Source organism: Nicotiana tabacum, chromosome 23, assembly GCF_000715075.1.
Source record: "Nicotiana tabacum cultivar K326 chromosome 23, ASM71507v2, whole genome shotgun sequence".
NCBI classification, from domain to species: domain Eukaryota; kingdom Viridiplantae; phylum Streptophyta; class Magnoliopsida; order Solanales; family Solanaceae; genus Nicotiana; species Nicotiana tabacum.
In genome coordinates this window covers 86,070,311-86,142,399 of record NC_134102.1, presented here as the reverse complement: position 1 = coordinate 86,142,399, position 72,089 = coordinate 86,070,311, and the positions used below count along the sequence as shown (strand labels likewise).

Genomic DNA, 72,089 nt, shown 5'->3' with positions numbered 1-72,089 from the left:
AGGCTACTTTAACTATTACGCCTACGGGCTACATTGCATCGAGTTCGAATCATTTACTCGATTGCCAAACCTACGGGCTACCTTTATTTCGAGTTCGAGCAATCACTCACTCGACCATTGAGCCTACGGGCTACTTTAACTATTACACCTACGGGCTACATTGCATCAAGTTCGAATCATTCACTCGATTGCCAAGCCTACGGGCTACCTTTATTTCGAGTTCGAGCAATCACTCACTCGACCATTGAGCCTACGGGCTACTTTAACTATTACGCCTACGGGCTACATTGCATCAAGTTCGAATCATTCACTCGATTGCCAAGCCTACGGGCTACCTTTATTTCGAGTTCGAGCAATCACTCACTCGACCATTAAGACTACGGGCTACTTTAACTATTACACCTACGGGCTACATTGCATCGAGTTCGAATCATTCACTCGATTGCCAAGCCTACGAGCTACCTTTATTTCGAGTTCGAGCAATCACTCACTCGACCATTAAGCCTACGGGCTACTTTAACTATTACACCTACGGGCTACATTGCATCGAGTTCGAATTATTCACTCGATTGCCAAGCCTACGGGCTACCTTTATTTTGAGTTCGAGCAATCACTCACTTGACCATTAATCCTACGGGCTACTTTAACTATTACGCCTACGGGCTACATTGCATCGAGTTCGAATCATTCGCTTGATTGCCAAGCCTATGGGCCACCTTTATTTCGAGTTCGAGCAATCACTCACTCGACCATTAAGCCTACGGCCTACTTTGACTATTACGCCTACGGGTTACATTGCATCAAGTTCAAATCATTCACTTGACTGCTAAGCCTACGGGCTACCTTTATTTTGAGTTCGAGCCATCACTCACTCGACTATTACGCCTACGGGCTACATTATTTCGAGCAAAACTACTCATTTCTTCGAATTAAAACAAACGCTTGACTATTTAAGCTGAAGGACGCTCGAGCCCAATAAAGCAAAGGGGACTACCCATGAGGCCCGAAGGCAACAAAGATTTAAATTCAAACTGTCTATTTAGTTTGAAAGGCCATTTCTCTTCAAAAAAGAAGAAGAAAGATTTGTATTTACAAAATGTTTTGTACAGAAGCGGCAAAAACGCCATCAGAAGTTATCCGATTCAAAGCATGTTGGGCCTCGTTGAAATGATAGGAAGCCCCTCCGCATTCATCACTGATTGATCTTCTCCGGTCACCAAAGACTGAAAGTAACTGGCAATTCCCACCGGGGAAGAAAAAATTCGAGTATCCTCGATAAAGTCGGGGACTATAAAGACGCATGAGATGATCGAGCATTACATACGTCATGGTCGGGATCGATAAAAATATCAGTGTATATCTGATCGAGCTGCTGAAAAATCATCAGATAAAAACATCAGTGTATATCTGATCGAGCTGCTGAGAAATTATATCGTTTCTCGCCACATCCTTTTTCGAGAAACGAGGGGACTATCTGTATACGGTCGAAATAGATTTCGGCCTTCCTACGTTCGATCGAGTTCGAGTGTTAAAAAGTCGGAATGAGATTTTGGGAGTGAGCTCTGAGGTCGATACTAACGAACCTCGAGCCCGAAGATCACTCGAGGAGGCGGCTCGATAATCCTATCGAGCCCGTGACCGAATCGATCCGCAAGGCACTGCTTCGAGGTCGGAAATGCGCGACGCCCATCTCGAAGGTCGAACTCGATCCAAGACCGAAGGGCCCGACCCAGTAACGAGTTCGAGCTAGTATCAAGCTCACAGACAAGAGCCGTTGCAACCACACCAAGAGAGAGAATCTTGGCGGGAATCAAGGAAGAGACAAGTCATCATGGGTCTTCCACTACATGTTTTACTTTATTGTATTTTGGTAATGACCCTCTTCTATAAAAGGGGAAATCCTTGTAAGCTAGAGGCAGAGAAAAAAAGATCACTTCTTATATTGATAGTTATCCTCTTGTACTTGTTTTACTTATTCATTCTTTTTGCTTATTATTTTCGATCTTACAGTCAATAATACACATATTTCCATTTCTCTACGCGATTTATATCAAATTGTATCGCATATCCTTAGAACCATCCACAAATCTAACGTTATCCGATTTTTTCGGTAAACACAAACCTCTATTTAATATACTAACCTTTTGTTTACTGGTAAATGAAATTCCTTTACTTACAAAAAAAAATATACTAACCTTTTAAACTTTTATTTTACTGGAACGTTGTAGTCATGTTGTTGTAAGAAAGATTCTATATCTATAACATAAAAGTCAGACGGTGGCAAAGTTGTTACGAACAAATGGTGTTGATTATGACGCCAATTGAAAGAGAATAGGGTTTGTTTGCTCTATCGCATTTCAAAAATAGTTCTAACATAAAGTTTCGCATAGATTATAAGATGTTTAGTTGATTTTATATAAGAAAAACAGTCTTTGCATAATTTAATATAACGTATTGTTGATCTCATTAAATATTTCATTGCTAATACTCAAATTATACCATACTTTGTGCGTTATCATTTTATGCATATTAGAATGTAGGTACGAATAAAGGTATTAACAATGCATGAATAAGAGCAACTAAAGACAAAGAAAAAACCTTAAAGTAAGCAATCCTACATGAGGATCACTTTGTTCGAGGTATTGGGAAATCCCAACATAAAAATTTAGCTTAACTTAATGCAACATTTGATTGACCGCATAACAAAATATAATCTTTGCATAGCTTTACGTAGTGTTTGTGTTTAATCCTTAAAATTGATAGCAATTAAATTTGTACGCAGTTTAAAAAATATGTGGTTTAGTTTAACATAAATGATCAAAGAACAATAAATAGTTTAATTGAAATGAGATAAAACGATCAAACCAAAGTGACATATGTTTACCCGTAAAATGATACAGTTGAATTTATACGTGATTTCTAGAAAAGTGAATTAATTTGATCCTGAAATAAATAAATAATTGAAGAGTTATGCAATACTTAGCCTTAGGATATAGACGAAATAGCAGAAGCAACAATTCCGGGGACAGGGTTTCTGGGTACAACAACAAAGAAATCAAGAAATAAGAAGATATGATTGGATTGAGCTTTGATTAAAATATAGTATAAGTTTACCAGAAATTTGATAAATGCTCATAAAGATGTGATAAACAGTTGTCTTCAGTCTTCAGCCATTCCCCTGTCTTGGGTTCCATGTGCCCCTTTCTTGGACTGCCACGTGTCATAATATATTTTACCCTATACAGATAGTCCCCATATTTTTCGGTGACATAACTTTGTATTGCCGGAAAGTTGGTAGAAACACTCTTTTGGCGGGAATTACTATAATTTCCTCTGAAGGCTTCCGACGGTTGATTAGACGCATGTCTCTCCATATTTAATTCCCCGAACACCCGTCGTCCTATGATTCAGCACAACTTTTGCCGATTATCGTGGTAATCCTGGCCATGAATTTAACCGCCAAAACTTTTACTTATACGTATCAACTTCCTCTCTTATATACTTCATAACTTTTCAAACTTCCTTTACCTAACTTGCATACGGTTTCTTCATCCTTTCTCTAATTCTCTTCAAATGAAAGACCCTTTTTTTTCTTTCCTACAATGGCTTCTTCCTCAAATTGTACCGGTTTCTCAAAAAGCAAGAACAAGGCTGAGGACTCTGCTCCTCCAACAGTGGGCTCCATCGTCCCTAGAAGTCTTATTACCACAAAAGACTTCGAAGAGAAATTCCCTACTGTTAACTCTCATACATGGGCCGTTAGCATGTATCTTTCTTCCATACGTCTTTCGAGCATTCCTGCCGTGAAGGAAGACTGTCGTTGCAATGACTTGGAAATTATCACTGCTGATCTATCGGAGTGAGTCACCCTATTCAAGGAGGGTTTTACATATGTTTACACGTATCCCTTTACTTTGGATGCGTTCTCTTTGAACAAAGAGTTTGACTCCGTAATTGTAGAGTTTTGCATCTGTTACTAGGTGTGTTTGGCACAAGTAAGTCCTTCTGTGTGGAGGGCAGTTTCTTGCCTTTGGCGTTTGTGTTAGGAAATTGGAGAGGAACTACCCTTAGCTCATATGATGAATCTCTATTCTCCCACAATCTTCCGTGGGGGAATGATAAACCTCTGCAAGTGTGGCCACCATACTTTGTTATCTAGCATGGATGATGACAACGACCGTGGGTGGATGAAATGGTTCGTTGCAATTGCCACCAACGACATCTTTCCGGCAACGACTTCATCCTTTCCGGCCGCTTGGAACCGCGCTCGTAAGCTCTTTGTTTAGTATTCCCTTTTACTAATTTTTTTTATAGCCGTATTAATCCTACATCCTTCGTTTGTTTCAGCAGCTCGGTGGATCCCACCGGTGATTGAAGGTTAGGACCTGTGGGTTCAAAATATCTTGCATGTTACGACGCCCAAGACTCGCTTGTGAAAAGAACTGGCCCCTAAATACGGGTAAAAAGCCAAGAATCATGGTAATTCAAACTCATCTTGTTTGAATTTTTCATGTGAAGAATTTGATTGATCCTTTCTAATATGTATATGAAATTAGGTCTACCCGCGGGCTCTGTTGCTGTTTCCGAGGAGGATGTCTTGGCTGATCCTGCTGATGCAGCGAGGCTGCTTCAAGAGGCTCTTACTCGAACAAGTGGCTCTAGGCCTGCTTCGAGAGCAAATGCTTCTTTACGGAGTCCCCAGCTGGAAGACAAACAACCAAAGAGAAGGCGCCCCTCTACAACCGGGTAAAAGAATAAGATGGCGAGGACCGATGCCCCCAAGTCATCTCCGGTAGTGATGGTGACTGACCCTTCTTTTGGGCTAGCCATAGACACTGTGAAGATTAATGATGATGAAGAAACTAGTGATGAAGGAGCTTCTCTACATAGAAGACGACGATCCTCATCATCTCAACAGAATGCTCAACTTGTTAAGAGAGTTACACCAACCGAGGAAAATGCCTCAACATTTTGGGGAGAATTTAATTTTGTAGATAATGTTAACTCCCATTTTCGGGCCCCAATTGTTGTGTCCGGTACTGCGGGGCTGAGTACTGGACCCTTGCCGTCTTTGGTTGGCGAGCATCCAATAACCAGCGCTGTATTTGATGCAATCTCTTCTCACCCTTCAACTCCATCAGCTTCATCTCCATCTTCACTAACACCAGCAATTGCTACATCACTTCCATCTTCATCCATCCTTCTACCAACAATACTACACCATCTCCGCCGGACGCACCTGACCACAAAGAAGGTGTTCCTCTTCCACAGTCCCCTGTTCATGGGAATTTGGGGCAAAATTATGCTGCCCCTTCTGAAGATCCACAAAGGAGGAGGAACGTTACTCTTTCGGTCTCTACCGTATGGAACTTGCTATACCAGCCGATGGAGTTTGCTAATTATCTGAAGCCTTTGTCTTGAGAGAAAGACTGGGAAAAGATTCAAGCACTCTCGGGAGAGTGTTTATTGAACAATGCCATGCACAACGCCACAACGGTACGTTCCTTTCTTCCTTTATTACTATAACGACCCAACTTGCCGTTTTGAGCATTTACATCCCATTCAACAATTTGAAGTCTTGAGAAGTTTCGTAATGTGTATTATGACTTGTGTGAATTGTTGGCTCTGGTTTTTGAATGATTCAGGATTAAATTGAAAGAACAATCCTTGTTTAGAAGCTTATATGAAAAGAGTTGACCGAAGTTTGACTTTGTACAAACAATTCTGGAATAGAGTTTTGATGGTTCCAATAGACCCGTAAGGTGATTTTGGACTTAGGAGTGTGTCAGAATATTTATTTGGAAGTCCGTAGTTGATTTTGGCTTGAAATGACGAAAGTTGGAAATGGAAGGTTTGAAAGTTTGACCGAGAGTTGACTTTGTTGATATCGGGGTCCGAATCCAATTATGAAAATTTTGATAGGTCCGTTATGTCATGTATGACTTGTGTGCAAATTTTGAGGTCAATCAGACTTGATTTGCTAGGTTTTGGCATCGAATGTAGAATTTGGAATTCGTTAATTTTCATTAAACTTGAATTGGGGTGCGATTCATGTTTTAGTGTTGTTTAATGTAATTTAAGGCATCGACTAAGTTCGGGTCATGTTATGGGACTTGTTAGTATACTTGGTTGGGGTCCCATGGGGCTCGAATGAGTTTTGAAAAAGTTTTTGGATTAGTTTGGTGTTTTGATCATAAATATGTAATGATCCAAAGGTCTATTTTTAGTTCTAGAGATCGAAATTCGATTTCGAGACTTTCGGGAGTTTGATAATGAATTATAGGAATGATCTCGAATGTTTGGTCTAATTTCATGAAGTCGTGATTGGGTTTTTAGCACGAAACATGAGTTAATTGATTAACGAGAAAAATTGGTATCACATTAAGCAAATGAGCTCCAAATTTAGTTTTTATTGAAGCATTAGATTTGTATTGAAAATACAGATTCATAGCAAAGAGAATCGTCGAATTCAGACATCGTATGAGAGAATTATGCCCATTTTTGGGCAAAAGAGAAAAGATTTCCCATCACCAGCGCCCGGGTTAGAGTGGGGCGCTAGCCCTGGCATTGGGGTTTTTGCGGTTCTGGAAATCGGGCCACATGTACTGCCCACGCTACCTGTGGTGCTCAAACATTAATCCCTATAAACGGGGAATTTTGCCATTTTTGACATAAACAAAGTTGAGGAGCCCGGTTTGGGCGATTTTCAGAGACAAATTTCACCACACAACTTGGGGTAAGTGTTCTTGATTCCCTTGTAATTATATTCCATGAATTAATCTTCATTTTCGGCGTTAGATTATTGACTTTTCAATAGACATCGGAGGAATTTTCTACAATTCAATAAAATGAATTTTCGAGTTTTAAACATCGACTCGGAGTCGGATTTGAGTAAAATTAGTATGGTTGAACTCGTAATTGAATGTGTTATTAGATTATGTGAGTTTCGTCGGATTCCGAGAAGTGGGCCCTATAGTCGACTTTTCGAGCGAAGTTGAAAATTTTTATAAATTGTTAAATTGTAAGCATTAGAGTACATTGTGATTAATATGCATGTTGTTTGAATAGATAGAGATCGATTGGCTTGAATTGAGGAGATATGAAGGCGTTTGGAGGTTGATAAGCGTGAAATGAAATTTTCGGAGTATTATTTATCTTGCTCTATATTGGATTCGGCTTGTTCGAGGTAAGTAACATTTCTAAACTTGGAGTTGAGGGTATGAACCCTGAATATACGTGTTATGTGATTTGTTTGGAGGTGACGCACATGCTAGGTGACGGGCGTGCACCATAGAAAATATGACGTAATTGATCCCATGAAATTGTGTAGTCAAATAATCTTGGCATTTTCCATGTACTTTCATGTGTTAGAGAAATTGAGCTGAGAATCATATTATTGTGACCCACAGAGGTCATGTTGATGTTGAATTATGTGTTTAAATTGTAATTTCATACTGAGTCATATACATTCATTGCATATTATATGTCAGTCTCTGTTGTTATTTATTGATATTGAAATATCATCATTTTGGGCTAGTTTTATGGTATTGTGAGCCCGAGAGACTGGAGAGATTGATAACTGAGTGAGGCCGAGGGCTTGATTGTGAGAATAATTATGGGATCGGGCTGTACGCCGCAGCATGCCATATTGGCTTTATATACTTTATCATTATATGGATCAGGTTGCACACCGCAACAGGCCTTATAGGCTTTATTATTATGGGATCGGGTCAAATTGACTTATTATAGCGCTTGGGGTGAAAGAGCCCCTCCGAAGTCTGTACCCCCCCCCCCCCCCAACAGTGAGCGCAAATGACATTATATTTGGGATGGATTTCCCAGGGCATGGAGTTGTCTTATTTATTTATGTTTGGGATGGACTTCCTAGGGCATGGAGTTACCTTATTTATTTATTTATTTATTTATATTTGGGATGGAGTTCCCTGGGCTGGATTGGCCCTGTACAGTACTGAGTGAATGAATGTCAGTTATTATGTATATATATTTGGGATGGATCTTCCCTGGGTTGGATTGGCCATATACAATACTGAATGACTGTGTGCAAGTTGTCATTTATATTTGGGATAGATCTTCCTTGTACAATGTCGAGTGACTGAGTGTGATGAATATTGAGCGTGATGAATGGAAATGTGAGACAATGAGATTGAGTACTCTGAGAGTGTGAGTACACGAGTTCATCACTGTGCTGCATTGCATTAGACATGCATACTTGATATGTAGGCATAAAGAAGTATCTTTCCTCATGCCATCTGATAATGAAATTTCTTATCAGTCATTAAAGTTTTTGAGAAAAATCATAGATTTAAGACTTAAACATAATTTTGGTGATTTTCGGCAAAGGATTTGAGTTTTACTATTACACTTGAAAAAAATATTTATTTTCCGAAATTGTATACGAGCTAAGCATTCTATTATTGAGTTATTACTTGTGCTGCTTTAAATTGTATTTTTATGAGATGTTATTGGTTATTAGTGTTGGACTCTGACCTTTGTCCCAGCTCGTCACTACTTTCAACCTAAGGTTAGGTTTGTTACTTATTGAGTAAATGGGGTCGGTTGTACTCATACTACACTTCTGCACCTTGCGTGCAGATTTTGGATGCTGATGTTGCTATGTATGATGGCATTGAAGATGTACATGCGTTCCGGTCATAGCTGCCTCTTGATCTTGGTAGCTTTAGATTTAAAAATGTGTTCATGTATTTTCAAACAGATGATGTATTTTATTTCACACCAGCTTTGTAAATTCTGAATCTTAGAAGCTCATGATTTGTACTACCAATCCTTGGGGAGTGTATTAGAGTTAGTTAAATATTAATTGAATCGTATATTTTTAAATTGGCTTACTTAACGGGTTGGGTTAGGTGCCATCACGGCTAGTTGAATTTTGGGTCGTGACAAGTTGGTATCAAAGCCCTAGGTTCATAGGTTCTACAAGTCATGAACAAGTGTCTAGTAGAGTCTTGCAGATCGGTATGATGACTTCCATACTTATCTTCGAGAGGGTTTAGGGCGTTTAGGATAATTTCTCATCTTTCTTTCCTTATCGTGCGAAATTGATTCAGTTTGAAACATAACTCTTTGAATTTCTTCCACGCATTCGTGTACGCATGTGAATGCTTGGTATCAGCTGTGCATCACCGGCTTATGATTCCATGAACGGGGTTCAAGATGTGTATTATGTGTTTTGGTGATGGTCCAGTCTGGATGACTTGAGACATGCTTTAGACCGCAGCTTAGGCTCGGTAGCTTCAGCTGTGTGAACTTGTACATTTGGATTCATATGTCCGCTAGTGTTCCTATGAGTGGAATTTGTGGCTCGATGAGCGGTTTAATAGCTATATTATAAGCATGATGTGACTGCGGAATATGTTCAAATGGTTTGATGGTGACGAGGATATTTTTTTGAGATGTAAAAAAAGGACTATTGGGTGCCAAATTATTGTCTTGATGTGACGTATAATCTCAAGTTATGAGTGTGTTGAAAGATTTTGTATGTTGATTAATTGTGGAACGAATTAGATTTTCATGTCTCATTGTGAGTTTAGACTCAGGAAGATTAACTGATGGCGTAGTAATCGTGGCTGCAAAAAGGGTATAAGAAGATGCCAATTTGAGACTAAGCAGGTGGGTTATCTCCTACAGAGTAATTTATGGATGTGTGATCCTTATAATGTTGAGTGGAGAGTTTCTTTCCTACCAGCGAGGTGTATGTGTTGAGATTTGAATTTGAATCTGGTTGAGAAAGTTAACTTGACTGTCAAGAGAATGAATGTGAGCTTAGCGAATGATTGACGTATTTTATGGTTTGGGTTATCTGGGCTTGTGAAGAATTTTCGTTGAATTGACTGCGGGATTTTGATAATAATAGAGTATGGGTATTGTGAGTTATCGAGTGTTTTAACCTATGGCTTTGAGCCAAGAGGGGGAGCCTGCTTTTGACAATTCAATTTCATAGTTATATGTTAAATTTTAGTTTTGGTACGAGGCATACTTGTGGGTTAGTTACGACTTGCAGAGGTTGAGATCGAGGATGACTCGAGTAAGAAAATTCATGAATACGGGTTATATTGCACTTTATAAGTATATGAAAATCATAGGGATGAGTGAGCTGTTATTTGTGAAGGATGTAGTGAGCACGGGGTATGGATTTGATCGGTGGTGTTAAAGCAGGGTTACTTCTTTGAGTCTTGTTGTGCTAATGGGGCAATTGTCTTTTGGCCTGTTTGGGCGGTACAATTTAGATTTGGGCAGAGTGAATGACTCTCAAAAAGGTTCTAATGGATTCAAGATTAATATGTAGCAATTGAGAATTTTTGGCGGATTTGTATATGGCTAGAATTTGAGATTTAAGTTGGATAGTGTCAAGACTTGTCAAATTTTCTATATCATTATGGAGTTTACATTTCGGTATCAGGAAGGTGAAGGAAACAACTTTAGACTCACATAAGGTATTTTCAGAGTGGGTATTCCGGTTGTGGTATTTATGGGGGTAATTATGATGGGGTGAGACTTTACAAATGTTTTGGTAGCAATAGTTTTGGGTTTGGTGACCTGCGTGGCTTGGTTAAGTTAGAGGAATTCAGCTCTGATAGCTTGGTTTTGTGCAAATGGATTTCAAAGTGTTCTTGATGGTTTCTACCATGGTTTGAACCAGATATTTTCTACCGGTGTGGGGACCGTGTTGTGTATGGTGATTTCCTCCTGGAAGGAAGTAAGAAAAAAATTTCTAACTTACTGGGTATGTAATTTACTGGTTATCCAGAGTTGATCATGAGATTATTATGCTTATCACATGATGGCATGATAGATGTGGTGTGTTGTATAGGATTAAGATTTACATGTACAAGGTGGCAGTTCATTCTTAAAGGAAAGGTCATGAATTCTGGATAGAATGGCCAGTTTCAGATATTTAGATGAATGTTATAACTGCTCGGTAATCCCTGAGAAGGGTGCACATTTCAGAAGGCGCATTGTGTTTTGACTTATGTATGTTCATTAGTATTGCGGTACTCACCTGGTTGATAGACTACTGATATTTCAATTATTGCTATGTGGCACTGAAGAATTATGGAAGTATTTCTCGTGGGATGATCATGCATGAAAGATGTGTTAGTCATTCGAGTGCTGGAGTTGGGACCGGTTGCGGTGATTTACGTGTTCTATGAATTTAGAGACTAGGAGTTCTCATAAGCATATTGTTTCAGGGTTGCGGCCTGTTTGAGGTGAGCATTTTATTTAAACTCAGTGGAGGCACTAGTTGCGTTAATTTCTTGTGATAGCTACGCGCTACGAGTGCGTATATATGTGAGGTTTGAGCCCATGTGCGGGCATCGAGGCAAGTATTAATACTCGGAAGAATGCTTAGGCTATGATATGCATGGAGTTGATTGTTAAGCGTAAAGTTATAACATTTCTCATATTCGTACCTTTGTTGAGAACTATCTGAGCTATACTTGAGGTTACAAAGAGGCTAATTCCCTGAACAAACTTGGTAGTTACTATTTTTGCGATAACTTGCCGAATTGAGTTGTGATAGTACACTTTGCACATGTCTACTCTATGGCGCGTTATTTATACCAGTCCTTGAGAATAAAAGTCTTATTTCATTTATCATATACATGTGTACTTATTTGATTGCTCATATATGATATGCTTGGACTAGATACCTGTGACCATGCCAGGAGGATTATGTTATTGGCACGTGAGTTTTATGTGTGGATCCATGGACTGATATTATTGGCATTTGACTGCTCCTGTATGATATGCTTGGACCGGAGGCTTGTGACCATGTCATGCAGTTGATGTTAATGTGAGCTCTAGGAGAGCTGGTTACCGTTATTAGATTCGTGTGTCTTGGTTCTACTATATATGATGAGCTCATAGCATTGTAGTTGTGGTGGTGCTTGTTGAACTTGCGAAACGGTTCTCTTCTTCGAGACATTTCCTATTTTGTTTTTTTGGGGTACACAGATTGCGTAGTTGTGGCTTGAGTTATATTGGTGTGGCATGTCTGTGGGATAGTTGTGTTTAATAATATATTGTTACTGGACCTAGAGTGGGTACTATTAAGATTGATTACAATATATTCGGGAGGATAATATTCTAAGTTGGCTTAGAAAGTGATTATGGTTCTGGTTGGGGCGAGAGAGCTCCATGACTTGTTGATCTGATAAGGGGTCATGGGGTTTTGCGTGTTTCTTTCATTATCAGCAGTGTACGAAGGTTCTAGAATGAGGTTTTGTTTGATATGGGGTTTAATACTAGTACCTGGTTGGTTTTGAGTAGTTACTGTGATCGGGAATGGTGTTGCAAGTATACGAGTTGTGTAGTATGTTATATGATTATATCTGGGGTTATAGTTATGGCTTGACACAACTTGTTCAAACTTATACAGTGTGTAGATGTGATACTCGGGTCTTGTAAGAAATTCTGGATGTTGGAAATTGGGTTCTGAGTTTTACGGACTAAGGTTGAAGTAATGATCTTCAATTGTGTTATGTTGTCAGGCCTATATGAAATAGGGTGGCGTGGGATCACCCTTGGGTACGTGCGTGGTAATATGGCATAGTGATTTCAAGGTTTAGGAACAACTCTTGGCATGTTCGAGGGAGAACTTATGTTTAAGTGAGGGAGAATGTAACGACCCGACTTGTCGTTTTGCGCATTTACATCCCGTTTAACAATTTGAAGTCTTGAGCAACTTTGTAATGTGTATTATAACTAGTGTGAATTGTCGACTTTGGTTTTCTGATGATTCAGTATTAAATTGAAAGAATAATCCTTGTTTAGAAACTTATATGAAAAGAGTTGACCAAAGTTTGACTTTTGTACAAATGACTTAGGAATAAAGTTTTGATGGTTACAATAGCTCCGTATGGTTAGTTTGGACTTAGGAGTGTGTCCGAATATTTATTTGGAAGTTCGTAGTTAATTTTGGCTTGAAATGGCGAAAGTTGGAAATGGAGGGTTTGGAAATTTGACCGAGAGTTGACTTTATTGATATCGGGGTCAGAATCGAGTTCTGGGAATTTTGATAGGTCCATTATGTCATGTATGACTTGTGTGCAAAATTTGAGGTCAATCGGACTTGATTTGATAGATTTCAGCATCGAATATAGAATTTGGAATTCGTTAATTTTCATTAAGCTTGAATTGGGGTGCGATTCGTGTTTTAGTGTTGTTTAATGTAATTTGAGGCATCGACTAAGTTCATGTCATATCGTGGGACTTGTTAGTATACTTGAATTGGAAGAAATTTTGGAAAAGTTAGGCGTTTTGAGCATAAGTATGTAATGATCCAAAGGTCGATTTTTAGTTCTAGAGATCGAAATTTGATTTCAAGATTTCTGGGAGTTTGATAATGAATTATAGGAATTATCTGGAATGTTTGGTCTAATTTCATCAAGTCGCGATTGGGTTTTTAGTGCGAAACATGAGTTAATTGATTACTGAGCGAAATTGGTATCATAATAAGTAAATTAGCTCCAAATCAGTGTTGATTGAAGTATTAGTTCCGTAATGAAATTAGGTAGCCATAGGAAAAAGAATCGTCGAATTCGGACATCGTATGAGAGAGTTATGCCCATTTTCGGGGGAAATAGAAAAGATTTTCCATCGCCAGCACCCAGGGTAGTGTGGGGCGCTAGCCCTGGCGCTGGGATTTTTGAGGTTCTAGAAACTAGGCCACAGGTAGAGCCCCACGCTACTTGTGGCGATCAAACATTAATCCCTATAGACGGAGGATTTCGTCATTTTTACTAACATAGAGTTTTGAATATCGATTCGGAGTCGGATTTGAGTAAAATTAGTATGGTTGGACTCATAATTGAATGGGTTATCAGATTATGTGAGTTTCGTCAGATTCCGAGAAGTGGGCCCCAATGTCAACTTTTCGAGCGATGTTGAAATTTTTTATAAATTGTTAAATTATAAGCATTAGAGTACATTGTGATTAATATGCACGTTGTTTGAATAGATAGGAGATCGATTGGCTTGAATTGAGGAGATATGAAGGCGTTTGGAGGTTGATAAGCGTGAAATGAAATTTTCGGAGTATTATTTATCTTGCTCGACATTGGATTCGGCTTGGTCGAGGTAAGTAACATTTCTAAACTTGGAGCTGAGGGTATAAACTCCGAAATATACATGTTATGTGATTTGTTTGGAGGTGATGCACATGCTAGATGATGGGCGTATGGGCGTGGACCGTAGAAAATGTGACGTAATTGATTCCGTGAAATTGTGTAGTCAAATAATCTTGGCATTTTCCATGTACTTTCATGTGTTAGAGAAATTATGCTGAGGCTATGTGCCGGTATTATTGAGACTCATAGAGGTCATGCTGTTGTTGAATTATTTGTTTAAATTGTAATTTCGTACTCAGTCATATACATTCATTGCATATCATATCTCAACCTCTGTTGTTATTTATTGATATATCATATCATCATTTGGGGCTAGTTTCTTGTCATTATGGGCCCGAGAGACTGGAGAGATTAATGAGTGAGTGAGGCCGAGAGCCTGATTGTGAGGATAATTATGGGTGCACGCCGCAGCATGCCATTTTGACTTTATATACTTTATTATTATATGGATCGGGCTGCACGCCGCAGTATGCCTTATACGCTTTATTATTATGGGATCAGGCTGCATGTCGCAGCAAGCTAGATTGGCTTATTATAGCGCTTGGGTTGAAGGGGCCCCTCTGGAGTATGCACCCCCCCCCCCCACATCGAGCGCAGATGACATTATATTTGGGATGGATTTCCTAGGGCATGTAGTTGCCTTATTTATTTATGTTTGTGATGGACTTCCCTGGTCATGTAGTTGCCTTATTTATTTATTTATTTATTTATTTATTTATTTATTTATATTTGAGATGGAGTTCCCTGGGCTGGATTGGCCCTGTACAGTACTGAGTGACTGAATGCCAGTTATTATGTATATATATTTGGGGTGGAGCTTCCCTGGGTTGGATTGGCCATATACAGTACTGAATGACTGTGTGCAAGTTGTCATTTATATTTGGGCTAGATGTGCCTTGTACAATGCCGAGTGACTGAGTGTGCTGAATATTGAGCGTGATGAGTGAAAATACGAGACAGTGAGATTGAGTACTTTGAGAGTGTGAGTACATGAGTTCATCACTATGCTGTATTGCATTAGACATGCATACTTGATATGTAGGCATAGAAAAGTATCTTTCCTCATGCCATCTGATAATGAAATTTCTTATCTGTCATTAAAGTTTTTGAGAAAAATCACAGATTTAAGACTTACACATAAGTTTGGTGATTTTCAGCAAAGGATTTGAGTTTTACTGTTATTCTTGAAAAGAAATGTTTATTTTACGAAATTGGATGTGAGCTGAGCATTTTATTATTGAGTTATTACTTGTGCTGCTTTAACTTATATTGTTATGAGATGTTATTGGTTATTAGAGTGGATTCTAACCTTGATACAAGCTCGCCACTACTTTCAACCTAAGGTTAGGTTTGTTACTTATTGAGTACATGAGGTCGGTTGTATTCATACTACACTTCTGCACCTTGCGTGTAGATTTTGGATGCTGATATTGCTGTGTATGGCGGGAGCTGGAATTGGAGATGTACTTGCATTCCGGTCATAGCTGCCTCTTGATTTTGGTAGCTTTAGCTTTAGGTGCCATCACAGCTAGTTGGATTTTGGGTCGTGACAATTACTCCTTCTATTTTTGGGTGTGAACATATCCTGAATTTTACTCTTATTACTTTGTAGGCCAACTTTCTTGCTTTCGAGGGACTTCAGAGGTTGATTCGCGAAAAGGAAGAGATTACCTCCGCACTGGATCAACTTTTGGCAGTAGGAGTAACATGTCGTTCGCCTTTTGGAACTGGAAGCGAAAGCCGCTGAGGCTGTTGTAGTGGAAACTCGTTTGTGGCAAAGTGAGCAAGAAATAGTAAACCTTAGCCTAGAAATTGGCCCTATGAGGGTTATATCTGACGAAGCCAGGGCCAAGTGGGTTGAAGTCCATAATGTCGTTCTTAGCTCAGTCACTCAAGAATTCTCTGAGGTGACCATTCTTCAGTAATGTTGCCACTTCTTCCCGGAGATGTCGCCAGTCCCCTGTCTGGTGGCCATTCGTCCCGTGGTATTCACACAAGTTGGGATACCTCTGGTTAGAATCTGATCTCATCGGTCTTGGGAACCGTGCTTCTTTGATATTTCTCATGGCCGATACTAATTCCACTATACTGACGTTAAAGTTGTATTCTGATAATTTAGGGTAGGAAGGATCCTGCGATCCTGCCACTTCTTTATCCTACAATGATCGATTGTTCCGACCGCGATCAGTCCTCCATTCAATCGTAAACATGTCCGCTGTCCGAAAACAACTCAAAGTCTGCCTGTCCGCGTCATAATCATCCTTTGAGTTTTCCTTGTTCTTTTCTCGCCCTTTGGTCGACGATGGAAAACTTGATCATCTCCGATCCGTATTTTTGATTCATACCGGATGTGGACGTCCGCCCAGGTCGTTGCTTGAAACTCAAGTAGGCTATCCTTGAATTTCCGGGAAGCATCTAAACTCCTAGGATTTAATCTTTTGGTGAACGCCTCGACCGCCCATTCATTCGGGACAACCAGGATCAACATTCTTTCATTTTGGAATCGGGTAATGAATTCTCGTAGCAGCTCATATTATCCTTGCGCCATCCTGAATATGTCGGCCTTTTGGGCCTGTACTTTTCTTGCCCCGGCATAAGCCTTGATGAAAGAATCCGCAAGCATTTCAAAGGAATCTATGGAATGGTCGGGTAACAGCGAATGCCATGTCAAGCCCCCCCCCCTAATGAGGGTTTCTCCAAATTTCTTCAGCAACATAGATTCAATTTTGTGAGGAGCTAAATCATTTCCCTTTATCGCCGTTGTGTAGGTGGTAATATGCTCCTGGGGGTCTGAAGTTCCATCATACTTTGGCATTTCAGGCATTTTGAGCCGCTTCGAGATTAACTCTGGTATCACACTTGGCTTGTACGACAATTAAGTATACTTACTCGAGTCCGAGCCTTTTGGCATTGGTGGCGTACCCGGGATCTGGTCCATACACGTGTTTACTTCCCTCATGAACCGTAAAAGTTCATTCTTGAAAGAATCATTCTCGATGTTGAGACCGGATCCGTTCCCCCGCCCCATCAGAGCAAAGTTCACCCCTGGGAGTGTTGTTGTCGATCCTCTGCGTCGTTTGATTCGTGGGAACCCCGGGAGGAATCAGATCTCGTCTGTTTGCATTATTTGAAGCACCTGGCAACGTTTGCTTCAACTCTGTCATCACTTTATCCTGTCACATGAGGTGGCCTAACATGATCGTCTATTGCTCTTTCAAGACCCTTACCGCATCGACGACATGCTCCTCATCAACGTCATCAGGAGTGGCCCCCCGAACATGTCGAGGATACTGCATGTCTCGGGGTTGTGCATATCGTTAACAGTGTTATTTTCCATTTCTTATGATTTTTTATAATACAAAAACAATCAAAACACGTTAGTAAAAAAGGCAAGGATCAATTTAATTACATGATTATCTAGGCCCCACGGTGGGCGCTAAACGTTTTACCCATAAAATGGTATAATTGAATTTATAAGTGGTTTCTAGATAAGTGAATTAATTTGATCCTAAAATAAATAAATAATTGAATAGTTACACAATACCTAGACTTAGGATATAAACGAAACAACAGAAGCAACAATTCCGGTAATAGGGTTTCCGGCTACAACAATAAAGAAATCAAGAAATAAAAAGATAAGATTGGATTGAGCTTTGTATAAAATATTGTGCAAGTTTGCTAGAAAATTTGTGTCCTTTACAATGAAAACTGAGCTCACCATTTATAGTTATGAAGAAGGTCCTAAGGTCGTGCCCTTCTTTAATATCAATTATGAGGGGCATTGATGAAGATATAACGGTGAACATAAATGCCAAATTCCTTGTAATGGGTAACTGCTCTTAATGCTATGAATATTCTCTATTAAATGCTACTGGAAAAAGAGCATTTATCACATCTTTAAGAGCATTATTCTTCTCGATGATAAACGAAACAATTGTCTTCAGTCTTCAGCCATTTCCATGTCTTGGGTTCCATGTGTCCCTTTCCCGGACGGCCACGTGTCATAACATATTTTACCATATACAACATAGTAATTAAGCCTTGTGTATAGCTTAAATGCCAACGACTGGTCTCGATTGAGCCCTCGAGATAGAACTCGGATCCGAATAAACGAGTGAACAACTGAAGACCACTTAAAACAATTACTGAGAGCCAAAGTAAATTGTATTGCCTTGTTATGCGTGAAAAGTAGTTCACAAAAAATAAAAGGGTCCTATCTTTATATAGTAGAGGAGATTCAACCCTAGTACAAGTATAAATAAGGTAAAAATATTTTTCTTCCTTCTCTCCCATGAAAATGAGATCCGCAGCCAATACGGAGCATGATCCACGTCGTAATACCCAACTGATGGTGGATATTTTGGCTCCCCGTTTGTCTCCTTTAACCGCCTTTACTTTACCCTCGATTCTTCATCTCACTCGAGCTTGATTCCCTCCAGGTTCGGTTGGGCTTGAGACCTGTCATATTATTAGTCTATTCTTAGTTCCGATCTGTGGGGGTCTTCGATCTCACTCGAGCCAGTAACAAGTAACGTTGTTCCTTGTTTCACAATGGAAAATTGGGGTAATTCTATCCCCGCTTTTACTCATATACAGATAGTCTCCTCACTTCTCAGAGAATAGATTATAGGAGCGATGAGAAGTGACTAATTGACCTCGGTTCATTCTCTCGTAAATCACACACAAGCTGACGAATCAAAACGTCCTATCAGTCACGTTGCTCTGACTTTGAACATACATCAGTCGTCGGCTGAACACCCTCGGTAGTTACCAAATTCGAAACGTCTCGCAATCATTACTCTTTCCCTATAAAAATTATAGTTTCTCACTTTCACTTTTTGTACTTTTTGACTTCAAATTTCCCTAAGTTACCTTCGCTTTTCATATCTTCATCCGTTTGTCGATTCTTCAAATCTTCATAACTTGTTCTTCATACCTTCATATCTTCAAAGTTCATCTTTGAACTTTCATACCTTATTTTCAAATCTTTATATTCTCAGATAGGGATGGCGAAGACTTCAAAATCGGTACCTCAAAACACCGCACCGATGCCCTCTTCCTCACCACCGGCACTGAGGCAGTGCCTCCAGTAGTAGCCTCGGGAACTCCTCTTATAGAATTTATCGCCGGTGGATGCTATATAGATAACAACTTCAAAGTCAAGAAATCCTCTGCACAAGGAGATTGGGGTGAAAAACCGTAGAGGTGTGTCTGCTCTATTTCCAAGGAGACATTCAAGGCTGAACGAGAGGACTGCAAATGGGAAGACAAGGACGTAGTCGTTCCCAGTCCTGACGAGGACATCACAACACACGTGAAAGGATACTTAAGTGTTTACATGTATCCTTTCACGTTCGGTCCCGTTGATACGGTAGTACTAGAGTTTTGCAAAAGATATGACATTTGCCTCGGGCAAGTTCACCCATCCTTTTGGAGGATCGTGACTCTTCTCTGCCACTTTGCGAACAATATGAAGGAGCCATGGTTCAAGGTTAATCACTTGCTTCGAGTGTACAACCCCCAAATCTTTAGAGGGGGTTAATCAAACATGCCCATCAGGCAAAGAAGGCTCCCTTATCCTTCATAGATGAGGATAGGGACCGAGGTTGGCAGGGAAAGTTCATCCGGATAAAGATCGAGGACCTAATTCCTCCCGAATTCATGCCGTTCCCTGAGAAGTGGAACTCGAATTGTAAGTTTACTTCCTCTTAAGCCGTCAAAGTTTTTTGTTGTATTTAATTTTCCCACTCATGACATATCTCATCAATGTGCAGATGTCCCTCGAGTCCCCAATGCGGTACCGCATTAGAAGAAGTGGATCGAGGGTATATGCAAGCAACTTACCTCCGAGCGTGAGTGGCGTAAGCTCTTCAAAGGCAAGTGGGAGGCGCGTTCCCATGGTGAGTGCTCTTTTCTAGTAGATCTCTTCCTTGTCGCTCCTTCTTTCTCGTCATTGACACAACTCATTCCTTCTTTCACAGGCTTGCCAAAGACCACCAAGATTCGAGAAGTCGCTGATACTGTGGTATCGACATCGTCTTCCAAACCCTTTGGTTTTCTACATTCCGTTGCTATAGAAAAGGAGGAGAAAATGAAGAAGAAAAAGAGATCCCCCGACACCTCGGACTCTTCTGTTGGGTCAAAAAAAGAAGGAGAATCGTGCTTAGGGTCAAGAAGAGCACCAAAAGAACTTTGGATGCCCGTGTCTCGAGTTCTGAAGCTCTTCACCAGCTCAAGGATTTTCCCAAGGATGACAAAGACATGAAATTCATCACTCGCGAGCCGAATGACTCAGAAAATGCTAATCAATAGTTGGTGGCCCCTGGGGAGAATGCTCGTAAGGCTGAATCCTCATTAACCGAGAGGCCCGAAGAAGAGTATGCGACTGCTACTTCGTAAGAAGCTCTTCCAGTCCCAAGAAGGGTAGTTTCCGAAGGTGAAACCGTTATCCATATCCACGAGTCACCGCCCCGGATGGAGACCACTTTAAATGAAGGTCGGACCACTGAAGAGAAATCGGTTGAGTCATCCCGGGCCATAGATGATGCCATTAACTCATTTTTTGAGGGTGTGTATGTCAGCGTGTTGGAAGACTATTCTGGGTTTGGCCACCTGGAGATCACGTAAAAGGTTGTGCTACCAGAATCAGGTGGGCCAAATCCTAGCTCAAAGCTGGAGAAGTCGTTTCTCGCCCCGAGTATGAACCCCAAGCGAAAGAAGACAATCATGTTCTCAATGTCGATAGACACTAGCATGTTGTCCATGCCAGTCGGAGTAGCCAGCTATATTCATTCCCTGGTAACCGAGGAAGACCAAATGAAGATGAACGAGGTAGGAGGCCTTTTAAATGAGGCTCAGCAGGCATTGAATCGGGTATATCTTCTTTCCTTATAGTAAATCCTATTATTTGGGATGTGATGGTCCCCTAGTACCTGAGGTCGTTTGACAGTAAATCCTATTATTTGATTGTTTGACCCTTACAGTAAATCCTATTATTCAAGCCTTGGCTTCGATAGTCAAATAAAATTGTCTTCAAAATTTCCAAACTCAGATCTTCGAATCTTGATTTGGGGTGTGATGGTCCCCTAATACTTGAGGCTGAAATTTGAGGGCTCGAGTACTATTGATCCGATGTGGGCAGTCCCCAGTCTCCGGTCCTTGACCGGTCTTCAAATCTAAAGTAGCACACTTCATGTTGCCTCGTTGAAAATCTTGCCGTAAAACCCATTTCGGGAAAACTTGGTCGAAGGAAAAAAGAGTGCAACGCATTATTTCAGACCTAATTATGTGATTCTTGGTATTGACTTCGAATAAGTACATGTACGAGTTAGTTTCAAAGGGTAATAAATCTTAAAGAAAACTGAATATTCATATATTAGCAGTAGTACCGCTTTAAGTGTGCCACATTCTAGCTGTTTTGCAATTGTCTACCACTTTTAGACTCAAGCTAGTACGAGCCCTTTTCGGTTATACCGGTGACTCTGTATGGTCCTTCCCAATTTGGGCCTAATTTCCTATCATTCGGGTTCTTGGTATGCAATGCGACCTTTCTCATGACCAAGTCCCCGATTCGGAAGTGTCGAAGGTTTGCCCTTCGGTTTTAATATCTCCCCATCGACTGCTATTGAGTTGCTAACCGGACCAGTGTGGCTTCTTGTCATTCATCCGCTAAGTCTATATTTCCGGAACTTGGGGAGCGCGACTGGCGCTCAACCGAGTGAACCCAGTCGAGCAAGCCTATTAGATTTTCTTCTACCCAAACTCATCTATGAATAAAGAGGAGATGTACTTCATTAATCAAACACTGAAAAGAATTCATTAACAACTCCCATTTCATTTCCAATAGCAGCTTTGTTCATAATTTCCAAAAATAATACAAGTTTATAGATATAATGAAAAATATGTTTTCCAAATACCAACATTTCTAGTTCAACTCCCCACAACAAACACCACTCACAACCTGTCTCCGGAGCCTCTAATTACAACAGAAGAGTAATATGAAAATGCCGGCAACAAGGCCCTGGCTATCCCTCAAAACACAAAGTACAACATCAAATGATATTAGGCCCGAAATAGAGTAGGGCTCACCGAAACCTGCTGAATAGGGGGTAGCTGCTAACGAGGACCAAAGTTGGCCGCTGATGAATCACCTGTATCCATTGAAGATACATCGCCCCCGACAAAAGGGACGTTAGTAGTATGTAAACCTAACCGTCCTCTTTCAAAATAAAATGCCCGGATAAGAAAGAGGAAAACCATAAAACAAGAAGTCACAATCAACAAATATCCAAATGTCTAGTTAAAAGATAAGAATTTTCAAAATACCAAATTAATATATATTATTGGTTGGGAGATTATTAGCATCAATATACCACCGTGTTTGTAGCACGGAGTCCGATCATTCACGATCGGCTAGGACATATCCCCACGGACAATGTGGTTTGACATGTGATATGAAAGAAAAGTATTACCAAGAGTAGTACCACCATGTGCGCAACATGGCGTCCGATCTCCATCCGATCAGCTAGGCCGCCTTCCCACATATGCTGTGTGGGTTGACTTTTCCAATCTACAATTATTACTAGTTTCATCCCAATTAAGGGGAATAATATCAACCCATACATTTCATCCCAAATAAGGGGAATAATCACAATCCATTCCTACACCGGCACATGTAGTTTTAGGTATGGGTTGTTACAACCCACCCTTCCTCGGTTTGCTAATGATACTTCCCAAAAATATTATTTTTATTTTTGCACACAAAGGTAACATAGGTAGAAATGTATTTACCTCAGTATCTTTCACATTGTATGAATCTCCACTAGTACTTTCAACCAATAACAATAACAATATTCTCTTGGCTCTTTTTGCCATTCACAAGATTCTTTATTTAAGGCACGGTGCCGTATTTAATATTTCACACTTTCATTTCTTCCCTCTCATGTATAATCATCATAAATATCAACATATATACTATTCTGGAAATCACAACTTTACGTTCATTAGAAATGAACAATTTAAACACAATAGATTTCTTTCCGAGAAATGAAGTAAAATAATTGGCTATTGATGCGAAAGTTAAAATCATCAACAAGTAACACACCATTTATTCTTGAAATACTTTTCCCCAAAAAGGTCAATACACAATTTCAACTCACGAATATGTAAGAAGGCATAACACATTGGAAATACTCACAAAGCATAGCATTTGTTAAAACAACCTCATATGGGCATGACTTGAGTACATAAGCTTTTAGGCAATTTTATTTTTGAAATACTTTTGGAACAGTTGAGTCAAAGATCATTTTAGTATCTTTCCCACATCATCCTATTTCATTGTCGCCATTAGCCACAAGTATAACTTTCCCTCTTGGCACGTTGGCCACACTTTATATCCCCAATTCACTTATTTCACTTCAAACCATCTTTATTGATTATCAACTATAAGATATTTCCAATCAAGACTTTAGTTACACATATGAGCATTAAGAGTCTTAAGTATATTCAGATTTTCTCACACAATTTGGCATCATAGCCTTCATTTGAAACATGACTCAAGGACATAGCATTTTAATACACATCATTCTTAAACACATTTCCAAAGGATAACATAATGTGATAGGAACATTCAGAACACGTTTTGAATACATAATTCTCAACACTTTGCTTATTCGGGATAATCGAATTTATTGGGAACAACTCGGAACATAAAATAAGGAACTTGAGGCAACAATACTTGAAACTTACGGGAAGATCATGAAATTCATTTCTAAAAGAGTAGTTTAGCCAACATACCTGAAATTTGCCTCTTAATGATACTACAATGATCCACTATACTAAGAAACTTCAATCTACAATAACAACATCCAATGGGAACAACATTAGTAACAAATCTTATAGTTTAGACCATTTAGACATTATATCAAATGCCTAGTAGGCATGAATCTTTACATCTCTTAACCATAGAATTAGTTCATCCAACTACTACCATTTACCAAACATTTATTCCACCATCATTTTTAAACAATTCATAACTTCCAACATCACATACATGACCATCCATCCACACCCAACCAACAAAATTCCATCAAATAATCACATTTAAATCTCTACAATAGTTATGTATTTAAATTGGGAATTTATGGCTTACAATCACTATACTATAAGTTCAAATACTTAATTCATACTCATATTTCCATAATATATCCATACATATAAGTCTAAGGGTGTAGAATTAAGTTAGTTTTAGGGTGAAATTGATGGAATGAAACACAAAATTAGCAGGGATTACTCACCTTGAAGATGAGGGGAGTTGGAGGTCTTGAGAAAGTGGAGGAAAACCCCAAAAGTCGGCCAAGAGAAATGGGGTGGAATGAACCCCAAATGAATATATAGTGTTTCCAGAACCTCAAGATTCCCCGCGCCAGGGATAGCATCCCACGCTACCCTGGGCGCTGGCGATAGGAAATTATTTCTATTTCGCCCAAAAATGGACATAACTCTCTCATACTATGTCCGAATTTGATGATTCTTTTTGATATGGCTCCGTAATTTCCATACGAATTTAATACTTTAATTAAAACTGAATTTGTAGCTCATTTGCTTAATGAAATACCACCTACACTCGAAGAAACATCCTTGAAATATCCAAATTAAATTTCGGGCATACGCCCGAGTCCAAAATCACCATCCGGACCTAACAGATTCATCAAAACTCCGTTCCGAGGTCGAATACAAAAAAAATCAAACTACTCCGTTCCGAGGTCGAATACAAAAAAAATCAAACTTGGTCATAATATATCATATGAGGCTACTCAATACTTCAAATAGTTGAAATGAGCGTAAATGTTCAAAACGACAAGTCGGTCGTTACATTCTCCCCCACTTAAGATCATTCGTCATCGAATGAGGGTTAGAATCCTCCATAGAAATCCAATGTGACTTAAATCCTCATCCACGCACCAAAAGTTCCCAATTTTACTAACTCCAAAATTTTTGCCAAAGTCTCCCCTGTAACTGGGCCTATCCACCTGTCAGAGAATCCCATAAACCAATCCTAACAACATATACATAATCCACAATTCACAATATATATATATATATATATATATATATATATATATATATATATATATATATATATATATATATATATAACACTAATCTCAGCATTACAGGCACTACATTATCAAAATGATATCTGGACATGAACTGCACATTTTTAAATCATAACACCTAGAAAGTAACTTTCAAATCAAAACTAATTTCTATACAATCAAGAGAAAATATTTTCTTTCCACAACACCTTCGGCCTTCAAGGTGACCTTCTCGACTCACAGACTTTGCCATAACACTTTAACGCAGGCTATCTCAACTCCCAGACTTATCTAACAAGGATGACAAATAGATACCCATGATAATCCAATTATCCATTAACTTCACCTTCACTAGCTTTCACCAGAATGATAGACAAAGGATTTCCAACTACCTTCTTAGACATAGACACATGAAACACCGGGTACACGGAGGATAATAATAGGGAAACATCGTACTTATAGTTTGGCCTATTCCCTTCAAGATTTTATAAGGCCTAATGTGACTACACATAATTTACCTTCCTTAACAATTCACCCTATATATTCATAGAGAAATCTTGAGAATAACCCGTTCACTTTCTTCAACTCTAAATCCCTACACCAAACACCCAAACTAAACCTTTGGCGACCTCTAACAATTACTCTAAGGTGTGCTAGCTTGAATATAACCATAAAACTTCCTATACAATATATTTGATCATGGGATGATGCTTCATCATTGACATGTTTGAAACTTCAACCCCTATAGGTTACTATAAATAGGAACAACGAGGTCCGAGATTGGGCTGGATTTGTTTTTTCAAGAATTCATCAATGTGTTGAGCAGGGCATTTTAGGAGGTTATACCCTAAGAGACATGAAGGTTACATCCAATAGTGCTGACATCATTAATGTTGGGATGAAATCATGTATTGGTTAGAGAGAATGAACACTTTGTTGTGAGCTAGACATGTTTTTGCCATAACAACTCTCAAGCTGAAATACTAGGCCACTTCATGGGCAACTACAATGCTAGGAATAATGTGAGTTACTCACTAAGGCATGATCTAGGTGGAAATGAAATTCATACTGAGATGGGTGAATCATAAGATCTTCCTGTGATGAATTTGTGAAAATCTCAAATTTCCCAGAAACTTTATGCGGACAAATGGCCCCTTTTAATTGACAGGTACACATATGACGGGTGCTGAGATATGCTCTAATGTTACTAGATAGTGAAAAGGATTCATGATACTATTCATAAAGGAGTAAAGTGATTGTTCCAATCATAGGAGCCACATATACCAGAGAGAAAAAGAGTGGCTCGAGAAGGATCTTAATACTAGGCTTCTTTACATTAGATATTATACCACATAGGTAAATATTATGATGGTGCCTGCATAGGCACAAGTGAGCAGATGTTATCCATTCGAATCAGAAGGTTTTGTAAGAAATTCAAAAGGTATAGTCCTTTGTTGGGAATTTAGGAAAGCGGTGGGAAGTATTAGCCTAGGGTTATAACTCATTCTAAAGAAATCATTATCAAACTCAATTCCTCAAGAGGGTGTAAATAAGAGAATTATGATCAAAAGGCTTCACAAATACTACGTCTCATTCAAAGAGTAGATACATGCAACGTTTTATGATTCAACATTTGGTTTAAGACCATATTTATGTAGGCCTCTTCAATATGGATGTACATATACAATAAGGAAAATAATGCGGTGTTCATAATGATTTACTAAGGAGTGACTTACTTGATGACTTTAGATTAATAGGGAAGTACCTTAATTAATGCCCCTCTACTTCATATCCAAAATATACAATAGTACCATAGTGACATACCCCCGAATGACATCTCACACACTTCACACAACGAGGATGGGGCCCGCTAAACTAATTCGCCCTACTTACCCGATATTTACCCTTTTACATACATCATAAACATTCCCCTTAGTCTTCCTCCAAGCCTTCATGGCGGGACTAACAATCTCTGCAACAACTCGTAGTATGGACTTTTGGAATTACCAAAATCTACCACCCCTAATATGCTTATGAGCATACTCACATCATGATGCAAAATATTTTTGCCCGCATATCGGGCAGACCGGGATGGGTGTATCCAACCTAAGGGCATTTGTTCTTCTTATGTCCCCTCTTTCCACAACCATAACATATTTCAAGAATCATCCAACATAAACCTAAGTGGCTAAACCCGAGTGACTCTTCTTTCATATCAAACATTTCGGCTTATTGATGCCAATAATCCTCTTTCATTTCTTAGGTGCTCTCACCACATAATCTGGTGGCATGGTGACATTAAACACTTCCCCTAGCAATTGGTTCTTTCATTCCCTCCTCGATGCCTCAAACTCGTGGGTTACTCATATGGAAAATGAGACATGGCGAGAAAAATAGCTCTTTATCTTGGGCTCTATCGCACGATATGGAATATCAAAGAAGTGTGAAATTTCCTGAATGTTCGAGTAGCTTCCTCATTATATATGTGGCCGATAACACACCGACAAGAAGGACTCTACTAGAAACGGCTCCGACACATCCTAGGACACTTTAAAAGCTTAGGCTCTGATACCAAGTTTGTCACGTTCAGAACTCGGGGAGCGCGACTAGCGCTCAACCGAGTGAATCCTGTCGAGCAAGCCTATTAGATTTCCTTCTACCCAAACCCATCCATGAATAAAGAAGAGATGTACTTCATTAATCAAACACTGAAAAGAATTCATTTACAACTCCCATTTTATTTCCATTAGCAGCTTCGTTCATAATTTCCAAAAATAATACAAGTTTATAGATATAATGAAAAATATGTTTTCAAAATACCAACATTTCTAGTTCAACTCCCCATATCAAACACCACCCACAACCTGTCTTCCGAGCCTCTAATTACAACAGAAGAGTAATATGGAAATGCCGGCAACAAGGCCCCAGCTATACCTTAAAACACAAAGTACAACATCAAATGATATTAGGCCCGGAATAGAGTAGGGCTCACCGAAACCTGCGGAATAGGGGGTAGCTGCTAACGAGGACCAAAGTTGCCCGCTGATGAATCACCTGCATCCATTGAAGATGCAGCGCCCCCAACAAATGGGACGTTAGTACATATGGAATACTACTAGTATGTAAAGCTAACCGTCCTCTTTCAAAATAGAATGCCCGGATAAGAAAGAGGAAAACCATAAAACAACAAGTCACAATCAACAAATATCCAAATGTCCAGTTAAAAGATAAGAATTTTTAAAATACCAAATTAATATATATTATTGGTTGGGCGATCATGAGCACTGATATACCACCGTGTTTGTAGCACGGAGTCCGATCATGCCCGATCGGCTAGGCCATCTCCCCGCGAACAATGTGGTTTGACATGTGATGCGAAAGAAAAGTGTTACTAAGAGTAGTACCACCATGTGCGCAACATGACGTACGATATCCACCCGATCAGCTAGGCCGCCTTCCCACAAATGTCGTGTGGGTTGACTTTTCCAATTCACAATTATTACCAGTTTCATCCCAATTAAGGGGAATAATATCAACCCATAAATTTCATCCCAAATAAGGGAAATAATCACAATCCACTCCTACACCGACATGTGTAGTTTTAGGTGTGGGTTGTTACAACCCACCCTTCCTCGGTTTGCTAATGATACTTCCCAAAAATATTATTTTTATTTTTTCACACAAAGGTAACATAGATACAAATGTATTTACCTCATCATTTTTCACATTGTATGAATCTCCACTAGTAGTTTCAACCAATAAGAACAACAATATTCCGTTGGCTCTTTTGTCTATTCACAAGATTCTTTATTCAAGGCACAATGGTCGTATTTGATATTCCACAATTTCATTTCTTCCCTCTCATGTATCATCATCATAAATATCAACATATATAATATTCCAGAAATCACAATTTTAAGTTCGTTAGAAATGAACAATTTAAGCACAATAGATTTCTTTCCGAGAAATAGAGTAAAATAATTGGCAATTGATGCACAAGTTATAATCATCAACAAGTAACACACCATTTATTTTTGAAATACTTTTCCCCAAAAAAGACAATACACAATTTCAACTCATGAATATGTAAGAAAGCAAAACACATTGAAAATACTCACAAAGCATAGCACTTGTTAAAACAACCTTATATGGGCATGACTTGAGTACATAAGCTTTAAGCAATTCTATTTTTGAAATACTTTTGGAACAGTTGAGTCAAAGCTCATTTCATAATCTTTCCCACATCATCCTATTTCATTGTCACCATTAGCCATAAGTATAACTTTCACTCTTGGCACGTTGGACACACTTTATATCCCCAATTCACTTATTTCACTTCTAACCATTTTTATAGATTATCAACAATAAAACATTTCCAATCAAGACTTTAGTTACACATATGAGCAATTAAGAGTCTTAAGTATATTGAGATTTTCTCACACAATTTGGCATCATAGCCTTCATTTGAAACATGACTCAAAGACATAGAATTTTAATACACATATCATTCTTGAACACATTCCCAAAGGATAACATAATGTGATTGGAACATTCAGAACATGTTTTGAATACATAATTCTCGACACTATGCTTATTGGGAATAATCGAATTTATTGGGAACAACTCGGAACATAGAATAAGGAACTTGAGCCAACAATACTTGAAACATACGGTAAGATCATGGAATTCATTTCTAAAAGAGTAGTTTAGCCAACATACCTGAAACTCGCCCCTTAATGATACTACAATGATCCACTGTACTAAGAAACTTCAATCTACAGTAATAACATCCAATGGGAACAACATTAGTAACAAATCCCATAGTTTAGGCCATTTAGGCATTTCATCAAATACCTAATAGGCATGAATCTCTACATCTCTTAACCATAGCATTAGTTCATCCAACTACTACCATTTATCAAACATTTATCCCACCATCATTCTTAAACAATTCATAACTTCCAACATTACATACATGACCGTCCATCCACACCCAACCAACAAAATTCCATCAAATAATCACCTTTCAATTTTTACAATGGTTATGTATTTAAATTGGGAATGTATGGCTTCCAATCACTATACCATAAGTTTCAGTACTTAATTCATACTCATATTCCCATAATATATCCATACATGTAAGTTTAATGGTGTAGGATTACCTTTTGAAAGAAATCTTGCAAAACCCTCCTTTAAGTTCTTAAATATCTATATATTTTATGGAGAATGGAGTTAGTTTTAGGGTGGAATTGATGGAATGAAACACAAAATTAGTAAGTACTACTCATCTTGAAGATGGGGGGAGTTGGAGGTTTTGAGAGAGTGGGGGAAAATCCCAAATTCCGGCCAAGAGAAATGGGGTAAAATGAATCCCAAATGAGTATATAGTGTTTCGGGCGTCACAAGTGGCGTGGGGCGCTGCCTGTGGCACTGGTTCCAGAACCTCAAGATTCCCGGCACCAGGGATTGTGCCCCACGCTACCTGGGCGCTGGTGATAGGAAATCGTTTCTATTTCTCCCGAAAATGGGCATAACTCTCTCATACAATGTCTGAATTCGACGATTCCTTTTGCTATAGCTCCGTAATTTCTATACGGATCTATAATAAAAACTAAATTTGGAGCTCATTTTATTAATATGATACCACTTATACTCAAAGAAACAACGTCGAAACATCCTCGAAATATCCAAATTAAATTTCGGGCATACGCCCGAGTCCAAAATCACCATCCGGATCTAACAGAATTATCAAAACTCCGTTCCGAGGTCGAATACAAAAAAATTCAAACTTGGTCATAATACATCATATGAATCTACTCAATACTTCAAATAGTTGAAAGGAGCGTAAATGTTCAAAACGACAAGTCGGATCGTTACAGCCTCATCATTTGATGCTTCTGTAGCATACTGGAACCTCAAGCTCATTTCCCCTATTTCTACTTTAATCAAAGCCTCTGCCTCATAGACTAAATAAAATGGTGTTTCACAGGTACTCAACCTCGAGGTTGTTCGATACACCCACAGGACCTCAGACATAATTTCCTTCCACCTTTGTTTGAATCGGTCAGTCTTTTCTTCAGGTTCTGTAGTATGATCTTGTTTGTCGACTTTGCTTGACCATTCGCGCTCGGGTAATAAGGGGTCGACAAAATCTTTTTGATTTTATGATATATTTGAAGAACTTATTAACCTTGTTGTCGATGAGTTGTCTCCCGTTGTCACATGTAGTTTGGTTGGTATCCCGAACCGGCAGATTATGTGATCTTAGATGAAGTCGATAACCTCCTTCTCTCTAACTTTCTCAAACGTTTGTGCTTCAACCCACTTGCAGATATAATAAGTCATAAATGAAATGTACTAAGCCTTACCAGGTGCCCATGGTAAAAGACCTACTATATTCATTCCCCACTTCATGAACGACCAAGGAGAAAGGACCAGATGGAGCACCTCCCCCGGCGGATGGATCATCGGGGCATGCCTCTAACATTCGTCACACTTTTGAATGCAGTCTTTTGCATCCTTCACCATTTCGTTCCAATAATACCCGACCTTGATCAGTTTTTGAACCAATGATTCTACTCCAGAATAGTTTCTACAAGTCCCCTCGTGGACTTCCCTCATCACGTAATCGGTCTCCTCGGGCTCCAAATATATTGGTAATGGTCGAGAAAATGATCTTCGGTATAGTTGACCATCAACCAAGAAACACCTGGCAGCTTTAGTTCGAAGGGCCCTCAATTTTTTAGGACCCGATGGTAGTTTCAACTTCTAAAGGTAGTATATGTATTTGTTCCGCCAATCCAAAGTCAAACTTGTTGAGCTTACCTCAGCATGACTGACCTCTATTACCAAGCTCATCAATTACACCACCATTCCAGAGCTGAATTCTTCAGAATCTACCGATGATCCTAGATTAACCAATGCATCGACCTCACTGTTATGATCTCGAGGCATGTGCTGTAGCATCCATTCTTTGAATCAATGTAACACTACTTATAATTTATCTAAGTACCTTCGCATCAGGTCTTTTTTGACTTCGAATGTTCTATTGACCTGGTTAACAACGAAGAGGGAATCACACTTAGCTTCGATCACCTCAACCCCCAAGCCTTTAGCCAATTCCGGGCCTGCAATCATAGCCTCAAATTTGGCTTCATTGTTAGTCAATTTCACTGTTCAAATTGATTTCCTTATTATGTTACCGGTGGGGGATTTTAGTACGATGCCCAACCGAGACCCTTTCGTGTTCCGTGAATAGGTTCCAAACCCCCGAGCTAGTCCTCGAGACGAGTAATAATTCTTTATTGACCTCAGGGATCATGGCCGGTGTGAAATCGGCCACGAAGTCTGCCAATATCTGGGAATTTATAGTTGTCTAGAGTTTGTATTCAATATCATACCCACTAATCTCTAAGGCCCACTTTGCTAGCCGGCCTGAGAGTTTGGGTTTATGCATAACATTCCTTAACGAGTACGAGGTCACGACATATATATGATGACATTGAAAATATGGTTTTAGTTTCCTAGATGCACTTAGCAAAGCAAGCGCCAATTTTTCTAGGTGTGGATACCTCATCTCGGCATCACCTAGAGTTCTACTAACATAATATATCGGAAATTGCATGCCTTCTTCTTCCCGAACACTTACTGCTATCTCAGATACTGCCAAGTAAGGGTATAGCTGCTCGTTTGCCTTCGGGGTGTACAACAAATGAGGGCTTGATAAGTGTTGTTTGAGTTCCTCCAAAGCTTTTTGGCACTCCTGGGTCCAGGTGAAGTCGCTCTTTTTCTTTAGTAACGAGAAATATTGGTGGCTTTTATCTAATGACCTGGAAATGAATCGGCCAAATACAGTTATTCGTATGGTCAGTCTTTGCACTGCCTTGACGTCATTAACCACGGTGAGATATTCTATGGCCTTTATCTTATCCGGGTTGATCTCTATTCCCCGATTAGATACCATGAAACCAAGAAACTTGCCCGAGCCGACTCCGAAGTCACACTTCTCTAGGTTCAACTTTATATTATATTCCCTTAGTATTTCGAAGGTTTCCGGCAAATGCCTCAAATGTTCCTCAGCTCTCAGGGACTTAACTAACATGTCATCCATATAATCCGCCATTGATTTCCCTATTTGTTCCTCGAACATTCGGTTAACTAGGTATTGGTATGTGGCACCAATATTTTTTAACTGAAAGGGCATCACATTATAACATTGAGTGCCAAACCTAGTTATAAAAGAAGTTTTCTCTTGGTCCTCCGGGTCCATCCGTATTTGGTTGTACCCAGAATAGGCATTGAGAAAGCTCAGCATCTCGTGCCCTGCCGTTGCATTGATAATTCGGTCGATGTTAGGTAAAGGAAATGAGTCTTTTTGGAATGCCTTATTCAAATCCTTATAATATACACACATTCTAAATTTATTTCTTTTTAGGTACGATCACTACGTTAGCTAACCAATCATGGTATTTGACTTCCCGAATTGAACCTATTTTTAAAAGTTTAGATACCTCGTACTTGATGAATGTGTGTTTGACCTCGGATTGTGGCCTCCTCTTTTGTTTAACCGGGTGGAATCTAGGATCCAAAGTCAATTTGTGAGATGTTATCTCTGGTGGAATTCCTGACATATCTAAGTGGGACCAAGCAAAATAATCGGCGTTAGATTTAAGAAAATCAATGAGTTTTTTCTTGAGCTTGAGGTTAGCCTCGTGCCCAGGTATACCTTTCTATCTGGCAGATGGTCAAATAGTATGACTTGCTCCCGTTCCTCAATTGTTGACATGGTCGCGTCGGTGTCATCAGGTGCCATGAAAGATATCGGGACCCCGAAGTCATCTTCCACATTTGTTGGACGTTCCTCCCATGTTTCCAGCTCGGTCAGGGTCAAGACCTGTAATTGCTATTTGGTGTCTTTCTCTTTGATTGGTCCCTTATCCTTTGATATCGTGATCGCAGGTACTGGGATCAATTCCTCGATGGAGAACATCTCCTTTACGGCCGGTTTTTCCCGGTAAACCATTTTAATTCCACCTGAAGTTGAAAATTTCAACACTTGGTACAAGGTCGATGGTATTGCCCTCATGCTATGAACCCACGGTCTTTGGAACAATGCGTTATACTTTGTGTCCCATTCGATCACGTAGAACTTTGCTTGTTGAGTGATTCCGCTCGTGTTGAACAGTAGGGTGATTTCTCCCTTTGTTGTCTCGTACGCAATATTGAATCCGTTAAACACACAGACTGCTGGCAGGATTTGGTCCAACAGCCCCAGTTGCTCCACGACTCTCCATCGGATGATGTTGGCCGAGCTACCTGGATCAATTAACATGCGCTTGACTCAAAATTTATTAATAAGTATAGATATTACTAGTGCATTATTATGAGGTTGAATGATGCCCTCGGCATCCTCATCACTAAATGATATGGATCCTTCTGAAATATAATCTCGAGTTCGTTTCTCTCTTGTGATGGAGACTTTGGTGCGTTTTATAATCGGCCCTTGGGGAACGTCTACCCCTCCGATAATCATATTAATCATATGTTAGGGATCTTCTTGATTGACATGGTTGTTGGCGTCATTATTCCTGAAATGCTTTTTGTCCCGCTCGCTTAGGAATTCCTGAAGGTGCCCATTATTGAACAAACGAGCCACTTCTTCCCTTAATTGTCGACAATCCTTAGTTCTATGATTGTGAGTACCGTGATACTTGTATATATTATCCCTTTGCGCCAGATCGGATTGAAGCGGCCTCAGCCATTTGGTCTCCCTAATGCGACTGATAGCTAACACTATGTTTGCGCATCTACGTTGAAGTAATACTATGATAGACTCGGGGCATCCCTGACTCCGGATGATCTGTCGAGCCCGTTTTATTCACCAACCCTCGATTGCTTGGACCCTGATCATTTCTTCTATCGTTCCTGGCTGAATTGTAACTGCGTCCATTTCCCCTTCTATATGAGTTGTAAGGCTGGTATCGGTCTCGGGGCGGCCTCGACTCCTGATCCACCACTCTTTTAGACTTGTCGTTCATTTTACCAGGATAAACCAATCCCGAGGGGGTCCCTAATTGGTCGTCCTAGACCCTAATCTTTGACTAATAACTATTATGGATATCGGCCCAGGTAACCGCTGGATATTCTACAAAATTTTGCTTCAGTTGTTGAGACGCAACCGAACTTCAGGGGTTAAGCCCCTGAGTAAATGCCTGAACGTCCCAATCGTTTGCAACCAGTGGCAGGTCTATTCGTTCTATTTGGATCCTTGACACGAATTCCCTAAGCATTTCGTTATCCATTTGTTTGACTTTGAACAGGTCCAATCTCCTCGTCTCAATGTTAATGGCTCCCGCATGAGCTTTGACAAAGGCATCTTCAAGCATAACAAACGAATCAATAGAGTTTTGAGGTAAATGATGATACCATATCATCACTCCCTTGGACAGGGTTTTCCCGAATTTCTTCAGCAACATCGACTCGATCTCGTCATCCTCAAGGTCGTTGCCTTTTATAGCGCATGTGTATGAGGTCACATGCTCGTCCAGATATGTGGTCCCATAGTATTTAGGAATATCGGGCATTCGAAACATTTTTGGAATCGGCTTTGGTGCTGTGTTCGGGGGGGAAGGCTTTTGAATGAACTCTTTGGAATCTGGTCCCTTTATTATCGGAGGTGCCCCGGGATCTGATCGACCCTCAAGTTGTAAGTTTTTACTTTCTAATCGTTTGCCTCTATCTTCTTTTTGCCGGATTCTACCCGTTTTGTTAGTGCCTCGAGCATTTTCATCACCTTGGAAGTTTCCCCCGGATCCGGACCCGTTAGGCTTTGTGACAATCTATTCTTCCTTTCGTATGTCTTCTCCAACCCGGTCGAGTTCAACCGTGTTGTGCGCGTAATTTTGATTCTGCAGGTGTGCTATGGAAACTTGTTAGACTGGCAACATCTCAAAAATCAAACGTAATCTAACTCGATCGCCTCCCCCTTCGGGCGTTTTCCAAACTTGTGGCTGAGGTGCCCCGTGTATGCTGTTATTGGGATCAGTCGGTAGGTTAGGGTTGACAACAACCTACGAGTTGGCATCGACCAGATCAATGATGTAACACCATTAGGGTCGATGGGGGTACGTTGTTGCTCGACACCCCGTTGTTATTTTCACTGTGGCGGCCTGATTTGGTGTCAACACTTAAGTGAGCAGATTGAGAGCCTGACATATTGAATAGTCGTGAAATCAAACTTCAAATAACAAGTGTAAAATAGTGTGTGTGTGTGTGTGTGTGTGTGTGTGTGTGTGTGTGTGTGTATGTTATAAATATTCTTATCAAATTACCACTATTATCCTTAGCCCCACGGTGGGCGCCAAACTGTTTACCCCTTAAAATGGATAACAATTAAATTTGTATGCGGTTTAAAGGATATGTGATTTCATTAACACAAATGATCAAAGAACAATAAATAGTTGAATTGAAATGAGATAAAATGATCAAACCAAAGTGATGTAGTAATTAAGCCTTGTGTTTAGCTTAAATGCCAACGGTTGGTCTCGATTGAGCCCTCGAGATAGAACTTAGATCCGAATAAACGAGTGAACAACTGAAGAACACTAAAAACAATTGCTGAGAGCCATAGTAAATTGTATCGTCGTGTTATGCGTGAAAAGCAGTCCACAAAAATGAAGGGGTCCTCCTCTTTATATAATAGAGGAGATTTAACCCTAGTGCAAGTCTAAATAAGGTAAAAAAAAATTCTTCCTTCTCTCCCACGAAAATGAGATCCGCAACCAATATCGAGCGTGATCCGCGCCATAATACCCGGCTGATGGCGGATATTTCGGCTCCCCATTTGTCTCTTTTAACCGCCTTTCCTTTACGCTCGATTCTTCATCTCACTCGAGCTTGATTCCCTCCGGATTCGGTCATGCTCGAGACCCGTTATATCATTAGTCTGTTCTTGGTTCCGATCTGTGGGTGTCTTTGGTCTCACTCGAGCTAGTAACAAGTAACGTCGTTCCTTGTTTCACAACGAAAAATCGAGGGTAACTCTATCCTCGATTTTACCCGTATACAGTTTGGTTAACGATCATAAACAATACACATGCATTATATTATTATGCAAATATCTTATGTTTGTTTTATGCCAGACAGCCTATAAATAAGAATATATTCATTAGTAATATGATACTAAAATTATTTAAAGACTAGAGTATAAATTAAATGCACTGAATTTTCAAAATATAGAGGCGAAATGTTTTGCATAACATTTAGTTTTATATTTCTATTCAACATAAATAATTTGTGCGTAGTTATCTCTACTCTCTACTATAAAAAGTGTCTTTTTTTAGATCTCTTAGACCATCTCTAACCTTACACTAAATATTACACCAAATCCTATTTTAGTGTAATATTTGATGTTTTAGTGCTCTAACTAAATACCATTTCTTACACCATTTTGGTGTGTGAATAGTGTTACACCAATTTTGTCATAACACTATTCATCAATACCATTGCTATTCATTAATATTTTATTATTTTTTGTTATTATATAACACTTTTAATTTAACATATTATAAATTTTAATTTTTTCTTTTAGGTCCCTAATATACCTAATTATTTTTTATGTAATATTTTTATAATATTAATTTTACATCTTAATTTTGGTGTATAATTTTTATAAATTAATTTTCATATATATTATTCTTATATAAAATTGTAAGTTAATTTTATTATAAGTTATTACCACAATATAATATTTATTTAATTATATTTTATAAATAATTTCACTTTTATTTGAATTACCCATTAATATGTATAATGTATAATATTTGCTTACAATTTATATTATTTAAAAATTTATGGTATAAAATAATTTTATATTAAATGGTTATATAAGAAAGAAATATGAATTATATGGGATGAATATGTAAAAAAAGGAAAAAAGAATTTGTTTTATGAAATAAGAAATAAATTTAAATAAAAAATAATATAATATAGAAGAGAGAGAAGAATATAAAAGAAATATTGTATAACTAAATTATACACTATATTTATCATAAATAAATACACTTTAAACTAATTATAATACATAGCTATATATGTGTTTTGTAGCAAATACCTTTCTAAGGAGTGTCTAACTCTAAAGTAATTTTTTCCTCTCTTCCTCCTTTTACATTTATATTATAGCCTACCCGCCTTCCCCATATCCCTTAAACTCTCTATCTCTTTGGTGTTACAATCTCGTTGGAGAACCACAAAAAACCTAACTCGCTGGAACATTGTCGTCCTACCTCCTTTTTATCTTTTTCTCTCATTTGTATCTCTCTTCTCTCACCTGCTATGAAAGTTCCTTAATTTAATACCTCAAATTTCTCAATCCAGATCGGCCTCGTCATTACCTCCATTGCCACTGGTATCATTTCTCTGATTTGAGTAATTTTATTTCTTGTGTCCGAATTAAATACAACAAAATTATCACGACCCAAAATCCAAACCGTCGTGATGGCACCTAGCCCAACTCGCTAGGTAAGCTAATTAACAAAATAACATAATATAATAACATTGATGTGAATCAAAGATGAGATAACTGAATTTTATACAACTCCCCAAGGACTGATAGTACAAATCATGAGCTTCTAAGATTTAGAATTTACAAAGCTGGTATGGAATAAAGTACATCATTTGTATGAAATATACATGAACAAATAAAATTCTAAAGCTACCAAAATCGAGAGGCAGCTATGACCAGAACGCAGGTACATCTTCAGATCCAGCTTCCGTCGTGCGCAACAACATCAACATCCAACATCTGCACGCAAGGTGCAGAAGTGTAGTATGAGTACAGCCGACCTCATGTACTCAATAAGTAACAAACCTAACCTTAGGTTTGAGAGTAGTGACGAGCTAGGACAAAGGTCAAAGTCCAACACCAATAGCCAACAACAACTCATAACAATATAATAAGAATGGTACAGGAAATAACTCAGAGATATAATGTTCAGCTAGTTCACAGTTCCGGAAACATAGGCATGTTTTTCAAGTATAATAGTGAAAACTCAAATCTTTTACCGAAAATGCCAAAATATGAGTAAGTTTGTAAAATCGTGATTTTCTTTCCAAAACTTTTCAACGGGTAAATATTTAATTATCAAATGGCATGAGGAAAGTATATCTTTATGCCTACATGTCAATGTGTGTGAGAAGTCATGTGTAATGACCCGACTTATCATTTTAAGAATTAGCGTCTCGTTCAGAGACTTAAAGTCACGAGCAACTTTGTGATGTGTATTATGACTTGTGGGTATGGTTGAGTTTGGTTTTCGAATGATTCGGTATTTAATTAAAAGAACAATTCTTATTTTTGAAGCTTAAACAAAAAGAGTTGACTGGAGTTGACTAATGTGTAAACGACCCCGAAATAGAGTTTTGAAGATTCTAATAACTCCGTATGGTGATTTTGGACTTAGGAGCGTGCCCGAAAAATTATTTGGAAGTCTGTACTTCAATTAGGCTTAAAATAGAAACTTAAGTTTGGAAGTTAGACCGGGGAGTTGACTTTTTGATATCGGAGTCAAAATCTGTTTCTACAAATTTGAATAGGCCTGTTGTATTATTTATGACTTGTGTGCAAAATTTGAGGTCAATCAGACTTGATTTGATAGGTTTCGGCATCGAATGTAGAAGTTGGAATTTCTTAGTTTCATTAAGCTTGGATTAGGGTATGATTCGTGGTTTCAGTGTTGTTTGATGTGATTTGATTTGAAGTTTCGACTACGTTCGTATGATGTTTTAGGACTTGTTGGTGTAGTTAGTTGAGGTTCCGGGGGCCTCGGGTGAGTTTCGGATGGTTAACGAATCAAAATTTGGACTAAGAACAAAGCTGAAAACCTTCTGTCATCTGATGCAACTGCACCTGCGGAAGTGGCTCGTAGGTGAGCTCGCAGAAGTGAGAATGGGAGCACAGAAGCGGAAAAGGGAGAGTGGAGTAGTGACCGCAGGTGCGGAGGAAAGTTCCGCATCTGCGTGACTGCAGATGCGCACGAGGGACCGCAGGTGTGCTTGGTACCACAAAAACAGACTGTTTCTCGCAGAAGCGAGTCCGCAGAAGCGGTCGTTTGATCGCAGAAGCGGGAGGCATAGGGACATTGGCAAACCACAGGAGCGGTGGATATTCCTCAAAAGCGGAATCGCTGATGCGATTAAATGTTACGCAAAAACGAAAACACTGGACAGGCTACAAAAACAGAAGGGTCCGGCATTTTTGCCATTTGGGAGTTTAAACACATAGTTTGGGCGATTTTTCACAGAGAATTCACGGGTAAACTTGAGATAAGTCACACGTGATCATTTTTAGTCAATAATATTGGATTATCATTGAGTATTTCGACTAGATTATAAATTTTTGAGGTGATATTAGAGGATTTGGGCCTAGGGATTTCAAAATAAGAATTTGAGATTTGGAGGTCGGGTTGATGTCGGAATTTAGTAATTTTGGTATGGTTGGACTTGTGATTGAACGAACGTTCATATTTTATAACTTTTGCCGGGTTCCAAGACGTGGGCCCCACGGGCAATTTTTTTGAGTTAAAATTCGGATTATGTTGGAAAATTAGTATTTTCATATGGAATTAATTTTAATAATTTGTATTGATGGAATGGAATTAGTTATGTCTATATATGAGGCTTTCGGAGGCCAATTCGCGAGGCAAAGGCACAACGGAGTAAAGAATTTCACGGTTTGAGGTAAGTATCTTGTTTAACCTTGTGTGGGGGAATTTCTCCTTAGGCATTGAGTCTTATGTAAAAATTGTGTGATTAAAAACCATGTACGCGAGGTGACAAGTACGTACTTGATTTATATGTGCAAATTATATCGGTTAAAATTTATAGACACCCTTATGTATTAAATTAGAAAATTGTTGGAACTTATTGAATCCCTTATTTGTCATACCTCATTCCTTGTTTGCCGAGATTGTTTTTATATAATAATTTGGTGTGATTACCACTTGACCTTTATGTGAACTCTGTGTTTGTTTGAGATGCCAATTTTTATGGAAAATACTTTCATTATTGATTTTATCTACATATAATTTAAATGGGAAATTTAGTTAATAAGATGAATAAATCTATTTATTTTCTGAAGTTGTGATTTAAAAGAGGTGTTGTTCCTTGATGAATTTTCTTTCAGTTCATGTTGTTGAAAATTTGGTATTGACTTATAAAGGTCATGAATCACTCCCGAATATTTTGTTAAGATGTTGTGCACATTATGGTCGAGCCGTGGGCTCCTTACTGTGAAAAATAATATTATTGTTGATTTATGTGGCAAGGTGTAATATTTGAGCACATGAGGTGCAAATTGTGATATGTTGTGATATTTGAGCACTTGTAGTGCAATTTGTGAATGATGTAATAATTGAGCACTTGAGGTATAACTTGTGAAATGTTGTGATGTTTGAGCACTTGTAGTGCCCCAGTTGATGCATATTTACTTTTGGGACTATGAGGCGGTACATCGGGAGATCCCTTTGTCTTGCATATTTACTTTGGGACTACGAGGCGGTACCTCGGGAGATCCCCATGTCTTGCATATTTACTTTTAGGAGTACGAGGTGATACCTCAGGAGATCCCCTTGTCTTGCATATTTACTTTTGGGACTATGAGGTGGTACCTCGGGAGATTCCCTGTTGAGCATTTACTTTTAGGACTACGAGGCGGTACCTCGGGGGATCCCCTGTTGAGCATTTACTTTTGTGACTACGAGACGGTATCTCGGGAGTACCCTTTTGTTGATATTTTTCTATGGCTGCACTTGCCTTTGGTTATTTTATTTTTTCGTGATATGTAAATTCTTGTCTTCTTTCGTGATGTACTAGTTGACTTTATTATTATGTGTTTTGTGCTCTTGTTGTATTGTGTTGGCTTTTGCTTTTTAGTACGAGACTCTGAAGATTTATATTTCTGGTTTTTACTGATTTTCGATGACTGATTTATTTTAAATAAAAGAAGTTACTATTATATTTTAAATTAATAATTTTTACATCCAAATCAGTATATTATCTGATGCTTTAATTTAAGTGCAATTTCATTTTCTTCACTCAAACTATTTCTAAAGTAAATTGATCGTGCAGATTTTTATATATTGTTATTTTTGGCACATGAGTTGTCCGTGCAGTTGTGATAGAAATATGGGCACGAGGTGCTGTGAAAATATGAAATGAGGTGTCACAAGTTGACTTTTATTTGAAAAAAATATATTTGAAAGATATTTATTTGAAGGGAGTATATTTGAAATATATATTTATTTGAAAGGATTATATTCTAAGGATTTTTTTTGAAAAACTTATATTTGAAAGATCTATACTTGAATTACTTACATTTGAAAGACGTATATTTGAGGGACTTGATTGATTGGTTGTATTTGTGATCCTTATTCGCTTGAGCAATATTTATGGTGTTCTTGTTGCCTTGTTGTTTATATCATTACTATTTATTTCTATTATTATTATATACTGCTACACTGCACAGGGTAATTGATTAGTGAGTGTCTTGACCGTACCTCACCACTACCCTACCAAGGTTAGTCTTGATACTTATTGGGTACCGACCGTGGTGTACTCATATTACACTTCTGCACATTTTTGTGCAGAGCCAGATATTAGAGATATCGGACTCGGTCAAAGTTAGAGTGTGATCGCAAGGATTCAAGGTAGAGTTGCTTGGTCGTCGCAGTCCCTTGAAGTCTTTCCATTTTATCGTACTGTCAATTATTATTCGAACAGTATTGTATATTCGATTTCTTTAAGATCATTTCATGTATTCAGTTAGATCGTGACTCAGTATTACCAGTCTTGGGAGGTTGTATCATTATTTCCGCTGTTGGTTTCTATTATCTATAAAAATAAAAAAAGAATTAAATTGTTATTATGATCGGCTTATTTAGTCTTAAAAACTAAGTGTCATCATGATGCCTGTGGTGGGATTTTGGGTCATGACATCATGAATGATGTGATACCGTACATGATGATGAGAAATACATCTTTATGCATGTATGTCAAGTGTGCATGTCGAATGCAGTGCAACATAGTGAATAGCCATATGCATATACTCTTAGAGTATCAATCTACTCAGTCCTTCCAATTACTCGGTCCTCCCAGTCACCCAGTCCTATCAATCACCCAGTACTCACGCTCGGCACTCGCACTCAATAGGTACATGCGCTCACTGTGGGTGTGATCCTTCAGCCCAAGCACTATAATGAGCCAATCATGGCATGAATCCGCACGGATAACTCACGTGCCATAGTATCAATATCTGGATCTGCACAGACAACTCATGTGTTGTAGTATCAACATCTGGATCCGCATGGACAACTCATGTGCTATAGTATCAATAACCTCACAATCAGGCTCTTGGCCTCACTCAGCCATCAATCTCTCCAGTCTTTCGGGCTCACAACACTCATGCTAACCAACCCAAATCAATGATATGAGATGTTACAATATACAATAACAAAGACTGAGACGTGATATGTAATGATGAATACGACTGAGTACATAACTGCAATTAAACAAATAACTCGACAGTAAGGAACAACTACTACGGGTCCCAATAGTGCCAGCATATAGCCTAAACATAGTTCCTAGCATAAATTATAGCTCAAGTGCTCTAACATATAGGGTACAGTAAATTGTTCAGATAAGGTAGCTACACAATTCCATGGAATCGACTAAATTATAGATACTACGGTGCATGCCCATATGCCCGTCACCTAGCATGCACGTCACCTTAACATCAATCACATAGCACCTAATTCGGGGTTTCATACCCTCAGCACGAAGTTTAGAAGTGTTACTTTTCTTGAACAAGATAAATCCAATACCGAGCAAGCCAAACGATGCTCCAAAAATGCCATCCCACGCGTACCGATCTCCGAACGGCTCAAAATTAGTCAAAAGCAACTCAAATACATCAAGTAATGCCAAAGGAAATAATTTCAAATGATAAAGGCCGAATCTTTAATCAAAAGCCCAAAAATCGACCAAGAAGTCAAACCCGGGCCCGCGCCTCGGAACCCGAAGAAACTTATAAAATCCAACAAACCATTAAATTACGAGTCCAACCATACTAATTTCACTCAATCCAACTCCTAATCGATATTCAAAACTCAAAAACTCACTCTATGAAACTTTAGGCTAAATCTCCCAATTTCCTCTTTAAAATTCATCAACCAATTACCAAAAATGAAGATAGATTCATGAAATATAGACAAAACCGAGTTAAGGATGCTTACCCCAATTAGTGTGGTGAAATTCCTCTTATAAGTCGTCCAAAATCGAGTTCCAAGTCTCCCAAATGAGAGTAAAACAACCAACCCTCGAAAATATAGCTTTTGCCTAGCACTGTTCACATCTGCGAAGAAAATAGCCGCTTCTGCGGCAACATCATGCTTTTGCGATCACAAATAACCAGCCAACCCCTCGTACATGCGGAACAATATCCACTTCTGCGACATCGCAGGTGCGAGCTCCTCTTCGCTCCTACGCAAGACCCCGCTTCTGCGCCCAAACTCACCGCATTTGTGCCATCGTAGATGCGAAGAAACCTCCGCTTCTGCGGACTCCTGCTCCCAGCAGCACTCCCGCCTTTGCGATTCCACTGCCGCTTTTGCGGCTCCGCATCTGCGCCCATAACTCCGAAGGTGCGGTCACACCAGAAGCCCAGCCACACCAGCCTAGCCAAAAATGATACAAGCGAGCCGAACTTCGTCCAAAACTCCTCCGAGCTACTCGGGACCCCGTCCGAATATACCAACAGGTTACGAAACATAACACGGACCTAATCGAGGTCTTAAATCACGCATAACAACATCAAAACGACGAATCTCACCTCAAATCAAACTTAAATGAACTTTGAACTTTCAACTTTCAACACTCGGCCCGAAACATATCAAATCAACTCGGAATGAACTTAAATTTGGCATACAAGTCCCAAATGATATAACGAAACTATTTCAATTCCCGTAACCATAATCCGAGTTTGATACCATCAAAGTTAACTCCTGGCCGAACTTGTGAACTTTCCAAACCTTTAAATTTTTATTTTCTTCAATTAGTGTTGAATCCTTCTAAGAACATCTAAATGAAATTCTGGGCATACGCCTAAGTCCAAAATTACCATCCGGACCTAACGGAACCATCAAAACTCCAATCCGAGGTCAAATACTAAAAATTCAAACTCGGTTAACTCTCCCAACTTAAAGCTTCAAACATGAAATTCATTCTTCCAAATCAAACTCTTGGATCACCTGAAAACCGAACCGATGATTCACACAAGTTATAATACCTCATACGGAGCTGCTCATGCCCTCAAACTGCCGAGCGAGGTACAATTGCTCAAAACGACCGGTCGGGTCGTTACAGAAATACACATTATGACCAGATTTTTATTCGTCTGACCAGATTTTGGTAGATACAATATGATAGTATATTCTCAGATCTGGCCGAATTTTTGTTCGTCTTCATTTTTAGTTTTAATACAATGTATACAATGTTTTGCTTGGCCGGGAGGCGTCATCTCCAGCGAACTTTCTTCTATTCTTTGCTATTGAGTCACATATATAATGATACAAATATATTGTACTATGTATAAATACACTCAAATTTGAGTGTATTATGTATTTTTCAATACAAATCTAGTTCATTTTTTTTATATTTTCGCATGTATTTATGTATTCCGAAGGTTATTTTTTGTGGAAGATTCCTGTATTTTTTGAATACAACCAAATTAAATATAGTAAATTGAATATAGTGTAAAAGCAGCTACGAATGAATACAATGAATATAATGCAGCCGAATATCACTGTTTTTGTAATTTTTTATTGTTTGAACACAATCAAATTAATACAGTGAAATTGAATACGATAGAAAATAGTTAAAAATAAATATAGCCGAATTGAATATAATGTATACACCTGAATTGAATAGAGCGGTATACACCCTATTTCTTGATTTTTTGTTGTTTGAATACAACTTAATTCAATTCAGTGAAATTGAATACAATATAAAATATATAAGAACGAATACATCCGAATTGAATACATCGACATACATCCTATGACAAATAATTTATTGCTAGAAATGTAATTAGCTAAATTATAGCTACGCCCAGCAATAAGCCTCCAAACCGTAGTCATTTCTGAAAGTTTTGGTGTAAAAAATAGTGTAATGAGTTGGAGTTAACTTTCATCATTTTGGTGTAAAACTAGTGCTTAAGGTTGGAAATGCCCTTATGTGTAAAAGATAGATCTCCTAGGTGTAAAAGCAAATATCTCATGTGTAAAAAAAAGATAGGCCATAAAACTAAATACAAGTTTATAATGGGTCACAGAACGATTTGACCATACCCCTATTTCAATTTAGATAACACATTTTGTTTATCAAGAGTCAATTTAAATTAGAAGTTACAGTACATAATTTTATATTTTAAAATTAAGAAATTAGATTTATACGAAAATTACTATAAATTAGATTTTTTATATATTAATATGATAATAAAATTTAAAATACTATCAAATCTCGTACAATTTGAGTCTAGATAAGTAATAGTACTATATGTATTATCTAAATTGAAACGGAAATAGTAACTGACACTACTAAAAGAGAGCAGTGGAATTTAATGCCAATGCGTAAAGAAGTGTCAAAGGTGCCTATACACCAAGGGGTGTCCTAGTCTTTTTGATTTTTATTAAATGCGAACTGTCTAGGCACAAAGCCAAACAAATCCAGATTAAGTTAAGTTTTTGCTCCTATTTTTTGATATTTTAGCCTAACTCATTGATTAAGAATGCAGGGACATCCTGTATTGCTGAATAGAGCACCGAAAGGTTACAGATGGGGGATACAGGCTTTGCCGCTGAGTAACTTGTTGCCACATGGTGATTACTAGAATTCTCTTTTCGGTATTTGGTTTAAGATCCAACTAATGTTTAATGAGAATTTATATAAAGGTAGAGTTCTTAAAAATAATATAACTTATACACATAATATTTGAAGTATGGTGCATTAAGGTACAACCCTAACAACAAATAGAGGGAATTAAAAAATATTACTCCAAGTGATTCTTTCTTTTTATTTTTTATTTTTTATTTGCAAAGCTTTTGTGAATAGAAGCTTCACACTCCAGTATTTGGCGAATATTACTCCAAGCTTTTGTGAATAGAAGCTTTGTTCTTTCTACACTCCAGTATTGATCTGAAGGTAATCTTCCGGACACATATAATAGTTATCACTGAATGCGAACGCATGAATAATGAATTAAAATGTTTTCTCAAATGGTTTTAATTTGTATAAACATGGAAGCGAGGATCCTTATCATATTATTATTGATCATTCAGAACCCCTAGGGATTGTTGGAGATTTTTTAATGAGAATGAGCTAATACTTTATAAAATGAAATGAATTCCTTTCTGTCTTATATATGGGTACTCTAACATGACCAGCTTAATGCTTAAAAAATAATTCATACAGAAATACAGCTATACGATCCTGCTGTAAGTTTACTTCTTTTTCCCCTATATTCTTCTCTCATGCACTTTGTTTGCATTTTATCTTGAATTATTACTGCTTAGGAGAACAATAATAAAGGAAGGTCAGAGATATTTGGTGGTTTTGTAATACAGGTTCTTACATATATGGTCTTGGCTTGTAATTACAGAGAGAACCTGAGCTCTGCTGAGTTTTAAGAAGAATGAAGTTTGGTAAAGAATTTAAGGATCAAATGGTGCCTGAGTGGATTGAAGCTTATATGGACTATGGCGGGCTCAAATGCCTGTTGAAACAGATCAACCGCCTCAATCTAAGTTTTCAACCTCACCACATTACTCAGAGGAAAGTTGATATTGAGAATCAAGAAAGTGAAACTGACAAAAGCCAACACAAACACTCCACAAATGGAATGTTCTGTATACCAGCACAGAAGTAAGAGAAGATGAGAAATCGTTTTTCCAAAAACTGGATAATGAGCGCTTTTACAAAGACAAAGTGGAAGAGGCAAAGGGAGAAGCAGCTGCATGCATTGGCCGAACAAATGGATGCTTTGGTTGCTCTTCGGAAAAAGGTGAAAGAATCAGATACTGCAACATCCTCAAATGTGACTTTTCCAAGCAGGGCTTCAAGTGTAGCTAGGTCCGCCACAATCATTTTATCAGAAACGAGAGCCTTGATTGGAAATTGTACCATAATCTTATTGAACAAATGCGTCTAGTTCTTGATTCGTAGATTATGTACTGGAATTAATTAGACATGATAATAACAAGGATAGATTAACATTTTATATTCGATTGCTATGCATTAGGGAACTTGTACTTCCATATTTTCGCTGAGATGGTGCAGAATGTTGCAAAGATCTATACAGACTGTTTCTAAAAGGATTTTTGGTGGCAACATTCAGCATATATTTCTGATAAAAGCCTTCCTTCTTGTAGTGGCAGTGAAACAGTTGTGGACATTCTAATTCCAAGCTTCTACTTCATAAGATTAGTTTTGCGCTCATTAGATGTCTAAATGCAGAGAAAGACCAACTGGACTTCACAAAAGAAGTGGACATGTCTTGTGAGAACAACATAAAACCAGCTTCTTCGAGCAATAATGAAGATCCGTCATTAAAAGAACATGGATGAACTCCCTCAGACGTTCTTGAATGTGTTAAAAATTCAAAATACATCTGATGGTCCAAAATCATCGGTAGAAAGACTATTACTTAGTACCACAGAGAAAGACTGTAGCTTCAGTCAAGAAGAACTAAAGGAGGTTGAAGAAAAATTGCAAAAGGCCTTTGTTGTGTTCTTCGCAGCCTAAATCAGTACAGGTTCTAAATCTAAGATACACTTTGGATTCTCTTTCTGCATTTATTCTGACTCTTTTTTCAATTGATGAAACAGTTTTATAAATCTCTCAGCATTTTCTATGATCCTGGAAAAATATGAAAAGGTCAGACACTCATCAGGTGAATATATAGCTTTCTGAATAAAACTTCAACCCCGGAGTAGGTTTAGAGAGTTGTATTCTGTGGCCAATCATAGTAATAATAGTATTATTATTTTAGTTAACCACAAATGGACCACAAATTGCATCACTGGTTGACTGCAGATTACTTCAAGAAAAGCAATGAGATCTTACATGAAAGTCGTGGATAACTCCTATATTGGAAGTTCTGATGAGGTCTGTTTCAAATCCACTAAACCAAGAGATTTGGATTTATTTTCTGTATAGCTCTTCAGTTTTTAGGTAAAGGAAGTCTAGTTATATGCACCAATCAAGATTCACTTAGTTTATTTTTTCATGCTCTAGGTTACTGTTCTTCTGAACAAGGTGGAAGCAACATTTGTCAAGCACTTTTCCAATTTTAAGCAGGGGGATGGCATCAAATTATTAAGGCCAAAAAGGAAAAGAGAGAACCACCGCGTACGATTTCTTTCAGGTTGAGAGCTGCTCCTTTTTGTAAAAACAATTTATGGTTTTCTACATTTATCTTCTGTTATATCCTTTGTGCTCACTGTGTAGGATTCTTCTGTGGATTCTCAATTGCTCTAATTATTGCCGTTGCATTAGTATTGGAAACAAGAAAGTTACTGGACAAGGAGGAGGCCACCTTATACTTGGATAGCATTTTTCCCCTTTACAAGTTAAAGAAAACTTTCAGATTTTCAGTTAAAATGAAAATTCATCTACTTATGATCTTCTCAGTTTTCTCTGACATATATATACCTTATGTTTTGTTTGCAGTTTCTACGGTTACATTATCTTACCTATGCTTCTTGTTGCTGTGAATATATACTTGTGGAGGTGCTATAAAATCAACTACTCGTTTATACTTGGATTCAAGCCAGGAACCGAATTAGACCACAGAGAAGTTTTCGTTTTAGCCTCTGGTCTTACAGTTGTTGTACTCACTACTTTTCTGGTACACCTGCATATCAGGATGGACTCGACGATCCAAGATCATGAGACTTATGTTGAACTGCTTCCTTTGGGCTTAATCATCGTGAGATTTTATACATATAAGTTAATATGCCAGTTGAGCACTAACATGTATTACATTTTATCTAATCGATTCTCTAATTCAAATGCAGGGTTTACTTCTCATATGTCTGTGTCCTTTTAACATAATCTATCGTTCAAGCCGTTTCTTCCTTATTCGAAGTCTATTTCGTTGTATTTGTTCTCCTTTCTACAAGGTGATTGATTCTACTGCGCTTGAATGTGCTTGATGGGCAACTTCTTATGTTGATAGTCTTTATATGCAGGTCAAAATGGTAGATTTTTTCTTGGCAGATCAGCTAACAAGCCAGGTTTCTTACTTTATTGAGATATCAATAGGTGATATGGATCTTGTTTTTCATCAGTTTATGGATTTCTGACCTTTTCTCTACATCTGCTTGACCTCAGACACAAGCCATAAGAAGTTTTGTATACTACATTTGTTATTATGGTTGGGGAAAAGCGTTGTCTCTGGGACGAAAAATGTGCCACATTAGTGATGTCTACATTATCTTCTATTACATTTCAGGTTCCATTCCTTTTTGGATTCGCTTCCTCCAGGTACTTAACATTTCGCCATAACTAACCTCTGCATTAGCCTATATATTTAAACTATGTAAGACAAAGAAGTGCTTTAAAACACTTTTTCCTTTCTTTATTTTTTTAATGAGGGACAAAACATCATTTTCTTAAATACCCCGTCAACACAAACTAATCCAACATGAACTGATCCGATCCATTTAGAAGGGATAAATTGGAGAAGTTACAGTACAGTTACCAACGGCGGGATTATTAAAGCAAATTTTACCTCCTATAGTAAAGTTTTACACCTTATTTATTATAAATAAATATTTTTTAAAATATTATTTTCTATAGCTACCTTTTAGTTTTTATAGCAAAATATGTATTTATGGTCACTTCCTACCATTAAGCCATTGAATACGCTTTGTAATATTTTTCTCTCTCCTACTTTCTGTTCTTTCTCTTACAAGATCACTGTATAGTATCCAACTTCTCTCTCCAAGACCTCTCTATCCACTATCTCTCACTTTCACAACGCCAGTCTTTTCCCCATTCTATATCCACGATTCTCCACTGATTCATCTCCATTGTCTCTCTCAATTTTTAATATTTTTTGCTCCAAAAAGTTGTGGTAAGTGTTAAAGTTGTTAGATTTTCGCCGCTACTGTGCTTCTTCTATTTCTCTTTACTATTTTTTTTAATTTATAAATAATCACCATTGTTATACTTTTACCAGAAAACTCGAAATTTCATCTCCAATGGATGATTCAACAACTCAGAAGAGAGTTACCCGAGGTATACCTACCAAAGCACTCAATTTCGAAGGGTCATCTTTCGATTTGTAAATCACTCAAGCGGAACATGTATTTGCAAGTTTAACAGCAAATACATACAGCAGAATACAGTTGGCTTGAGAATACAGATGAAAACACTTAGTTGGAATACATAACTAAAACTAGAACAACTAGTGTATTTTAAAAAGTTGTTGAATGAAATAAAATACATCTAAATACAACAGTCGAAAGTCACTGTAATAAGTATAATTGGGTTTGTTGAATTATATTAGGAGTGTATCACGTTAATTGATTCACCTACCGTTTTAAACAGTTGGAGAAGCCTTTTTTTCCCGCAAATTTCCGTTATTGTATTCACGAATACAGCTCGCGAATACATATGAATACAGTCTATGTTAGCTGGACTTCCCTGTTTTCCGCCGAGTTTTGCTACTGTATTCATGAATACAATAGCTTGAATACATCGAATACACTCTATAACAAGTGAAAAGATAGCTGTAGGAAGCAATTAAGTAAATGATAGCTATAACAAGCTAATCGCCTAAACAATAGTGGTTTATGAAAATTTATAATTATTAAAAGAAGGAAAACATGGATTTATTAGAGATTAGATCGGTCGGACTTCTTCTTCCAAAGAAAAGAAAGAATGCTTTTTCTTATCTATTAGAAAAATATTGCTCTCTGATTTTCTCCCAAAAAGAGCGTAGAAACAAAGATGACATTTAGTTCGTGAATTAGACTTTGTTTCCTAATGAATCAAAATTCGACTAGGAATACTGTTTTGGTGGTGAGCTTAACAATTTGCACTGCATAAAAAAGATACACAATTTGTTATTCTCTCTCTGTATTTTAACATTAGCTTATAAGTTTGGTCGAACACGAAATAGAATAAAAAATATTTGAACTATGATTCATACTTAATATTCAGACCTCGTGTCCGGGCACCTTTTGGCTTATCTATGCGTTTGATAAATACTCAAAGTGCTAATTATAAGCTAAAATCTGCCATAAGTATGTATAAGGATTTTACTTTGATTCCAAAAGTTAGCCATGAGATGAAGAGTTACAGACCGCTTATAAGCTATCAAGATCTTCGTCTCTTGTCCTGACTCTACTGCAGCACTGGCTTGTTTACCACTCTGTACCTTAAACTTTCTAACTCATCAAGTTCAGGGTGGGAACGTTTAAACCTGTTCAGACTTCCTCCTATAAGATGTGTGAGACTCACTAAATTGGATGTTACAGTATGTATATATACGAATGATAAATATTATCGACATTTATATAGTACTAGTAAGTTTAACTGATATCTCTAACTTACACGAACCAGAGCATCAGGAATACTAGATATAAAACCATATTTGGGATTTAAGTCTGGACTTCTAATTTACATTGATTTGTTAACTACTAAGCTGAAAATCGTCTGGATCCATTGTAAATATCCATATTTCTTCTAATCTACTTTAAATATCCATATCTAATCTATTCTATTCAATTACCACCTAGAGGACAAGTTACGAAATGGATATCCCTCCACTCTCATTGTCACTGAAAACGGCTATAACACAAGAATTCTTTTTCATACTCCACAAGGGAAGAAGAAAAGAAAGAGGGAAACAGACCTATAATTACATGTATCTATTGAGTACACAAAGCATTTACTTAGTATTATACTGAATATCTCATGCTGATTCCTTTTTTTTTTCCCTTAATAATTTTCTTTCGCTTCCAAATAAGTATAAATGATCAATCCTCCAGAGCAATTTCGTTACCATGAGACAAAACTTCCATAATTTTTTCCTCGATCTATCTACACTAGTGAGAAGAAAAGACATAAAGGAAGAAAAAGAACTATATTTATCCCACTTCATCTTGGACTGTGAAGCATGAAAGCCCCCCCCCCCCCCATATTGTGGTTACAACCATATGTACTGGTATTACCATTTCTTTTAACTTCCCAATGCTGTGCTGGATTTGCTTAAATTCTCAAAAAAAAATCTTCCATCAGAATCAAAATCAAAAACTGTACTCTGTCCTGGTCTATTTTCCTCATCAAGGTCCAGGAGAGAAGCTTCACCTTCTAACGCACGAACTACCTGAAGAAATTTGTATACCGTCTTTAGCCTCTCTATTTTTTTTTAGATTGCGCATAAAGGAATAACAACAACAACAACAACCCAGTTAAATCCCACATGTGGGGTCTGGGGAGGGTAGAGTGTACGCACACCTTACTCCTACCCCAAGGGGTAGAGAGACTGTTTTCGATAGACCCCCGGCTCAAGCAGACGAAAAGATATCAGTACCAACAGCAGAAGGCATAAAAATAATAACTGAATCAAAAGTAACAGAAAATAGATGAAAAACAATAACAGTAGCACGTAAGAAAGGCCCGGTACTATGAAAAGTGAAAGAAAAGTGTGGACACAACAATAACCACTAGCACTCTAGGACACAACCCTGTCAGACTAGCCTCTCACCCGGTGCGGAGTAGCAAAGAGCTCCACTACCCCATATCCTACAACCCTAATACTAGACCTCCACACTTTCATATCAAGGGACATGTCCTCGGAAATTTGAAGCCTCGTTATATCCTGTCTGATCACCTCTCCCCAATACTTCTTGGGCCGCCCTCTGACTCTTCTTATACTTGTCAAAGCCAACCGCTCACATCTCCTAACTGGGGCGTTTGAACTTCTACTCCGCACGTGCCCGAACCATCTGAGCCTAGCTTCCCGCATCTTGTCATCCATCGGGGCCACGCCAACCTTCTCCCGAATATCTTCATTCATAATCTTATCCATCCTATTGTGCCCGCACATCCACCTCAACATACTCATTTCTGCTACTTTCATCTTCTGGATATGCGAGTTCTTAACCGGCCAACACTCTGCCCCATACAACATGGCTGGTCTAACCACCGCTATATAGAACTTACCTTTGAGCCTCAGTGACACCTTCTTGTCACATAAGACTCCATATGCTAACCTCCACTTCATCCACACCACCCCTATACGGTGCGCAACATCTTCGTCGATCTCCCCATCCCTATGAACTTGTGTGAAGAAGTCTAGCAGCATCACAGAAAAGAAAATTGAAAAGAAGAAGATATAATTACCTGACTCATCCGGGGTCTTTTCCATGATGAATGGCGTACACAAGCAGCAGCACAAGCAACCATGTTAGCCATCTCTTCACCGTTGTAATTTTGTCCTAGACATGGATCCACTAGAGAGTCGAATTTTCCATCTTCCAATGCTCTTCTAAGCAAAGGCCTTGCCTGCATATCAGAAGACAGAAAGAGATAATTATCTTCTTATGCTAGCCATGTATAAATGTACTTACTATAAGAAAAGAGTGAAAAGAGTCGACAACAATGGTATGCATATCTTTAAAAGTACATGTAGCAGAGGCCTAGAGTGCTTCTAGTTACCAATATATTTCATTATTTTCCCATGACTCCATGAGACACCAACATGCTGATGAAGTTAATTGAAATCTAGTTAATAAATGACGTTCAGAAATAACTACAGCAAAAACCATGAATATGAAAACCAGAAACAGAAGTTACTGTTAATTGGTTATATTGGATATATATTAGAATGGTTCCCAATACAAAAAAATTGATAATGAGATCAACAAAAATACTCTCGTTGCAGAGTTGTAAAGGTACTTCTGATTTTAGATGCAAAAATGACTTAATTAATTCTGTCTGTGAGGAAGCCACATGCAAGAAGCTTCCAATGAAATCCTTCTTCCTGAGCCCAATTTAGAATTAACTTACGTAATTAATTCTGATGCATTGAGGGACTTAAGCAGCATTAACAATAATAATCCTGTTGGGATCAACAAAATAATTCTAGGAACTCCATATCTCAAAAAATTCCTATAAAAAGGGTTAAACTGATAGATGTCATGATTGCGGATTCATGGTAAACTCCATGCTTTAAGGAAAGACTGAGATTTTGGACAATCTAATAGTAGTTGCAAGAGATGCAACAGAAAAATTTGAGATAGGTTCCATACTCAAAGGGGGTGTCCAAAGCCAAATCTTTTTGGTACAAGGATGACAAATTTCTTCCGACTTCTTCTATGAAGGCCTTGTAATATTTTGCTTTTGGCTTGACAGTGATGAAATTTTGAAAGAACACTAGGTCCTTTGGATTTGCTCATCTCTTTCGTACTAGGAAAATTTGTGATTTTAAGGCAGAGGCTTTTCCGTGATTATGTTTCTTTTTTTCTGTTAGAGGCTGATTTCAAGTGATACTGATTGCTGCCATCGATAAAATTTATTGACCTTTATCACTCACAAAAAAAGGGAAAAAAAGGAAGGAAAAGAATACCCAGTTGCTTCTAAAACCACCAATGATAGACCTTCCAAAGGATCCAGAGATATTTAGAAAGGCAAACTTATGGCACCAGTGCCTTGAAAAAATACAGTCGATAGCTTGTTTAGGATAAGACTATTGCAAGATGAATGTCATTCCATATTGAGGATATGATTAGTTTACCGCAAGGCACAACGTAGTCGGACAGAAAGTAAGTTTCAGCATTATGTTATCTAACAAGTTATGAAGTTACGCATAAACTTTTTACTTATCCATCTAATTGCACATAAGTGTGTTAGGCACTTAAGAATGCTGAATAGCAATCAAGAATATGGAGCATTTCACATACCCAGATGACCAAATTGCTGCATGCGGAAGATTCAGTTGAGATTATAGGCGGACGCCCTGTAATTAACTCCAGAAGCATGACCCCAAATGAGAAGATGTCCGACTTATCTGAGGCCTTTCCACTCTGTGCATACTCTGGGGCCAGATACCTGCAAGACACCGGGTAGTAAGGGAAAATCAAGGCAAAAGCAAGATCTAAGAATCCCAAGACTATCATACACGTGAAAACAATGGTAAAGTTCTATGCACTCTCTTCGAAATTTTATCTTCAGAGTGGCAGGAAAACCTCTGTTACGCTGAGAGGAATTACTGCATCATGAGCAGGTTGACCATAAATCAAGGTCATCCAATTCATCAATATCTTTACAATTTCCCAGATTTGAGAGTCCTATTCTAGCTCAATTTTCTGTTTGTATCTGATCGTGATATCAGTTTGCAAGTTAAATGGAAACAAAGTGACAGCAATACCGAAATTATAGGTAGGGCATAGCCTATGCTAAGTATCAGGTTCAGCAAATTGAACGAATGCTAGTAACGTAGGACGAGGTTTTTACTTAATAATCGTAGCACAGACTTGCCCACCCAGTACATAGTGATAATTTTGCCTTTTCTATGCTGATCTTGTCAGATGATTTTATTCATTGTAGCAGAGACAGGGTCAATGAAACTCACCCGAAAGTTCCCACCACTCTAGTGGAGACATGACTAATATGATGGTTTGAATCAGATAAGAACTTGGCAAGTCCAAAGTCAGCAACCTGGATACAAATCAAAGTTTTCCATTCATGTTAATGAAGTTATGAGGAAATATACATACTTTGTCGTCACATGAAACAAGATAAAAGAAACAAAAGAAGAATCAATAATGCAGTTGAATGTTACAGCTGTGTAGATGCTCATTTGGGTCAGATTAATCTCATCATATAAATTTTAATATTCAAGAGCAAAAAACATTTACATCAACAGCCGATTCTAGGTGCACTCAGAAGCCAGTTGTCGATAGAAGAATGCAGCCTGACCTTTTTTTGACAGTAACAATAGAACAGAAAACATAGTGACAATACCAGAAATTGTAATACAAAGTTACCTTAGCTTCAAAGTTAGAATCAAGAAGAATATTAGCTGCTTTGATATCACGATGAATGATAGTGGGGTTACCTGCAGCCACAAGTTTGTATCTTCAAACCAATATTACATGTGATTGCTAAACCAAAAGAAGTGATATTTATTCCATGTAAGTTAATTTAAGCAACCATAATCGAACTGTCCCAACATTTCATGTTATTCATGACCACTTGACAAAGCACAGAGATAGATTGAATTTTATATTAAATTGGTAGTTGGTAGGAGAAATTATACTATAATATGTGATTTCATATTTGACAGGAAAAAATGTAGCTAAACTTTCTATTGTTTGAGGACATTGAGTTACTTAAATTATGAATGGACCAAAAAACTATGAAGTCATTGTATATAAGTGTGTCAATTATTCTGGGACATTTCAGAAGGAAACATGACACGGGGTGAGATGGAGTGAGTACAGTTTCTCCAATACATATTCATGTGATATCTTTGACAAAATAAGAATTATGATGGGCTTCTTCTACCCATCAGCAGGCCAAAAAACCTAGGTGTCCAGACCTCAAACCTTGAAGAGATTCAGAACTGAGATAGTATTTTAGAAGTGAGAATCAATGGTATCTATTAGGAGAGTGAAAATTAGATTTACATCTTTTACAGGAGAAAAGCTGAAGATAAAGATGTAATGACTATAAAACCATTTATGCCACCCAACTCGCCACAGTCTACAAGCACGCAGAGAAGAATTTCCTTGGTAAACATGTTAAAACAGTAAGTTGATAATAAATTGGTAAAAGTGAATTCCATAAAATAAAATAAAAATTGGTAAAGGTAAAAAGCATCCAAACCACGTATTTTACCCCTTTGTACACCTCAAATCAACTAACAGAAAAACATGCAAATTAGGAACAAACATAGGAGGCCAAGGCAGAGACAGAGAGGGCACTCACAGTCTTCATGCAGATATGCCAATCCTTTGGCTGACCCGATAGCAATTTTTATTCTAGATGCCCATTCCATAAAGGACTGTGCTGCCCCTGCATACCATTCAATCTGTTTTAAGGATGCAGCTTGGTAAAAGGACGCTTATATCAGAGGAACCAATGAACTCAATTAAATTTGATATGTAGAAGTGATTAAAGAAGTGAAATGATACAAGAGCATTTCTGTAAAATAAAAGTTTAAAGATAAAAAACATGCATCAAGATGAATACGAACATTCTTTAGCCTTTAAACTAAACCTTAAAACTGCTAATGAAAAAGATAGCACATCTACAGCATGGCATCCATGGAGGATGGTTCATCAAACGTATCTCACATGAAGAGTGTTAGTATAAGCCATAAGGGTATAGATGGCAACCAACTGTTGAAAAAAACAAGTGACCGATGCAAGGATTAACCAATTTTAAGTAAAATATGAAAAGTATGTGGAGAATTATAATTGAACTGCAAGGAAACCTGAAGATTTTAAAAGATGGTCTTCCCAAAAGCATAGAATAGCAGTGCTTTAACATGCAAGATTATAAGGGCTTCAGAACATAGAAGTAGCATGGATTTGCAAGCTCTTCTTTTATCTTCTCATCCTAAAGCATGGTTTTATGAAGCTCTAGGCCACCTTTGTGTGATATAGGCATAGACCACCAAGGAATCTACTTACGAGGCTTGGTTAAGTACCCCCTTAAAGATTGCCCATTTAATTTGGTACAGACCTTTTAGCTCTTGAGGTGTAACTAACAAGCTTTGAAAGAGCAGTAGAAAGAAAGATGGAGTAAGGAAGTCACATTAAGGTAGAGTTATTTTTAGCCTTAATCGTCATATCATAGTAGGGCTTTATGCTTCTTCTAATTAATCTGTTGGGGTACAACATTAGCAGAATTCAGATAATGAATATAACTAGTCGCAAAATCTTATTGACACACTGATACAAAACTTTCAGAATTAAGGAAAAAAGAACATACCATGTAAATGATATTCTAAAGTCCTGTTGGGAACAAATTCATAAACAAGCAACCTCTTTACTCCAGTCATGCAGTATCCAACCAAAGAAACAAGATGTTTATGATGGACTCGGCTGATAGTCTCTACTTCTGCTTGAAATTCACGTTCCCCTTGATGGCTACCAACCTTCAACTGTTTAACTGCTATCTCTCTTCCTGTAGGAAGGACTCCTTTGTGCACATACCCAAATCCACCTTCACCTAGAAGGTTGGACGTAGAGAATCCACTAGTTGCTGACCACAACTCTTCATATGTGAAATTGCCACCCGAAACAGCTAAGTCCACTATGTGGTCTTTTGGTGAAAAACGAGTTTCAGCATCTAAATTATTGGAATTGGAATGAGCATTGTTGTCAAAGCAGAGAAGTGGGCGGAAGGGTATTATCACTTGCTTGGGGGAAACAGGAGAACCATTTGCTGCATTACGCTGTTTAAAACTTTGACGCAGATCATAATACAAGTCATCTGATGAATCAGTAGAAACAATTAGCAAATGATAATACCAGATTGAACTCATAATTCTTAGTGAACAACAATTTTGAACACATGCTGATAGATTAAGCTGCCAATATTTGTACTTTAAACAATTCAAACCCCGTTCTACAAAATGCAATTTGAAATCAATGCAACCAAATCTAAGGAAAGGTGCCTGTCTAAACAATATTTAAGCATTATAGCTGGTTAGACGTGAAATTTCCCATTTAGGAGATTAATGTACCAAAAGTCACATTTCTGGAAATGATAACTTTGGTTTCAAAAGTACCTTTTAATTAAGACCTTCAACTTCTTTTAGATTATTAATGGTAGGGCCTTACATAATACTACAAAAGAACCTCAAAATTTATGCCTTTCCTCTCTTTTTGTAAACCGTCTAACTCTCCATCTAATGAGACAAAGTGTTTGTCCAAGTCATGAATAGAGACTTAAGAATGTGGTTGCTTGTAGTTTTGTCTTTTTTGGTCTAGTCCAGATAAAGTTGACACATTTTTATATTTGAAAACACTTCAGTTTTAATTCTCTTATTTTACTCTTTTAATAATATTCTTTTATAGAAATGGCATGTTCAAAGTCATCAGATTCCAAGTATATTTCTGGTATGTTGCATATGGTAGTTGTCTGCAATGATGAATTTAGAGACAAAAGTCGCTATTATGTAGTAGTAATTTAGAAGTTGCTACTATTAAAATGACTAACAATTTGGATCACTAAATTTTCAATAGCTGAATGTAGAGGTAAAAGTCATTACTTAATCTGGAAATGGAATTAATAATAATTTGTATCCCCACTAAATCATAAGACAATAATAATATAACTAAATAGCTACTATTAGATTATATTTGAAACAGCAAAAGTGTGCCAGAAAAAAGTAACAACTCTGGACGTACATTTCTTTGCAAAATGTCAAGCTAGCAAGGAAATAAACAGCTGCAAATAAATAAAATACTAAAAGCTTGATGAGTACAGAAAAAGAGATCCTAAAACCGGTAGAGGTTTGGGCATGATAAAAATTATTTTCAGGAGATTTCCTTTATTTATAGGTTGGAAGTTTTCTTTTTCAAATATTATAATTTTTACTGTAGTATCACTTATTTCAAATAATAACAAATTCAAGAACATTTAATTGTTATGATATATTGATATGTAAGCAGATGACTTAATTATATTCAACCAAACACTAAAAAAAGTTAAAGATTTATTTAAATTGAAATATTTTCCTCGTACGATACAGAAAAAGCTTACCTTTTTGCCGTGGAGATTCATGATCATGTAATTTTCCATTTTTAATCTTATTCCTGTAACAAACGAAAAGTATTACTACAGCAACAATGAAGAAAGCTCCGGTGACGCCTACAGAAATTCCAATTACTCCTCCGATTGACGTACTTGACGATGAGTGAACTTTAAGCGGCGGAGGCGGCGAGGTTTCATCAGAAACTGGTGTTGACGAATCATTTGCTGGAAACGAGAACGCCGTTACCGGCGGTGGTGGTGTTGAAAGTACCGGAATAGGCGTCGGTAACGGAGGAGTAAATATCGCCGGCGGTAGTGGTTGTAAAGCTACTTTGTAATCAATAGGTTCAAATATTGGCTTTAATGCCACGTCCGCGGATAACGGAGCCGGCGACGGCGCTGGTTGTGAAAGTGAAAAATGCACGACTGTTGGCGGCGGTTTAGGAGTGGCTGTTGAATATAGTGGTGAAAAAGTGATATCAGCTTCACCTTCCGGCGGTGGAGATGCCGGAGAAGGTGACGGTGGCGGTGAATGTGAAGGCATTGGAGTTATGGAGTGGAAGTGAAAGATGCATGGAGAATTAAGAAGTAATTAACATGTATAGTTAGTTCCTAATACAACTGCTTAAGTAGTGGACGTGCGTAAGTACACTACTACTACTGCTGCTGCTGCTGTGAGTCGAGACCTGTATCACGACTGCCTTTTATTTGTTTTAAGTCATTCGTTTTCTTTTTCTTTTCTTTTTTCGTCTTTTTCTTTTTAATCTTCATTGAATAAATAGCAAATTTTATTAGTCTATGTTTGGCGGGACGAAAAATATTTTCTTAAAAAATAAATGGTTCTCTTACTTATTTTTCAGTATTTGGTAAGGTTAGGAAAAGATGGTAGGTCGGGGTCTAGGGGCCGGAGTGTCAAGTGGCAATGTTAGGGGTTTGGGGAAAATTTGGGGGGGGGGGGGGGTTAAGTGGGGCACGGGTGGAGGGTAAGGGGTGGGGTAGGCTGGGGGTAGAGGTAGGGGAGGGAGTGGGGGTGGAGCCGGAGAATAAGGTGAGAAAGATTGAAAAATAGTTTTGAAAAATGTTTTACGTCCCTTTTGTAGGGAATTCATTTTCCTCCGAATACATCCTTAGTAAAGTTCTTTTTTCCTTTTTGTTTTGCCAAAAATTGGTGGTTCAAATTTCAAAATTGAACCACCTATAAGCATTTGGCCTCATCTTACACGCATATAATTATCCCTCTGATTTTTTAGGACAGTATTATGTGAAAAATATCATTTTTTTTCTTTGAATTAAATATATCACTGACTTACTAATATATCAATATTTCAATCTTGACATACGGATTGAGGAATATTTCTTATCAGACTTGTGGGGAGCCCGATTTCTTGATTTCATTTGTGATGTCAAATAGAGTTAAAAGAAAAATAATGAAGTTCATAAGTGCTGAAACTACTTCTTATGAAGGTGATCTAGAGAATTGTTTATTGAAATTCTCATATTCTCTCCTCAAAAATGGATCTTTAGCTAAGAGATCACTTGAAACATGTGTAATTTTTTTCTATTGAACTGAATTGATTGAGATTAAATATTTATCCTGTATTTCTTCTCTTTCCAGATTAGTTAGTATGTGCTGAGTCAACAGTTAGTAGTTAGTTAGTGGTCAGTATTTGATAGTTGTAGTCACATTAGATTAGATATTTTACATTCATGTTGCTAGTTTTATATAAGGGGACCTACACATAATTAATCAGATTGAGATTTCTTCTTCTCTACTCACGTGTTCTCTGCTTTCTCTTCTCGGTTCTTTCTTCTTTCTAGAAGCTTCCGACCTCCATTGTAGCTCAGTTCGAGCTAAGTTTGATATGGTATCAGAGCCACATAGGTTATCTCTCTCTCTCTCTCTCTCTCTCTCTCTCTCTCTCTCTCTCTCTCATTCCAGATTCACGTTACTTCGTACTAATTCTCAATTGCTCAATTCGCACATGCAATTGTGATTTGGGTCTAATTCTCTGAAAAATTAGGGTTCAACAGATTATTTTGAGCCTCAGAAACTTACTAATCTAGTTCTCTAAATCATGGCTGTTACCGACGAAATTGAACAATTAAAGGATATGGTGTTGATTCGAGTAGTCATTTCTACATGCATCCATCAGATAATCCTGGTGTGATGCTGGTTCAAGTTCTGTTTGATGGCACTGGTTACCGTTCATGGAGAAGAGGTGTATTGCGAGCACTTTTGGTAAAGAACAAATTAGGTTTCATAAATGGCGAATGTAAAAAGCCAGATTTAAAATTCTCAATGTATCGCCTGTGGGATAGGTGTGACGATATGGTCACATCATGGATTCTAAATTCTCTAGCTAAGGAGATAGCCGATGGAGTTGAATACATTAACGATGCAGTAGAATTGTGGAAAGAGTTAGAAGATCGTTACGATCAGACGAATTGTGCAAAACTGTACCAAATCCAAAAGGAAATTAATGATTTATCTCAAGGAAACATAGACATCACTGCTTATTACACCAAAATGAAGAAGTTGTGGGAAGAATTAAGCACTCTAAGTGTCAAGAGTCAATGCGGATGTCATTGCACCTGCGGAGCCAAAGAAAACATACATAAGGCATAACAGGATAGGAGATTAATCCAATTTCTTATGGGCTTGAATGAGGTCTACACTGTAGTAAGAGGAAGCATCCTCATGATGAATCCATTGCCTTCAATGGCACAACCTTTTTGCTTGTTAGTTCAGGAGGAAAAGCAAAGGGAAATCAGACCAAGTAATCAACTCGTCATGAAATCTGCCTCGTTGAATGTGAACACCACGGGATCAAACAATTTCAGAACCAATTATTTACCAAACAATAAGTATTTTGGAAATAATAGGTCTCGACCCATGTGCGATTACTGCAAAAAGCCAGGACATACCAAAGATAAATGCTATAAATTGCATGGTTACCCTCAAAATTTTCAAAACACTCAGAATCCAAGTAAAAACTACAAGGGCAACAGAGAAAATAAATGGAAAGGAAAGAGAACATTGGCAAATGTACATGGAACATCTACTGATATAACTTCTATGGCTGGGGATGACCCTGGTCGTAAGGATGAGAGTCAAAATGTAAGCCTTACTAAGGAGCAATATGGATAGCTTGTCAACCTTCTACAACACTTTCAGACTGGAAATGGTGGTGATAGCCCAAGCGGAGTGATCAATGGAGCTGTAAATTTTGCAGGTATGATAGTCTGTTCAAGTAAAGTCACTTTTGTTGATTTCGGCAAACTTTCATGCAAATGTTTCAAATCAAGAACTGACACATGGATCATAGACTCAGGTGCATCAAACCACATGACATTCAATAAATCCTCACTAACCAATGTTATAACCTTACCATATCTTGTCTTAATTACACTTCCTAAAGGCTATAGGGTAAAGTAAGGGTGGCATATGGGCCGGGCTTCGCGGGCTTCTTGTTGGAACCGGCCCGGGATCGGGACCACGAACTAACGGTCCCGGGTTAAGTGAGCCGGTCCCGGGCCTAAGTGGGCCCAACAGATACTTTCTATTTTTAAATTTTTTTTATACAAGTTAGAGAAAAAAATGGTAATAAAAATATCTAAAGCAATTTCTAGTAAATTATACACACACACACACACACACACACACACACACACACACACACACACACACACACATATATATATATATATATATATATATATATATATATATATATATATATATATATATATATATATATAGTATATATATATATATATATATATATAGTATAGTATAGTATATACTATATTATACTATATATATACAACTTAAGATATATAAAAATATTTTAAAGAGATATTCAAAGCAATGCGTTATAATTTTATTATAGCATTAAAAAATTATGCCAATATCTTTCTTAGTCTTCCTCCCCCCTGTGGAATGAGAACAACAAAGTGCTAATACCACCATTGAGAAGAAAAAAAACTAATCAAGATGTGCCAAAATACAAGTTACATATTAATTTACATGGTATCTCTTACAAATTTCATAAATCCTTCAAGGTCCGGAGAAATTTCTGTTGGTGGTGGCGGAAAAGAAGCTTGGTCATCACCGCTTCCAGGCGAAGCATCATCCTCCGCAAGTTCAGCTAGCATTTCTTCGTAAGTTTCGTCTACCTCTAGTTGTGATTCAGCAAGTCCAAAATTTCTTCTTTCCGAACGGATCCAATCTCTGAAAAGTACTGATTTTTCCAAGCTCTCCCTCATAGATACTCTATAATCACCGAGTTGAAGTCTTGCTTGACTGAAAGCGCTCTCTGATGCCACTGTTGAAGCTTGAATAGTTAAAATATCTCGGGCCATCTTTGAAAGAATTGGAAAGTGTTTTTCTTTGTCCTTCCACCATTCCAAAATATTAAAGGAGCCGTCGGGATTCACTTCCTCAATTCCCTGTGACAAATAAACTTCAAGCTCATTTAGTTGTGAAAAATCACTAGTACTAGAACCTTGAGAACCCCTGAACCCTTGCCCAAGCACTAAGTGCTCTTACTCCTGCAGTTCTTTTAGATGATTGAGAACTAGAAGAAGAAGGAGTTGGAACATTTGATCTAGCATGATCTAATGCAACTTGATAAGCATTATAAATTGTTTGAACATTTATTTTAATTGAGGCTATTGCGTCCGGAATTTTAGACAAATCCTCATCTTCAAGTGCTAAACCATTATAAACAGTTTCATACCAAAATTGAGGACCTCCTAATTTCATAGTAGGATTTAATAATGCAGCAACACCGTAAATAGGGGGAATAGGAAAAAAATATTTTTTAAACTTTTTTCTCATAGAATCAATAGCAAGTTGATAAATTTCCCCACCCTCCGAAAAATGATCAAATAAATTTGCAAGTTCTGCAATATAAACTAAACAGTTAGAAATAGTAGGATAATATTACCCAGAAAATTCATTTGTAGCAATAAGAAATTTTTCTAAAATATCTACAAGCATTTTAACATTAGCCCAATCCGCATTTGTATGGTGCTCATCATCATCACTTACATGAGCATTAAACGTTGAGTTTATGGGATTTCTATATTCATATGCAACAACTAAACTTTCATACATGTAATTCCATCTAGTCGGACAAGGTTTAGGAACCTTTCTTTCTCTTAGGCCAAATGCATCACATCTTTTAAAATATTCTCTAAGTCTACTTCTACGGTTTGAATAAAAAAGCCAATTAAGAATCATTTTAACCTTTTCAATTTCAACATTTAAAATTCGCATACCATCACCCACAATTAAATGGTAAATATGACAAATACATCTAATATGAAAAATGTTACTAAATGCAGGACTTAGTGTAGTAGTAAGCAAGGCTATAGCATTTGTGTTACTAGTAGCATTATCCATTGAAACTGACATTATTTTATCATTAATGCAAAAATATCTACAAATATCCGTAATCGTGCTAGAAATAAACTGCCATGTGTGACGTGAATTAATTATTCTATAAGTAATAATGGGCTTTTGCATTATCCAATCCTCATCAATCCAATGACTGGTAATAGTAAGGTAATCACAGTCATTACCACTTCTACCAATATCAGTTGTAATAGCAACACGACAATTTATATGAGTAAATAAATGGCGCAAATATTGTCCATATTCATGTTTATATTTATAAATATCGCTCTTTACGGTTATGCGAGGAAAACATTAATAAGTAGGATTATAAACTTTTCTAATATAATGCACAAAGTGAGGGTTAGAGAAAAAACTATAGGGTAAGCACATAGCAGTAACCATTTTTGCCAATTCTTTTCGATCTTTTTTTGGATCATAATATAAAATACAACCGGTAATAGTGTTAATTCCCGGTTGAAATTGATTTGACCTGGTACTAAGGTCAGCCTGACTAGGTACACTTGTCCCCTCGGCCAAAGCTTTCATACGAAAATATCTAGCTTTATCTTGAGGGTATAGCAATATGTGTCTAGTCAAACTTCTCGTCCCCCCTCCCCCCCCGACTTCCAACATATTTAAAAACTAACTCTTTGCCACAAGTTTTACACTTAGCCCTATTTTTTTCTCTTAGTTGAGTAAAAAATGGCCAAACAAGAGATGTTTCTGCCCGTTTAGAAGGTTGTCTAGAAAAAGTAGGGGCAATAATAGGAGGGTCAGATGGGGCATCATTTGGATTATTATTAGTTGGGTTAACTTCAGGAGCAGGACTAGCGGGTGTATCGTCATCCGGTTGCGTTTCATCAAAATCTATTTCTTCATCATCATTTTTATCAATAGTTGGATTACCATAAAGAGCATTCATATATTCATGGTTTAATTGTTCACCGGGTGTAATATTATGGCAAAATTGACTCTCGGTAAATTGTAATAAACTATTATCGCTATCAAGAATAGGAGGTATAGGACGGGTAACAGGTTTGGGTCGGGGAGCCGGAAAAAATGGAGGAGGAACAGATTGGCCACTAGATTCACCACTCTTGGATTTTTCCTTATTTTTACTAAATATTTATTTTAAGGAATAAACCATCTTAATTAATCAAGCAAAGTAAATAAAATAAAAAAAACTATAATATTAAAACATAAGAGTTGGAACAAGTTTACCGAATTGACGAACAACTTGTTGAAAATTAATTATCGTTGAAGACTTCAATTCACCAACTTCACAATTTTGCACAAAATGTAACAATTAAGTAAGCAATTATAGAAGAATATTAGAGAGAGATTGATGATTGTGTGAGAAAAATGAAAGAATAAGGGGGTATTTATAGTTGAAAATAGGGAAAAAATGTAATTATAAAAAGTTTGGGGTTAAAACAAAATTTAAAAGGTTAAATGACTATTTTGCAAATAGCCAACGGCTATTTTGGCAGACCAAACGGCTAGTTTTTAAATGTCCAAACGGTAAATTTTTATTTTTTTTTAAAATTATCCGTTGGGCCCGGATAGGCCCGTTTAGGACCGCTTGAACCGGCCCACTTCTCAGTCGGTCCCGGTCCCAAACGGTCCCGATCTCGTGGGTCTCCCCTATAGGACCTTCCCACTACCCAGCCCACCTCCCCACGGTCCCGGTACTATCCGATTAGGACCGTTTAGGCCCACCACCCATTTGGGCTTGCGGTCCTGGGCCGGTCCCGGTCCTAACCGGCCCACATGCCACCCTTAGGGTAAAGGTGACTGAAATTGGGAATGTGACATTGACCCCTGAAATCAATTTGTATAAAGTCCTTTTTGTTCCTTCCTTCAAAAACAATCTCATTTCTGTCCATTATCTAACTTTGAATCTAAAAGGCATTGCCTCCTTTACTGACAATGCTTGTCTACTGCAGGCCCCTTCAATGAAGAGGCCTCTGGAGATTGGTAAGGTGGAGGATGGCTTGTATCTTTTATGTTCACAATGTCTTAAAGATGCGGTAGCTCCAGATAAACGTTCTGTTTCTTGTTCTTCTAGTTGTGATTTGAATAAAATGTTATGTCCCTCATGTCCCAATAGAGTGTATTTGTAATCCTTGTTCATTTGTAAATAATCCAACATTGAATAAAGTGCTCCAATTTCCTACTGTCAATTCCTACATGTCCCGTGGAAATAGTATGGATCTATTGTGGCATAATAGACTTGGTTATGTACCATTTGTGAAAATGAGAGGGATATCATCCATACCTATAAGTTTTTTTTTACCTAAACAACCCATCTTATGTTTCATTTGTCCTATGGAAGGAAAAATAGGTTACCCTTTCCTCAAAGAACCAGCACCTGCAGACAAATATTTGAGTTGTTGCATATAGACCTATGGGGACCTTACCATGTAGCAACTCATGATAATTACAAGTACTTCATAACAATGGTTGATGATTATAGTAGATCCATATGGACTCATCTGCTAACCTGCAAAAACAACACTCTACAAATAATTAAATCCTTTGTGTCCCTGATTGAAAACCAGTTCAATACTACCATAAAAGCCATCAAATTAGATAATGGGCTTGAATTTACTAGCAGGAAAGCCAATCTCTTTTTTCAGTCCAAAGGCATAGTACATCAGAGAACTTGTTCCTACACACCACAACAAAATGATGTGGTGGAAAGAAAATACAAATACCTACTAGAGACAGCAAGAGCCCTTTTATTCCTGTCTAAATTTCTTGTTAGATATTGGGGAGAATGTATTTTGACTGCAACCTATATCATAAATAGACTGCCTACTACCTACCTTAAAAATAAATGTCCTTTTGAACGCTTGTACCAAAGAAAGACAGATTATTTGCACATGAGGAGCTTTGGTTGCTTATGTTATCCAATTGTCCCCAAAGTACTTAGAGATAAGTCTGAGCCTAGAACAACCCCTCATGGCTTTGTGGGATATCCCTTTAGAACAAAAGGATACAATGTATTGAGTCTAACCACTATAAATATACATATTTCCAGGGATGTAATCTTCCATAAGAGTGTTTTCCCTTTTGTACTTTCATCTGATTCCAATTTTGATTCATTTCCTAATGTACCTAGTTCACTTCCACATCCAGTATTTTTGAATGATACTAAGGATCATTTTTCAGACCATGTTCCAGAGGTTCATGGGGTTTCAAGAGTCACACCTAATGAAATGTCACCTAGTTCTTTCCATGTTTCACCTACTGTTACACTTGTGTCCTATGTTGCTTCCAATACACCCAAATCGCCAGTCATTGGTGTCCATTACCTAACACAACATCCTCATAGCCCACAACCTACTCAACAATTAAGAAGGCCATACATGGAACCTAAAACTCTCTCTCACCTGAAAGACTACATTGTCTCAATTCCCAAATTAACATCATATTTAAAGACAACTGGTCAAACCTCTCTTTCTGGTTTATTTTCTCACAATAACCGCATTGCACCTAATGTACTAACACATACTAGTTAGACTCATGCTAGAAATATTTGTCATGTCAGTGAACCAAACTCATATGAAGAGGATGCTATCAACCCTACTTGGCAATCAACAATGACTCAAGAATTTTAAGCTCTATATGCTAATCACACTTGGGACTTAGTTCCCCTACCTATTGGAAATAAGGCAATTGGCTGCAAATGGGTATACAAAGTCAAACATAAAGTAGATGGGAACATTGAGAGGTTCAAGGCTAGGCTAGTTGTGAAGGATTACACTCAACAAATGGGTATTGATTACACAGAAACTTTCTCCCCAGTGGTGAAAATGATAACATTTAGAGCATTGTTAGATGCTGTAGTAAAAAGAGGCTGGAAGATCTATCAGTTGGATGTAAATAATACATTTCTCCATGGAGATTTGCATGAAGAAGTCTATATAGAGGTGCCACCTGGTCTGGTAGTAGAGAAACGAGGCCTTGTTTGTAAACTAAACAAGTTATTGTATGGCTTGAAGCAGGCTAGAAGATAATGGTATTCTAAGTTGACTGAAGCCTTGTGTTCTCGGGGTTACAACCATTACCTTCATGATTATTCATTGTTCCATAAGAAATAAGGAGATTCAGTATCTTCATGGCAGTATATGTGGATGATGTGCTCTTAACGGAACCAATCCCCATAAGATTGAGCAGTTGAAGAGTTTTCTACATAAAAGTTTCAGAATTAAAGATTTGGGTTGTTTGCATTACTTCCTGGGATTAGAAGTATTATACAAGTCTGATGGCATTATCATTTCACAGAGGAAATTGTCCTTGATCTTTTAAAAGAATATGATTGTTTTGGGTGTACCAACATGTCATCTCCTCTTGATCCCACTGTCAAGCTCAAAGCCAAAGGAGGAGCATTGTTGGTGGATCCTACCTACTACAGAAAATTGGTTGGGAAGTTGAACTTTCTAACCTATACCAGACCTGACATAGCTTATGGTATTCAATACTTAATCCAATTTATGCAAGAACCCAAGGAATCTCACTTAAAAGCTGCATTCCACTTGTTAAGATATCTGAAGGGTGATATTACCTTAGGTATCTTCATGTTAAAAGATGAGGACTGTACAATAAGGGCATTCTATGATTCTGATTGGGCTGCATGCCCAGATTCAAGAAGGTTAGTTAGTGGCTATTTGGTATTATTGGGAAACAGTCCTATCAGTCGGAAGTCAAAGAAGCAGGAGACTATATCTTTATCCTCAGTAGAAGCTGAGTACAAATCACTCAGGAAGGTAGTAGGAGAGTTAGTTTTGTTATGTACATTATTGGATGGGCTTAATGTGCCATATCCCAGGCCCGTTTCAGTACATTGTGATAGCCAATCAGCCCTCCATATTGCTAGAAATTCTGTGTTTCATGAGAGGACTAAGCATATTGAAGTTGATTTCTATTTTATGTGTGACAAACTACACTAAGGACTCGTATCTCTACACCATGTCACTACAAATGAGAAGCTAGCAGGCATCCTCACCAAAGCCCTTACCGGAGTGAAACATTCTGTTGTATTAGGCAAGTTGGCAGTTTTTTCTATTGAACTGAATTGATTGAGATTAAATATTTATCCTGTATTTCTTCTCTTTCCAGATTAGTTAGTATGTGCTGAGTCAACAATTAGTAGTTAGTTAGTGGTCAGTATTTGATAGTTGTAGTCACATTAGATTAGATATTTTACATTCATGTTGCTAGTTTTATATAAGGGGACCTACACACAATTAATTAGATTGAGATTTCTTCATCTCCACTCACGTGTTCTCTGCTTTCTCTTCTCTGTTCTTGCTTCTTTCCATATGCTTCTGACCTCCATTGTAGCTCAGTTTGAGCTAAGTTTGATAGAATTATAAAATTAGTTATATATATAGGAAAAACAAATGAACGTAAGCATATAACTTTTTACCAGTCTTCTGTAAAAATATTTGAAAAGATTTCCTTTTCTAAAAGCTGAAGTTATCATTAGTTTGAAATAGATAAAAACAAAAAGTGTACATGAGTGAACAAATGGAGTATTTTAACACCAGAAAATGATCAACTGTTTAAAGGAAGGAGATGGAAGATGTG

The 72,089-nt window shown here is 37.8% G+C and overlaps 2 protein-coding genes and 1 pseudogene across 2 annotated transcripts; 2 read left to right on the top strand and 1 right to left on the bottom strand.

Moving 5' to 3' along the window:
- Nucleotides 1–48,754: 48,754 nt before the first annotated feature.
- LOC142177254 (phosphate transporter PHO1 homolog 10-like) lies at nt 48,755–52,762 on the top strand (annotated as a pseudogene).
- A 760-nt stretch (nt 52,763–53,522) lies between these two features.
- On the bottom strand, nt 53,523–61,748 carry LOC107805061 (proline-rich receptor-like protein kinase PERK15). Its single transcript, XM_016629043.2, has 8 exons — nt 61,103–61,748; nt 59,324–59,827; nt 58,316–58,402; nt 57,373–57,443; nt 56,958–57,043; nt 56,287–56,434; nt 54,728–54,889; nt 53,523–53,708 (listed from the first exon to the last, which is right to left on the bottom strand). The coding sequence occupies exons 1-8, from the start codon at nt 61,635–61,637 to the stop codon at nt 53,562–53,564; spliced, it is 1,740 nt and encodes a 579-aa protein (XP_016484529.2). The 5' UTR covers nt 61,638–61,748; the 3' UTR covers nt 53,523–53,561.
- A 1,485-nt stretch (nt 61,749–63,233) lies between these two features.
- LOC107805052 (uncharacterized) lies at nt 63,234–68,475 on the top strand. The gene is made up of 4 exons (XM_075245725.1): nt 63,234–63,663; nt 63,775–64,211; nt 64,269–64,326; nt 68,441–68,475. The coding sequence occupies exons 1-4, from the start codon at nt 63,234–63,236 to the stop codon at nt 68,473–68,475; spliced, it is 960 nt and encodes a 319-aa protein (XP_075101826.1).
- The last annotated feature ends 3,614 nt before the right edge of the window (nt 68,476–72,089 follow it).

What these genes read in the sequence shown, in the direction of transcription:
- LOC107805061 (XM_016629043.2), bottom strand. Translation starts at nt 61,637, where the DNA reads ATGCCTTCACATTCACCGCCACCGTCACCTTCTCCGGCATCTCCACCG. An exon ending in TTTAGAATATCATTTACATG is followed by an intron (nt 58,403 to 59,323) that starts GTATGTTCTTTT and finishes AATGGTATGCAG; the next exon opens with GGGCAGCACAGTCCTTTATG. An exon ending in AGAGTGGTGGGAACTTTCGG is followed by an intron (nt 56,435 to 56,957) that starts GTGAGTTTCATT and finishes GGTGTCTTGCAG; the next exon opens with GTATCTGGCCCCAGAGTATG.
- LOC107805052 (XM_075245725.1), top strand. Translation starts at nt 63,234, where the DNA reads ATGCATCCATCAGATAATCCTGGTGTGATGCTGGTTCAAGTTCTGTTT. An exon ending in AAGCACTCTAAGTGTCAAGA is followed by an intron (nt 63,664 to 63,774) that starts GTCAATGCGGAT and finishes TCTACACTGTAG; the next exon opens with TAAGAGGAAGCATCCTCATG. An exon ending in TGGAGCTGTAAATTTTGCAG is followed by an intron (nt 64,327 to 68,440) that starts GTATGATAGTCT and finishes TGTCTACTGCAG; the next exon opens with GCCCCTTCAATGAAGAGGCC.